Raw genomic sequence first — 72,089 nt, forward strand, 5'->3', positions numbered from 1 at the left:
ACTGGCTATAATTGATCAAAGTGATGAGACTGGATCTTATTTTATAAACAACACCCAGTGACATTGACACAAGTAGTTTCCTTTTTTCTTTTTTTTTTTCTTAACAGAAATATTATACCAGCAATGGGGAAGTTTTTATTGAAAAGTCCCAAAATAGGGTAGTTTGAGAATTTCCTCTAAGACAGGAAAGGAAATAGATTTTGAATTAAGACAAATTCTTATCTTTCAGAAATGGGTGAGTTTAAGTGGTGTTTAAAGGCAGAGGATTGACTGGATGACCTCTCAAAGTCCTTTTGTGTGATGTTGAGAAAACAAAGAAAGTATTGGTGTACTCTAGGGGAGCTGAAAGCCCTTTATAAGCACTATCCCATAATATATAGGCGGGCTACACTAGATTGCCATCCTCAGTAAAAAGATGACAAAAAAGGAAAGTTCTTTGACTAGGCCAAAATTCTTTATTAACATCTTGGTAACATGCGGGGGTGAAAAATAACAACTCCTTCCTTAAGCTCTTGAAAAGCATAAAATCAGGCAGTTTTTCCATGTGGGATGCTAATTGTGGTGATTAAAATGAGACCAGCTTGCCCTTTGATTTTCCTGGCTCTCATTGTAGTCATGTTGCTCATTCCTTGGTGTCTCACAGTTTAACCCCTGCATAAGCCTACTACTGTGCTTAAGCTTTTGAGATCAGCCTGATGTCCCCTGGCTTGTCGGTGGCATTCAGACAGCTTTATACTTCATAATTCTTACTGTTTTTTATGCAAAGCTAAAGAAGTCACCAAAGCAAGACAGAACAAACATCCTTCCTCCAGATTAAGGGAGCTAAGGCACCAAGAATTATCAACAGAGAAAGCAAGTAAAAGTGTCAAACCCCAAATTAAATGCTTTATCAAGAGGCAAGCTAATCCCAGGCACCTAGTAAAATCAAATGACATCTCCTCTCCTTGTACTGTCTTCTGGATTGTGAAGCAAGGAAGAAGGAAGACTGTGACTGTGACTGAAGATGAAGAAGAAAGTTTGCATTGGATAAATGACCAGACTAGAGTTGGAAATTTAGATTGGAATAAAAGGATCTCTCTAAAAAGTCAGGGTTCTGGATTAAAATTCTAAGTATACTGAATACCAGTTTATTTCATTTCTGAGTCAAATCTTTATTTGAATTGAATTGTACTCCACTTGCAACAAAATACCTAGATCAAGACTGTGGAATGAAGCAGCTCCCAGGCCAGGGGAAAGCAACACAGTTTCTCAGTTTCTGAATGTAGGGGATGAGGATAATAAATCAGTTGGGGAAATGGAATTAATTTGCTCTTATTGTAATCAACTGAATCTTGCCTTCAGACCTGGTTTGCACAACACATGGAATAGAGAGGAGAGCTCTGCAACATGGGTCTGGCTTCACATTCTGCATCAGACACTTATAAATTATGCAACCTTGGACAAGTCACTTAGCTCCCCTGGGTCCCAATTTCTTCACCTGTAAAATAAGGAAATGGCCTCTAAGGCCCCCGCCAGTTCCAAATTCTTGATATGGTCATATAACCCACCATATTGATTGGTTCAGTTTTGGATACTCACAACATTCCCATCTCCCTCAGCTTCCTCTTCCCTCTGATTGGAGGACTGAAGGTCTAGAGCACTAAACTCCTCCCAAAGTTTGCCTTTATAGAGGGTTAGATTTGGATATCCAGCTCGTTCTGCTTTCCATCTGCAGCTCTACTTGGCTTCCACTCCATGGAATAAGATGCCCCCACCCCACACAAATCAGTCCTTGTTTTCCCCTCCACACTTTCTAGCTTGCTTTTGTATGTTATCTTCCTACATTCGATTGTAAGCTTCCTGAGGGTAGGTACTGCCTTTCATATTTTTATCTCTAGCATTTAGGATGGTGCCTGACACATAGTAGGCACTTAATAAAAATTTATTAACTTACATTAAATCATAAGACATCATCAAGAGAAATTTAATTCTCTCATTATCTCTATGAGGAAAAGGGAAATCCTTTCCTATTTTTGTGCTATTTAGATCCCAGGAGTCATCAGCAAGCATGTGTTAAGCCCTTACTATGTGCCAGGCACCGTGTTGAGTCATGGGGAAAACAAAACCATTGCCCCTGCCCTCAAAGGAGATGGAATTTGAATGTGGGAGACAATATGCAAGCAACTGTGAAGTTAAACGATATATACAGGGTAGATTGGAAGAAATCTCAGTGAAAGCATTGGGGTGGGGGAGAAAGGAGGAATCATTACTGGAACATGAAGGAAGCCAGGGTATGCAGGAGATGGAGACATGGAGGAAGAACTTTCTAAGTGTGGGGTATAGCCAATGAAAATTTGTAGAGATGGGAGATAGAGTGTCATGTGTGAGAAATCTCAAGGATGCTAATATCTCTGGATCCTAGAGTATGAAGAAGGGAGTAAGGTATCAGAAGAATGAGGAGATAAGAGGGGCCAGATTGTGAAGAGATTTAAAGGGCAAAAAGGGAATTTTTATATTTGATCTTAATAGTATTAAGGAGCCACCAGATTGTACATTAGGAAGATCATTTTGGCAGCTGAGTGGAAAAGGAACTAGAATGAGGAAGAGATGGAGGCAAGGAGACCGACCAGATACAGGTCCCTTATCATCTCACTCCTGGACGATGGCTGTAGAAGGCTACAATCATCCAAGAATGAGGTGATGAGGGATTTATATCAGGGTTGTGACAATGCTAGAGGAAAGAAGGGCATATCTGTGAAAGATGTTATGAGGGTTAAAAACAAGAGGACTTGTCAACAGATTGGATATATATAAGTGGTGAGAGAGTGCGGGTGGAAATATAAATGGAGAAGCAGGAAAACTACAAATTATTTATAATTACCTTCTTATGTCATATATAACTTTGACAGCATGAGCTTCAGTACTTCCTGAGTGTTGGGGGAAAATGCTGCCTTCTATATTCCATGATCTCTGCCAAATCTGAGAGCTAATCCATGAGAGTGTTTCCCTTTTGGAAGAGATAAGTGAGTTTTGAATCATAGTGGCCCAATGCTATTAGCTGAAAGCTACTTTCTTGATGTACTCACATAACTTAATGCTTTCTAAAGACTTTTTTTTTATGGCTGGAGACAATTCTAGGGCAAATGGTTGGGCAATTCCATTTCTGCTTTTGTTACTTCCAATTAGCATTAATGGAATTTAGGAACTCCCCAAGAGGTGAAATTTCTTCCTCCTTAAATCTGCATGTCCTCCAAAGGTCCTCTGGACTCTTAGACGGTTTTTTTTTGGAAGGGGGAGGCAGGGCAATTGGGATTAAGTTACTTGTCCAAAGTCACAAAGCTAGTGTTAAATGTCTGAGGCTGGATTTGAAAGCAGATACTCCTGACTCCAGGGCTGGTGCTTTATTCACTTTATCACCTAACTGCCCCTGAACTTTATTTTTGTAGCACAAAAGTGAAATTTCACAAACAAATATCACACTGGGAGAATGAACTGATAAGACTGGAAGGATGACTACTCACTGACAGACTATTGGATACAAAATACCCCCAAGGAAAGGATGGGGTCCATATCTTCCCTAAAGATTTAAAGAGAAAAGTAGACTTCAGAAAGCTTTTCACCTGCTGGCTTTTTGAGTGTCTACTTTTCTTATCCTTCTTCCTTTCTACCATAGTTTGGTCATTATAGTCATGAGCTTGTTAATTAAAAGAGAAGGCTCTGTTTTTGGATCTAATATGCTAATTTCCTTTGAGAAGTTATAAACAAAAGGACAGTTTCCTTAGCTAAAATAGACATAGAAAAAATGTACATACATAACTCTCCCCCCATACTAAATAGTGAATGTTGAAATAACTAATGTTATAGCTTTATCCAGGAAATGAAACACAACCAGTTATTTTCTTTTTTTGAACTGATAACAAGGTAGATAACTCTAGAGTAATAGTACCGAGCCTCAAATCTCAAAGCTCTCTTTTCTTTGCTTAAAACCAATAAGAGAGAATGTTCTGTTCACTTTTCTTTGACTCCTCCTTTAGGCCAGGTTGTAATTTCCTATTCTTCGATTAAGCCCTTGGTGTCAGGTTTTCTCAGCAATGTGTTTCCCTTGGCCCCAGTGTGATACCGATATCCACTTCACTACATTATTTGTAAACTTAAGAATGAAGTTAACTTCCCCATAATCTCATTACACCCCAATTTCCAACTTTTCTTGTTTTTTGACTTGTATGTCTCCTTCTGTTGGCAGATGTGAAATAAAGGGTCCCAAGGGAGATAAGGGACATTTTACAAGAATGAGGAGTAAGCTAAATTAATTGGATAAAGTGTAAGTTAGAGTGAACATTTGCTGATATGGCTGAAACTAAGTGTTGAATAGTCAAGATTGATTAACTTAGTTCATCTGAACATGCTGCTACAAAGATCCACGTTATAAAATTGAATTTCCATATAGCTGTGACTTTTATATTCCATGGCTACAGATTGGCAGAGCCAGAATGAGCAATTATGTCCCCTGGGGTTAGTGGTAATAAATGGAGTTGGGACAAGAACAAAAATCATGCAAATTCAAATCAACTTTGTAATTCATGATGTAAAACAAATACAAGAAGTAATTAAGATAAATGTAGTTGAACAAAAGGGGTAATAAATTACTAAACTTACCTCTTTACTGTTGAAGTTTGCCGTTTTGGGGTTTGGGTTTTGTTTTTTGTTTTTTTGAACCCTCAGAATTTTGGTGCCCTGAAGCAAAATCTCAGGCCTCACACTTTAGTTACACTTCCAACAACTTGAATCCCTTGCTGTAGTTAGTGGGTTCATAAATATAGACTGCTGATCACAAATTTCAAAGTAGTAGATAACAGGTATAGATGGATCCATATAAACCAATCCCAGCACACTAGAAAACCAAATCAGTCACTGGTTCTATTAATGATAGATAAGAACCATTATCTCCTTTAGGAAACTTGTTGCTTTGATAATTAGATGGCTCCAGCAACAGCATCAACAAAAATGTCTTCCCTAACCTCTACTCCCATCAAAAAAAAAAAAAAAGATGAAAAGTAAACAAAATGGAAAACCAATCAGGGTTATCGTGGTTATAGGAACCTTAATCTTTTGTCTGTAAATCCTAAAATGAGATGATTGCTACTTTGATTGAATTCTCTATATTCTTAAGAGTCACTTGAAGGGGACCATGTCATTTACTTTTTTTGCAGGCATATTCTAGTCTAGAAGATGTTCAAGAAGCTGCTATTAAATTTAACACACATTGTTGAACTAAAATATGCTTCTGATTGGATTGATGCATTATGGTGGGGGTGGGTATTCTGTGTTTTAAGACTATAAAACAGATCTGGATTGGCTAGGAAATACCTTGAGATTTGATTTCATCACCTATATCTTTAAGACCATTTGACTCAGAATGGGAAGGTATATTGCAGCTTACCTAGTTTAATGCCCTCCCTTATTTTAGAGATGGGGAAACTGAGTCCCAAAGAGATTACAAGACTTTTACAAGATCATTTAAGTCCTAATCAACTGAGATAGAATTTAAACCTAGGTCTCCTGCCTGCATAACCAATGTTCATCTCATTACACTAAACTTTTTTTTTTTTGCCTTTTGGAGGACAATTGGGGTTAAGTAACTTTTCCAAGGTTGCATGGCTAGTTTTTTTGTGTGGGTGTTAAGTGTCTGAGGCTGGAACCAAACTCTGATCCTCCTGACTCCAGGGCTGGCGATTTACTCACTGCGCCACCTAGCCACCCCTGATTACACTAAACTTTTAAACATTAGATAAATTCAAAACTCCATCATAACAGAAGCTAATGGACCCAGGACACAGTTGGTTTGTATAATGGTTCTTATAGCTACCCTTGGTGCTTTATTATTGTGTTTTAAAATATGTAAATTGTTGTTTAAACAAAAGATCTTAGGTGCCTCAAATATTTCTAGTTTCAAAATCTTCATAATAAAATATGACCTTAATAAGTTTGGAGAAATTACTTTCAGAAAGTCTAAAACATAAATAGATATGTATTTTATGCTTCTTTGGAGCAAAAGTGGATTACCACTGTACTGGCAGCTAGGTGACTTAGTAGTTAGTCCACTGGAATTGGAGTAAGATAGACTTTGAATACTGTTTAGGACACTGAACATGTGACCTTAGAAAGTCACTTCATTTTTGTCAGTCTCAGTTTCCTCATTTGTAGAATTGTGATAGTAATAATACCTATCTCCCAAGATTGCTGTGAAGATCAATTGTGATAATACATTTACAATTTTCTAAACCTTTAAATGTGATAAAAGTGAATATTGAAAATTAAAAATAATTTTTTTCAAACAAAAGAAAAAAATGTAAAAAAAATTAAGTGTGATAAAGTAGGTGGTGCTAGCTGTTATTGTAAATAAAATTGTTACCCCTATGATTCTCCAGGGCTCCCCTCCCAGATTTGTGTACCGCCATAGCTTAACAGCCTACACTATTGGCATGATGACTTAATCACAATTGTCTTGGATTCTGTTGTGGGAGAAAATAGTTTAGACTCAAGGTCAGAAGAGCAGTCCTCAAGTCCTTACTATCTTTGTGACCCTGGACAAGTCCTTAGTATCCTAGAACCTCAGTTTCCACTAGATGACTTTTAGGGTTGCTTCCAGTTCTAAATCTGTGCACTGTCATAGATAAGTCATCTCATTTTGGAAGTTCTGCTTTGGAAAACTCTCTGGAAAGAGAAGAAGCATTTTGCTTAATTCTAATAAATTTCAGGCATAACAACTAAAAATTAAGTGCCACATCTTATCCTATAAAAGGAAAGAACCAATAAACAAAGTTTGAAATAAGAAGTCTTTCCTAGAACTATTAATTCAAAACCTTGCTTGTCCCACCAATCCTGTTCACTGGTCAAAAGTCACTACAGTCTATTATTAATTGCATTGCCATATACCCTCATTGCTGTTGGTTTCCATGTCCTGATTCATCCTCCTTAGTCAATCACTTGCTCTTGTGCTAGATGTACAAGCTCCCACAAGTCTACTTAAGGTCAATCTCCATTCTTACAGAATAGAGGCAAATGGTGAAACAACTCAGAGCAGGAAAAATATTAGGGTCAGATGGTTCTGGCAAACATTTGCCTATGGCCAAAGGAATGAGGGCAGGACATTATAAATGCCACACCGAGAAGCTTCTTTCTTGTTCTGGTCTCTGAATGCTGTCTGCCTTTGTGGCTCCCTGTCTGCCCTTTCTCCTCCCCTCCACCTCCATATCTATTCCTTTCCTTTTCACTGAAATATCACATGCTGCCAGTACATTGCCCTGTGATAGATTGCTGAAAGGAACAGGTAGGTGTTTGATGAACTATTCTGGGCTCTAGCTAGACCTTTTCCAACTGTCACTTGGCACCAAATTTATAGACTTCCTCACTGCTAGAGAAGAGAGAGAGAGAGAAATATCCCCTTCTCTGTATTCAGATAGAGTGATTTATATTAAACAACAGATTCCCTTCTTGCTAATCATTTCATAGAGTCATATTGAAAAAGCCCTAATCTAGGAAAAAGAGAGATATCCCTCTCCAGCTCTCTCTTTCCTGAGCCATGGAAATTAGATCGATTGTCTAAATATCCCATTCTTGTATTATTGGTTTGGATATCCTGTATGTCTTACTTGTATTTCAAATAAATGTACCAGGTATTTATGGGTTATAGAAAATTAGGAATAAACTCTGATAAGATTCTACATTCCATAATTTATCACTTCTGTATTCTAATATTTCAACTATTTTAACTTTTTTCCATTTTCATTATCCTTTAGGAAAAAAAAAACTTCATTATTGAAATATGTATTCATAGGAAGAAGCTGGGGAAAGGAAGGAAATGAAGGATATTGGACTTCCAGGAAGCCAGGTAAGGACTGGTGGATGTGGCAGAGACAGAAAGAACTGCCACTCCAATGTATTGAGGTTACAGTCAATTAGAGATAGACATCACAGTTAGAACAGAATATGGGGCTCAATTATGATACTGAGAGAGAGACAAGAGTCATTCCTCACATAGACAAATGTCCTGAGCCATCTCTATTTAGATACCCCTCACCTCCATTCCACAGAAACTGACTGGTCAAAGTGATCAGTGACCTTTTTGCTAAAGTTAAGGATTTTCCTTCATTCTGATTACCTTTTGCCAACACCATAGCTTTCAACATGGGAAGGTTGGGGGGAAGAGTGATTCATAACTTAACAAAAAGAAACTAACTCTTTCTTACGTTGGATCCAAAAATAACACTTACTTTAATCTACCTATAATCATTCCTGCAGTATCTTTTTCTTGTTCATTTCCTATTAGATGCAGAGAGCTCCCAACACTCTAGCCTTTGCATCCTGCTCTTTTCTAGGACTTGATGCAATCCCAGCCCATCTGAAAGCTCAGCCATCACATATAGGTAGGCCCCACATAGAGTTACCCAGATTGAATTGACTTTGCAATAATACTATCAATATAATAAAACACCATAAAGTCACAAAGACAAGCTATAAAATTGTTTGTCCATTCACTCACTTATAACATTATTCCTATAAAACCAACTGACATTATGAATGTTTTATCTACCATGGTTTCTCAGAACCAATTAGGGTCATCAGATAGATTTCACATGAATATACAGATGGTGTCTGGACTTGTGATTTCATTGACGCAAAGAACTCTGAGTGAGGCAAAACCCCCTACCAATGCAGGTCAGCAACTTTTCTATCCACTAAAAGGTTAAATCACTTGCATAACATTACACATCAGGAATATGTCTGGAGCAGGACTTGAACTTGGATATTCCTGGTCCTGAGGCTGGCTTTCTTTTCTCTAATTCCTCACTGCCTCTCAGCATCAAGTTAAAATTGTAGCAGATTATCTTCAAATAACATCCCTCCCAAGGAAAATGTCTTCCTAAACCTAACACTGACCACTCTGTTTCAAGGTGTAATCTATACAATGTGTCCGTATTGACTTCTTCCTCTCCTTACTCACTGTATTGACTCCTCTATATCCTCCTGTTTACCCTCCAGGACAGACTATAGAGCAAGTAACACTATGAGGGAGGAAGTTGCCAGAAGGCATCTTGGTACAAAGTAATAAAGGTTCTAAATATAGTATACTCTGAACTATATAAAAGTACTAAAAATGGGAGGTGTAGTAAAGGGAGCTTGGTGGAAAGGAAGAGTCAAAGAAGTCAAGTCTTTCACGAAGGTCAAATGAAAGCCAGATGGAAATGTGACCAGAATCTTTCTGGACTAATCCTAAGGGAAACAACGACTTCTCAAGATCAATTTCATTCCCCTCAGAGAAGACTGAACGATAGGCCCCAATCTCTCACACTCTCCATCTGGGTTTCATTAATTACCAGGAGCATTAATGGTGACTTAAAAGCCATTTTATAAAACAATAAAGTAGAAAATGCTATACAGAATATTTATTGCTGCAGACATACATTTTATTCCACCAATTCCGAACAGGTGGGGCTATTATACTTTTTCCTGTTTGTCTCATATGACTGACTCTCACTCTTAGAAATTTCAGGATTTCATGCTAAGTGGCTAAGAAGGTGCTTAATTAAATGTGTGCTTGGTAATTAGAGTATTTTCACAAACAAGTACAGCTGGATGCAATGTAATTGAGAGGAGGAACAAAGCAATCCAATGAGCTTTTTTACAGTTGTGGGAATGGTATATGCTGAGATAATAGGACATCTTAGCAAAACTCTGAAAGTTGAAGTCATTGGGATTGTTTTTTTTCTCCTAAAGATTTGATTGCTTTCAACTTCTCAGGGTCACGCCTCACTTGGTGTCGAAGGGATTATCTACCATCAAAACTGAGGGAGGAGTCACTTTGACCTTTTAAATAATCTTGGGTCCTAAATCATAAGGTCAGCACACGATCAAATAGTAAGTTTAGCAATCAAAAGAACAACCAAAAGAAACAAACAAAAAACCCAACAACCTCAATCTCAGTCAAACTGCAAGCCTTCGATTTTGAAGAGAATATTTGTTTTATGTTTCATTGGTGTTCTGTATGTGGAATCAATGTTAGGAGTTGGCCGAGAACAGATCTCCCATTAACTGGCCTTGTAAACCTAATGAACTCTACACTGCCATTATTCACAAAGCACTTTGTCTTACACCTCTCCAATGCATTTCTATATCTTATGCATTATAACAATATATGGTGTGTCATAACAACTCACTGTATAGACTAAGTTCCATGAGGTCAGGGACGAGCAAGTTACCTAAACTTTGAATCTCCTCCTACCTCAGTGGCTATTACAGTGCTTTACATTGGAGAAGAATGTCACTTTTTTTTTGACTGAAAGAATGAGTCAAGGAATGAATTCTGTCCAAATATCATGGAGCATATTGTTGTCCCATTGCCTGGTCTGAACTTCAGGATTTTACAAGGAGCAAGTAGATAAGCCAAGGCAGTAGAAGATTTAGAGATGAAGCCTTAAGCTTGGAAAGTAAAGGCAGGAACGAGATGAGTGGAAAATACCCAAAGGCAGAGATTTTGTGTTTTATTGTTGTGTCCTCAGAACCTTAATAAAGTGACAGGCATAGTTTTGTTGTCATTTTGTCATGCCTGACTCTTCACAACCCCATTTTCTTGACAAAGGTACTGGACTGGTTTGTCCTTTCCTTCTCCACAGACTCCATTTTACAGCTGAGGAAATTATGGCAAACAGAGGTTAAGTGACTTGTGCAGGATCACATAGCTAATAAATATCTGAGGCTGGATTGGAACTCAGGTCCTCCTGACTCCAGTCCCAGAACTCTATCCATTGAATCATCTAGCTGCCCTGCCAGGCAAATCAGTAAGTGCTTAATAAATATTTGCTGATTGAATGGATATTACCACAGCATAGGATAGTTGACGTTGATGTATCCCTTTAAAGTTCACCAAAGGGCTTTATATTCATTATCATATTTGATTGTGGCAACAACCCTGACAGGTAGATACTACAGGCATTATTATTCCCATTTTATGGATGAAAAATCTGAGGCTCAGAAAAGTTAGGTGATTTAGTCAGATTCACACGATGATTTATTATCAATGTTGAGATTCAAGCTAGGATCTCCCAACTCCAACCTGAGTTTTATTGAGTCATTTTTCAGTCATGTCTGACTCTTTGTGATCCTGTTTTGGGATTTTCTTTGCAAAGATACTGGAGTGGTTTGCCATTTCCTTCTCCATCTCATTTTACAGATGAGGAAAACTGAGACAAACAAGGTTAAGTGACTTGCCCAGGGTCATAACTAGAAAGTATCTGAAGCTAGCTTTGAACTCAAGTCTTTCTGACTCCAGGCCCAGGACTCTATCTATTGTGCCACCTAGCTGACCCTTCACACTCAGTACTCCCTCCACTATGGCATCATAGAATCATGGTTTAGATCTGTAGGGACATTTTTCAGATTCCTCATATGTGAATACGTAAGCTAAGACCCAGAGATGGAAAGTTACTTACCCAAAGTCACAGAGATAGCAAATGGTAGAGCTGCTATGGACCATTGTGGACTACACATGACCTACACCAGCTGTCATATCCCCAGTATGTCTCTGAAGCCAAGCACGAGCAGCTTTCCAGAGGACTGCTTCTATGAACAGCTTTCCAGGTTCTGATTACATAGCATAGCACACTCTCTTTATTCAGTAACAAATCAGAGCAAAACATTCATAGAAAATCAAGATACTGCATTCACAATGTTAAAACTTATCACAGAAAATCAAAATACAGTATTCACCATGTCACTACTCAACAACTTATCTCTAAAATGGCCACATAGTTTTCACCAAAGTGGTCACATAGTTTTCAACAAAGTACAATCATTTAGTAACTCAGTCATTCAATCACCCTTAAGGAGGCTAAAGGTCACAAAGTACAAAAGTCAAAGTTCTCTATCCATGGAGTACAATAAAGTTACAACTTTAACAGTCACTACTCAGTGCCCTCTTAAGGGGTAGCAGAAAATACAAAAGCCATCCACCCCTAGGTCACAAGTAAATTACAATTTCATCAGTCACTACTCAGTATCCAATTTCATTAGTCACTACTCAATTTCATCAATCACTACTCAGTCAATTTCATCAGTCACTACTCATTACCCACGTAGAGGTCTTTTTATTTTGACTCCAGGCAGACTTTCAGCTTCCATGGTTCCTCTTCCATGGTCCCAGCTCCCACCCGAATCTAACCAACTGCCACCTGAGTTGAAAGACAGGCAGCTCCCAGCTCCTTGTCTAGATCTCTGTGCAGTTCCTGCTTCCGTTGGAGCTCCCAGGGTCCAGTCCATCTCAAATCCTTCACAGTCTCTATTCCTGGGAAGACAAGGCTTAACAAAGCCACAAGAACATTCATCTACATTAACAAAGTCAAAATAACATTTGTACAAGTACCAGCACCACAGTCATGCTTCCTCAGTCTTCAGCAGCTCCAGCTGGCCCTTGAAAGTCTTGCCACCACAATTCCGAGTTCTGGGTCAGTTCTCATTTCTCAGTTTCTCAGTTCAGTAGTCAGTAGTAGCAGCCCAGCCTCCAGATGGTTGCTGAGAGAAATTCTTTCTCTCTCTCTCTCTCTTTCTCAGGCAGCAGCTGCCCTGCCTCCACAATGCTTACCCCAGGAAATTCTGTCTGTACAGCTTTCGATCTTTTATATATATATATATATATGTATGTATGTATGTATGTATTAGCTCCTCCCTGTTCTGCCCCTTCCTGTTGCATCAACAACTTCCTCCCAAAGTGTTAACTATGTCTGTATTAATTAAATAGCTTAAACAAGGTGTTAACTTGAAACAACGTGCTAAGTACCTGCTTCCTTGCCAATACAAAGGGACATGGAAGATCTTCAGATTCCATTCCAATGTCATGCAGAGATGCTAGCTAAACTTAGAGGTAGCAAAGTGGCACAGTGAACAGCGTGTTTCAAACCCAACCTCAGACATTTACTATCTTACGATGTGACCTTGGACAAGTCACTTAACTTCTGCCTACTTCAGTTTCCTCATCTGTAAAATAGGGATAATATTCTAGAGTTGTTGTTAGGATGGAAAGCAATAATATTTGTAAGGCATTTTGCAAATCTAGTGCCATATGAATGCTAGTTATCATTCTTGGTTTTTTTTTTTTTTTACCAAAAGATGCACAGTTTAACCCTTGATTCACAAGAGCAATGATCTACTTTAGCTTATTACTTTGAACAGAAGGTAGCATGTGGCAGATAATTCAATCTACCACCAACACCTTGACCACCATTTCCCCTCACACCCTGCTGGGGCACCCTAGGATCCTAAGCTCCAAAGCCTTAAGAATAGTAACATTAAAGATGAGGCATAAAATTTTTTTCTGACATTGCATCCTAAGGGTCATGGGATGTTTCCAGCTGTTTGTAACTTTCCAGAAAGCTTTTAACTCAAACTTTCCATATGTATTGTCAAAGTCATTAGAATGTTAATTTCTTAGAAACAGGGACTGTCTTAACTTTCTATGTGTATTCCTAATACACCACACAATGCTTTGTACACAGTAAGCATTTAATAAGTGCTTGATTCATTTATTCATTCATTCCCCTCCTACATTGCACTACTAGACAATGCTGATAATATTCATGGACTCACCCTATCTTCCTGAGTTAATTCTAGGTTTACAAATAGGCTGCCTTTCTCCTGACAGGGCTAACAATCAGCTTCATTTAAGGTTGAACAAATCATAGGTAAATATCCTAAACTGTGCCTGATCAAACACAAGCCTGATCTCCCTGGGTTGCATGATCTCATTTATGAGGAATAGAAATGGAAAACCAGCAACAATGGGGGATCAACATATTTACACTCCTTTAAGCATTCATAAGAACTGAGCATATGCCTGGAATGATGATGGCTTTTTTGGACTAAGAGACAGACAGACAATTCACCTGAAAATAGAGCATTTAGAGCATTAAAGAGGTACCTGGGTTCTAGAATTAACCTGGTTTGTCCCAAGTACCAGGACCCTTGGTCAAATCACCTAACTTCCTTTAATAAAAATCTCTGGTTCTCCATAGATAAAATGAGGGAGAATAAGATGAGCTATTTCCATATCTACTAGAAAAGATATAATAGGTGTGAAAGAACTCAGCTTCTTGGAAGAAAAGTGCTATAGAAATAAATCTTTATCATCTCTTTTGATCAAGTAATATAGTCAGTTCCTGGTTATCTGCATTAATGACAGAAAAGAGGTATGAATAATGTACAACAACAAATAATTTATCAAATTTTATGATTCAATTCAAAAAGCAGTCACATTGAGTTTTGGAATACAATCTGAGATGGGTAGTACCCAGAATCATTATTTTTTAGCGGCAACAAAAGCAAATAAAGATTGAGAGGTATACAGAACCTGAGAGGCCATCAAGTCCAGCAGCAGTCTCATTTTAAGAACGAGAAAACAGGTGTTCAGAGTAAGTGGCTAATTGGATTACCCAAAGTAAAATAAAAAAAAATTAAAAAGTAGTAAATGCAGAACTAATATTTAACTGAGATCCTCTGGTCCAAATGCCAGTCATCTTTTTGCTATCTGCCCTTTCTACCTCTGGGCTCTGGAAAAGAGATGGCTATAAGGAACATTAGCCAGTTTGGCTACTTGTCAATAATTTCAGTCATGTCTGACTCTTTGTGACCCCATTTGGGCAATATATTTCTGTAAATGCTGACTTGCCCTGATTTGTGAGTACCTCTTGTGCAACCTATATCCATATGGCCCATACATATTAAATGACCAATAAATTAATAGCACTGAGGTGGCAAAGTAGATAGAATTCCTGGCCTGAAATCAAGAAGACTCTTTTTCCTGAGTTCCAATGTGGACTCAGACACTCACTAGCTCTGTGAACTTAGGCAAATCACTTAACCCTGTTTGCCTCAGTTTCCTCATCTATAAAATGAGCTGGACAATAAAATGGTAAGTCACTCCAGTATCTTTGCCAAGAAAATCTCAAATGTGGTCCCAAAGAGACACAATTGAAAATGACTGAACAACAAATAAAACAATTAATTTCAAAGACTTCCTTCATTCCAATAAATTATAATATAGTTCATGTGGCTTGTAGAAAAACTAGAATTGCTATTTCCAGTTATGGTATTTTATATTTGGATTATTCATTAAGAAATTTTCATAGATAATACTTCATTGTATTTATGCAAACCTGTGAAATAGGTAGATATGGCAGGTATTATAATTCCCAGCTTGTAGATGAGGAAAATGAAGTCTAGAGAAAATAAATCACTTTTCTAAGGTCATAAAGATTGTTAGTGGCAGAACTGAACTCTAACTGAGGTCTAATGGTCCAATTCTTTTTTTCCACTATAACATAGAGACTCATTCTGTGTCCCTAACAAATAAGTAAAAGTTCAGGTGCTTAAATCTTGTCCCTAAGGAAAAACAAAGTGAAGATACTATTGTCTAAAAGAAAAATAACTTGTCCCTAGGTCACACGCACGCGCGCGCACACACGCACACACACACACACACACACACCATACCATCACCCACATACCTTGATGTCAGGCCTCAGAGAGATATATAGGAGGGTCTGGGACAAAGGAATATACTCTTTGGAGGAGAAGAACACAGAGCCAGGGACCTTTAAATGTTGAAAAGGCTGCCTGGGTGATTGAGAAGTCTACTCAGGAAAAACTCCAAACTGAGGTAATAGATGATTTTGAGAGTGGGGGGAGGAAATGTATCAAGGCCCTCTGAGAGTAATGCCAGGTATTATTTCAAATCTAGTCTTGGCTTCTTTTGATGATACTTTTCCTTTCCAATCTTAGCTTGCCCACTAGATCCACTAGTTTTTTATACACTGGCCAAAACTCCTTTATTTATTTGTTTATTTGATCAATAGGACCATTGCCATGTGAATGATCCAATTAGTCCAGACTTATGAATCATCTAGGTTATGCCTCTGGAGTCCCTGATCAGTTTGATGAATTCCCCAGTTAACCTGATGAGATTACAGGGCTTGGCCTTTGTTTGGAAGCCTATGGAGTGTGGATATTCCCATTGGTTCCTTGCTGAGAGGATTCAGGAAACTCCTAATGATTGAGTAACTCTGGAAGATTGACTTTTGGAAGACCTAGTCCTCCATGGTCTATAAAAGCAAACTAAGACATCAACTCTCGTTTTCATTCTATCACACTCTTTAAATCACCTTCAGGTTTTTATCTGTACCTTCTTGCAGAATAAAAGAGGAGGGGGAATTTCTTCTACTTCAACATCCATAAACAATTAATGGTGATTTGGGGCAGAAGCATATGGGGAACTAAATGTACTTAGTGAGGTGAATTCAGAAGGGAATTGTTGGACCTCAAATTCCTAGATTCCTTCTGCCTTTATTTAGTCCCCCCCCCTTTTTTGTGAACAAATCAGAAATGAGAGATCTAGTGACAAGTTTATTCAGTCCAATCTATGTCAGCATCTGGGTAATCACAGGCTCCATACAGGAACACAGGGCAGAAGCAAACATGTACATGTATGCTCAGTCTAAAAGACACATTCATAGACAATGTGATCCCTAAAATCTAGGGTAGAGGAGGGGATATTGCTGCTTCCCCAGGCAGGGCAATCCTTGCTTCTAGTCTTCTAGTCAGAGAAAGGAGAATTCTTGACTAGTGGGAATTTGGGGCATTGATTTCCTTGGTAGCTCCAAATTGAGAATTCACAGGTTTGAAAGTGTGTGTACCATCCCTCTGTCCTTTGATAGGAAGAAGATGTCCTCAATAGCACATTTCTCAAAGAAGGAAGATTTGAAACATAGCTCCTAAAGCTGAGGGGCAAAAGTAGTGTTCTTGAGTGAGACGAGAGATCTGGATTGTGTCACCACAACTAGTACTTTTAGTTACTCACATAGTACAGTCCTAGCAGGAAATAAGAATGAGAAGGAAAGGGAACAAGTATTTATTAAATGCCTACTGTGTGCCAGGCACTTCTCAAAATGTTTTACAAATATTATATTTCATTTGATCTTCACAAAAATCCTGAGAGGAGGTATTTTCCTTATTTCATATATATAACACTTCAATGACTGTTAGAGATATCATGGAAAACAAATATAAATTTCTCTGATCATTTGTTATTAATGTCAATCAAGTTTAAAAAACAAAACAGAACAGGGAGACCTATCTTCATCAAAGTTGTTCACTTTCATGCAGGATTTCCAATACTGAGTCCAAGTTACAAAAGATTCCCTATAGATGGATGAGGCATTTTGGTTTGAAGTTGACAGGATATGCTAATTGCATCTGGAGCTGGAACTTGATATCTGTAATCAATCAAAAATTATAGTTAAGGGAACTTAGGTAGAGAGAGATTAAGTGATTTGCCCAGAAAAACACAACTAGTAAGAGCCTGAAATCAAAAGTGAACTCAGGTTTTCCTGGCTCCAGTTCCAAAACTCCATCCGTTGTGCTATCTAGCTCAGACAGTCAATAAACATGCCTACTATGTGCCAGGCACAGTGCTTTGTAAAGCACTGGAGATATAAAAAGAGGAAAAAGAATATCCTTGACTGTAAGGAGTTCACAATGTAATGGAGAAGCAACAAGAAAACAAAAAAAAAATACAAACTAGACTTATAAGTAGAAAATTAATAGAAAACTAAAATAATTTTAAATTGATAAAATAAATAGGAAATAATTAGAAGAAAAAGGCACTAGAATTAAGGGTTTGGAAAAGGCTTCCTATTGAAGATGGAATTTTAGTTGGAACTTAAAGGAAGTCAGGACAGGCTGGAGGCAGAGATGAGGAAGGAGAACATTGCTGGCCTGGGAGATAGAGAAAATGCACTGAGTTGAGAGATGGAGTGATTTATTTGTGGAACAGCAAGGAGGTCAGCTCAAAGGAGATTGCTTTTTCAGCAGCTCCAAATTATGTTTTCTTTCTAGGGGGAGCTAAAACCACATTGTGGTACATAAAATTTGGGGAGGACACTGTGTATGACATCACGCTAGAGGGATATTTAGCAGAATTTCAAATGATTGTCTCAATGGTAGCCCCAAAATGAAAGGGACCTGATGGATTATGAGCATTTTATGTATTTCTGTATCTATTTGTGGGATAATGTGAATGCTTTTCCTCTTGCATTTCCATGATAGACTCAAAAGTGGAAATACTGAGTCAAATAGAACAGGCAATTTAGTACCTTTCTTTATGTAATTCTGAAATATTTTCCAAAATGATTTATTCAATTCTCAATTCTTCCAATATTATATTAAAGGATCCAAGTTCCCATAGTCCAGCCAGCAGAGATAACATGTCTTTGTGAATTTTATGGTGTTTAGGGAGGAACTTCAGAATTAATTTAATGTGCAGCTCTCCATGATTAAGAGCAATTTTTCTAAGTTATATATATATATATATATATATATATATATATATATATATATCTTATTTCTTTTGAAAACAATTTACTCAGATTATTTACCTACTTATCTATGGGGCAATAGCACTTGGCCTTATATACTTATATACTCCTTACATATCCAGAAAAGTATCATGTTTGATGAACGAATTTTTCCCATTCTGCACCATTTCTTTTTATTCTACCTACATGATTTTACTTCATATAGTAGCTTTATCATGTTATGTATTTGAAATAGTTTATTTTATTTTTCATGATCGCTTTCTTACTTTGTTAAGAATCACCCCTGTCTTAGTTGTGAAAGGTGCTTCCATCCCCTGCTAATTAAAAAAAAAGATATATTTTTCTATTTAAACCATAAATCCATTTGGACCTTACTATGGTATAAGCTGCTACTCTAAAATTAGCTTTTGATAAATTATTCACAGTTTTCCAAGAATTTCCTGTTGACTAGAGATTATTCCCTCCCATTAATTTGTATTTTTTTTCCTTTTTCATATACTAAGATATAGTACTTGTTTATTTCTAGGTGTTGTTTGTTCTATTCTATGGATTTATTTTTCTGTTTAACCTGATACCAAAAAATTTTGATGGCTATGCCTTTGTTGTATAATTTGATGACTGGTAATGTTTAGCAACTTTCATTCTTTCACTTTTTTCCATTACTTCCCTTCATATTTTGACCTTTTTTTCTTGAGGATTAATTTTGTTATAAATTCAATTAGTTTTATAAAATAATACTTTTTAAATTTATGAGGACAGCATTAAATTTATAAATTAATTTAGAATTTACTGTTCTTATCATCACGTCATGTCTCAGCCATGAAGAATAAATAGCTCTATAATTATTTAGTTATTTTTCTTTATTTCTGTAAATACTGTTTTGAAGTTATTTATTTATTTATTTATTTTTCTAATTTCCATCATTCATTTGTGCCAGATATTGAGTTACAAATTTTCTCCCCATTTTTCCCCTACCCACAACCCCAAAATAGCAGTCCCACAGGATATCCCCTCCTCCAATCTGCTCTCTCCCATATTTTCTCCCATACTGCTTTCAACTTTTCCAGTAGGGCATGGTGGATCTCTATGCCCCAATGCCTGTATATCTTATTTCCCAATTACATGTAAAATAGTATTAATAATAGTATATAGATATATACATACATATATATGTACATACACACATATATCTATATATATGTATATGTATGTATTTAAGCATTTGATTTTAAAACTTTGAATTCCAGATTCATCCCCTTGTCACCCACCCTTACTGAGAAGATAAGCAGTTCAGTATAGGTTGTACATGTGTGGCTAATGCAAAACAATAACATAGTAGATATAATGTAGAAGACTGACTATATTTCCCTTCCTCCTATCCCACCTCCCACTTGTTCTATTCTCTACTTTGATCCTGTCCCTTTTCAAAAGTGGGTGCTTCCAACTTCCCTTCTCCTGAGCCTGCCCTCCCTTCCATCATCTTCCCCTCTCATCCCCTTCCCCCCTATTTTCCTATAGGGTGAAATACCCTATTTAGTGTGTATTTTATTCCCTCCCCAAGCCAAATTCAATTGGAATAGGGTTTACCCTTTCCCTTTTGCTTCCCTATTCTTCCCCTCCATTGTAGTAATTTTCCCTTGCCTCTTCTATATGAGATAGTTTACCCCATTCTGTCTCTCCCCATCTCCTCTTATTATATTCCTCTCTCACCTCTTAATTTCACGCATCCCTTACTGTTAAATTGGTCCTGTGCCCTCTATCTATGTGTACATGTAAACATATATACACATATTCACATATGTATTCATATGACCATATACTCTCATATATATATATACATACATATATATATATATATATATTTCTATTCCCTTCAACCATTTTAATACTGAGAAATGTTTCATAAGTTACAATTATTGTTTTTCCATGTGGGAATGTAAATAGTTCCACTTTGATAAGTTCTTTATGATTTCTTTTTCCTGTTTACCTTCTCATGCTTCTTGTATCTGAATGTCAAGTTTTCTATTGAACTCTGGTTTTTTCATCAAGAATGCTAGAAAGAGGGGCGGCCAGGTAGCACAGCAAGTAAGAATGCTGGCTCCAGTGTCAGGATGACCTGGGGATCAAATCTGGGCTCAGATACTCAGCACCACACCCAGAAATAACTGGCCATGTAACCTTGAGCAAGTTACTTAACTCTGATTGCTTTAAAAAAAAAAGAATGCTAGAAAGTCCTCTATTCCACTGAATGACCATATTTTCCCCTGAAACATGATACTCAGTTTTGCTGGGTAGGTGATTCTTGGTTTTAATCCCAGCTCCCTTCCCTTCTGGAATATCATATTCCAAGCCCTTTGATCCCTCAGTGTAGAAGCTGTCAGATCCTGGGTTATCCTGATAGTGTTTCCACTATATTCAAATTGTTTCTTCCTGGGTGCTTGTAATATTCTCTCCTTAATCTGGGAATTTCAGAACCTGGCTATAATATTCCTAGGAGTTTTCTTTTTGGTATCTTTTTCAGGAGGTGATCAGTGGATTGTTTCAACCTTTATTTTGCCCTCTGGTTCTAAAACATCAGGGCAGTTTTCTCTGAGAACTTCCTAGAGGATGATTTCTAGGTTTTTACTTTGATCATGGCTTTCAGGTAGTCCAATAATTTTTAAATTATCTCTCCTGGATCTATTTTCCAGGTCAGTGGTTTTTCCCATGAGATATTTCACATTTCCTTCTATTCTTTCATTTGTTTGGATCTGTTTGACAGCATCTTTATTTCTCATAAAGTCATTAGCTTCCATTTGCTCCAATCTAATTCTGAAGCAATGATTCTCCTCAGTGAGCTTTTTCCATCTGGCAAATTTGGCTTTTTAAGGCAATCTTCTCCTCATTGCCTTTTTGAGTCCCCTTTGCCATTTGAGTTAGTCTGTTTTTTAAGGTCTTATTTTCCTCAGTCAGACTGTTGACTCTCATTTTGTAATTTTCTTGCATCGTTCTCATTTCTCTTCCCAATTTTTTCTTCCACTTCTCTTATTTGCTTCATAAAGTCTTCTATGGCCTGTAACCAGCTCGTATTTTCCTTTGAAGATTTTGGTACAGGTTTTCTGACTTCAGTGTCTTCCTCCTGTTCCATGCTTTGTTCCTTTTTGTCTCCCAAATTGAAGTCTAATGTTGGAATCTTCTGTCTGCTTTGTTTCCTTTGCCTCGTCGTGTTGCTCCTCAGTCACTTGACCCCTGGGCTTTTTGCCACAGTAGGACTCTGCCACCTGACAGGTGAGCTTTCATCCCAAACGCTGGGGTTTTCTCAGCTGCAGGACGTGTTAGATGGGTGCCCTCTCTGAGGTCTCCACATGCTCTGGCAAGCTGGTCACTCACCCCAGGACCTCCACCCTAGACCGCAATCCAGATCCAAAAAGGTTAAAGCAAGAGTGATTACCCCTCAGACTGGTTGCTTGGTCCCCCTACACTCTGCAAGCCAGGTGCTGAAGCTGCCCCATGGCACTGGCTGGCTTTGCCACGTGTCTCAGAGGCTTCTAGCCCCAGGGGCAAAAACCACACACTACCACTTACTAGGTCCCAAAGTCCAGACTGCACTGACCTCTCACTTTGTCCTTTGCATCTATGTGTTGATAATTATGGAAAAGGCCACAGCTGCTGCTGATATGGAGTCCCTCTGGTCAGACCCACCCTGGGTCTAAAACCTCCTCCTCACTCGGGCTTGGGCTCTGATCCCAGAGTGCTGTGCTGGCTGATTCCTGCTGGCCTGCTGGGCTGTCCTCAGTGGGAGGTTAGCTTATCTGTGTCATTTTGTGGGTTCTGCAGCTCCAAAGTTTGTTCAGAGTCCCCTTTTTACATTGATTGGGGAAGGTGGAAGCCAGAGCGCTTGGAGGTCCTGTTTCTACTCCGCCATCTTGACTCCACCCACAGTAGTTGTTATCTAAATACCAAAACAATTTTTGTTTGTTTTTAGTTTTGCAGGGGGGGAAGGCAGGGCAATTGGGGTTAAGTGACTTGCCCAAGGTCACATGGCTAGTAAGTGTGTCAAGTGTCTGAGGACAGATTTGAACTCAGGTGCTCCTGACTCCAGGGCTGGTGCTGTATTCACTGCACCATGTAGCCTCCCTATATGGTTTTCTTTTTAACAATAGTTCTTTCATTATTTTGAAGGGCGCAATTAATATAATACCGTCATTTACAAAGATGTCATATTTCCAGTTAGTTAACTAGCATCAATGAGTACCTACTTTAGGCTAGGTATTTTTATGTGCCAGGGATGAAAAGTAAAAATAAACATGCAAAAAACTGAGTCCCTACTCAAGAAGACCATACAGCCTGATAAGAGAGACTACATGAAAATAACTATGTGCAAATAGAGTATATGCATGTTAAATCTGGGGTAGTCTCAGAGGGAAGGCATTAAGAATAAGGAAGGGGGTGGGGTGCTAGGTGGCACAGTGAGTAGAGCACTGGCCCTGAAGTCAGGAGGACCTGAGTTTAAATCTGGCCTCAGACACTTAACACAAAAACCAGCTGTGTGACCTTGGGCAAGTCACTTAACCCCAATTGCCCTCCAAAAAAAAAAAGCAAAACAAAACCAAAAAAAAAGAATAAGAAAGACTCAGAAAATCTTCTTGAAGAAAGTGGGACATTAGCTGAGACTTGCAGGAAGTCAGGGAAGCCAGGAAAGAGAGATAAAAAGGGAAAACATTCTAGGTATTGAGACATAGACAGTGAAAATGACCAAAGTTGGGAGATAGAGTACTATAAATCAGGAACAACAAGTCACTGGAGTTTATTGAAAAAAGTATGACATGGTCAGGTCTTCACTTTAGGAAGATAAATTTAACTGCTAGGTGAAAGGAGGATTAGTTTGTGGGGAGATTTGGGATAGGGAGACCAAACAGCAGGCTATAGCAATAGTCCAGGTGTGAGGTGACAAAGGCTTGCACAAAGAATATGCCAAAGTGAGAGGAAGAAAGTGGGGATATGCAAGAGATGTTACTAAGTTAGAAATGGTAGAATTCACAATTAATTTAATATGTAGGGGTAAAGGAAAGTGAGGAGTCAAGAATAACAACTCAGTTCAAAACTGACTGGGAGGATGGTAGTAAAATGTTACTCAATAGTACTGGGAAAGTTAGCAAGAAGAGGGGAAAGATTCAGGGAAAAGATTCAGGGGAAAGACAATAAGTTCAGTTTAGGACATATTGAATTAAAAATGTACATGGTATATTCAATTTAGATATTGAATAGACAATTGGAGATACAAAACTGGAGGTCAGGAAAAAGGTTAGTGCCGGACAAAGAAATTTGTATAGATGTGATAATTGGAACAAAGAGAACTGATTGTGAAAAACTCAATGGAAAATCTAGAGACACAATGTGGGCATCAGCAAACTATAATGTATTATCAATGAAGAATTGTACTTTAATTTTAAATTATATCTTCAAAGAGATGTGTGACTAATAACAAACATGGTCTGTTTATGTAGTAATCATGAGGGATAACTGATGCTGCTGTGTAAAATATATCCAATGTGTAATCAACATAAAGCAGAGATTCATCATCTTTTTTGTGTGTCATGGACCCTTTTAGAATTGGTGAAACATATAGACTGTCTCAAAATTAGGTTTTTAAATGCATAAAATAAAAACCTAGGATTAAAAAGAAAACGAATTTTGTTGAAATAATTATATACATATATACATGTATGTATGTACATTTGTATATGTATATTCACATATATCTTTGTATATATGTGTGTTTATAGACACACACGCAAACTTAATGAACCTTAATTTAGAGAAAAGCTTCCAGAATATCCAGTGGACCAAGAAGTTATCTTGTAGTTTGTTTATGCGGGTTCACACAAGCTGATTGTTAAAGTTGTGAATATTTACATTCCAGAAATCAGCAAATGCTCCAAATCAAGGCCTGATTTATTGTTTTGTTGATTGTCTAGAGTTAAGAAAGTGATTAATAAAATGTTAATGATCCAGATTAACATTAAAAGTGCTTCCTGTAAACATTCTATTTTTGGAGAGAGCCAGCTGTTAAACATGTCCCCTAGTTAGGACAAAATAGCCAAGAGAGACCAAGTGAATTGGTTGTACTAGGCACACTGTAGGGAGTAGCTATATCTTTGATATCACATTTAATTATATATTAATTTCAATATGCCATTAATATTTTCCATTATGTCTTCCATTGGCCTCATCACTCTCATATTCTATGCAAACACTTTGCTACACAGCTCTTTTCATTAGAATGATGCATATGTAAGTCATCAATTCTATGAACATTTAAAAAATGTTATTATTTTGTCAAAATAGCTTACATTTTTCATTTGCTGTTTCTTTCATTTAATTTTTGCCCTTGAAGGATTTGGAATCTCTTCTTTAAGTCTTTTCCTTCTTCTATATTACTTTTTAAATTTTTTTTTTATTTTTAGCTGGACTCAGGAAAAAGAAAAATCATTTTTTCAATATCCTAACATCTTGAAGTCTCTTGGTGTATTTTGTCTAATCTTTCCCCGTGTGGTGTCTGTGTGGTTTGTTCTAGCAGCAGGACCATGAGTAACGATGTCAAAGAGCAATGAACTCCCACTGATCCTCATGTCTCCTGCCTGAAACACCCACCTCTGTGACAACTAACTAGCTTAAAGGCTTGTTCTTTATTACTGCCCTCTGTGATCCTTGAGCTGAATCCTAGTTCCCTTAGAGATTATGTATCCAATCAAAGAAGTACAGTACCTCAAAGTGTGAAGGGACCTTGAAGGTCACTTAGTTCAACCTATCATTGAAATGTGTAATATGAAACTACTGTTCTTTTATTGAGCCTATACGACATTATACTACAGTGCATGTTCTATGGGCACAGCTCATAGGATAGTTATCGTGAACTTGAGATTCAAACTACTTATTCCCAGGAATGAAACAGGAGAGAGGAGAAGGCAGCTTTGCTTGCCAGACTTTAAAACAGCTAAGCTTCATTTTATAATGTTAATGGTATATAAGATCTTCCCTGTCCATTAATAGGCCTCACCTGGAACCCATTAAGGGAAGCTTGCTTAGGAGAGGCTTGCTTGTAGAAAGGCTTTCACACCTTTTGCTAATTTCTAATTAGGCACTGAGTCAGAGGTTTGTGATACCTTCTTGCTCTGAGAAGTGTGTGTATACACACACACACACACACACACACATACATATATATGTATACTCTGAGTTGGTATTTTCTTTTGGGGTTCACTTATGAGAAGATTCTTGAGATTCTCTGGTCAAGATTCTGAGTGGCTGTATATTTAGAGTTTCCTGACTGCTCAGATCCTGACTTTCTCAATCCAGAGATGTATGTAAAGTGTATAGTTGATTCAGGCAGTCAGAACCCTGTCTGTTGGTCTTTATTTCTCTGTATTTTCTCTATAATTTCTTTGAAGTTCAGGGTACTGCCTTTTCCCCTGAACTAGTGAATGTAATTTAAAAAAAGATTGTTGACCCCTTAAACTACTATCTTTCCTAGGAAAGCAGATCTGTGCTAGCTGCCATTCTGGATATGCCAGTGTAGTTGCTGCTACACATGTACAAATGTCTATGTTTGTACACACGCTGCTATATACAAATTAGAAGCCCCTGTAAAAATTCCCAAAGTCAATCTAGCCCATTGTCCTCATGTTCTGTCTGAGCTCAGCTAATTTTCTGATCACAATGTCTGTCCAATATCTATACTAAAGAACCAGGGTAAACCTTCGTTGATCAGTACACACGGTGTTCAAATAGTCAATCAGTTAGTCACTTTTTTTTCTGTCTACCTCACCCCAACAAAACAAATCTGACACACTCATTAAACTCTTTGATTTATGATTAAGTTTGCTAAGAATATTATTTAACCTTACTGTTCTTGCAAGGTTAAGAGTTTAGGAGCTTTAATATCTTTGGTGATAGTTTTCACAGACTGACAGATCGTTGCATTTCAAATGTTCAGAAAGCAGAATATAATACTCTTCCCTACCTATCTTGCTATATTCTCTGTGCCTGTACCATTTCCCACTTGGAATAACTTCACTGGTTCAGAGAGCATCTCCCTTTCTGGGTAAGTGAATTCACTCAGCTTGGCACTCTGCCTTACTGTTGAGATTGATGCATCACATAGTGAACAAGAGCAAACACACCAAAAGATTTCCATCCTGCTGGCCCCAGATCATGATTCACATCCATCTATCCCAGCATTTTGCCATCTGCCCTATCACCCCAGCAATAGGAGTATGCCCTCTCCACCTTTTGCTCTAACTACACTAATCCAATCAATATTACCATTGCTTTTGGAAAGGGCATGGCACTCTACTGTCCTATGGTTCCACTCACAATTCCTGTAATTCCCTGGATAAATGCTCCCTTCCTTGGACACCACTCCCCTTATGTTTGTTGTCTCTCCCTATAGAACTTAAGATCTTTTTATTTTTGTTTGTGTATCTCTGGGCCTAGCATAATGCCTTGTCTATAGGATATAATGGATGTTTGATCCATATCCATTCATTCGGTAGCTTTTGAGGAGAAGGTGAAAATTAATGAAATAGTTGGATTTAGAAGGTTATTAATAAGGACTTTCTTGTTTCAAATCTGATGGATTAAAAAATATATCCCTTAAAAAGGGAGTAGTGCTCCCCCAACAACTTCTGCTTTAATACCATAAGTCCTTTGAAGAGTGTGGAAAATAGAAGACCTCATTTTACTTCTAATCTTAAAGTAGTTCTAATCATACTGTCATAGATATGAAGCTTACAGGGACCTCAAAGGCCATGTAGCCCAAATCCATCATTTTACAGATGAGGAAGCTGAGACCCAAGGAAATTAGGACTTGCCCAGAAAGAAATATAAAATACCAATTCTAGGAACATAATATACAACAATATCAACCAGTCTCTTAAAGATTCCACGAGTTACTGGTCAAAAGGGGAGTCAGTTGTACCTCCAAATCCCTTCAAGAATCAGTGTCACTCTCACATGTACAAAAAAATTCATAGTAGCTCTTTTTGTGGTGGTCAAGAATTGGAAATTGAAGGGATGCTCATCAATTGGGGAATGGCTGAACAAGCCGTAGTATATTAATATAATGGAATACTATTGTTACATAAGAAATGATGAGCAGGCAGACATAAAAAAAACCTGAAAAGACTTACATGAACTGATGTTAAGTGAAGTGAACCCAACAATGAGAACAGTGTACACAGTAACAGAAACATTGTGTGATGACTAACTTTGATAGATTTAGTTCTTCTCAGAAATGCAAAGATCTAAGACAACTCCAAAAGTCTCATGATGGAAAATGCTATCTACATCCAGAGAAAGAACTATGGAGTCTGAATGTAGATTAAAGTATAGTATTTTCTCTCTCTCTGCCTATGTCAGATTGCATGCCATCTTGGGGAAGCAGGAGGAGAGAGCAAGGGGGAGAAATTTCAAATTCTAAATCTTAATTGTTTGACTAATTAAAAAAAATAACAACAGGAGCAGTGTCACTAACAGAACAGGATTATACTGTAATTTGTTTTGGAATTTTCACTTCCTAATAGCTACCATTTATATAGATCTTTAAATTGGGTAAAGGATTTTACATATGTTATCTAATACTTGGTTTCTTTGCCAGGAAGAGTTCATGAAACATAACGGCTTCTTTTTGAGAAAATTCAAACTGTGTTTCAACAACCATTGCTCACCTTTGTTAATTCTTTGCCATTTGTGTTTGTGTGGAGGTGGGGGTGGGGAAGGGTTTTTGGTTTGTGTTTTTTTGTTTTTGTTTTTCCTCTTCAAACACTGGTGACTGTAATTTGGGTTTGGTGAGCCTAGAAGGCCTATTGTTTTGGATTAGTTTTTTATTCTTTCTGTCATAAATTCTGGTAAACTTGTTTTCCTTCAGGAAGACAGTTGGACTTAGTTTTCCTTAATGCTGCTCTTAAATGTGCAAGCCAATATTTTTCCTCCTACTTCAATTGGTTTTGATTTCTCATGCTGATTTAGTCTTAAAAGATTTTGGCAAAACATTACTGACCTTGTTTCCATCCAGGGTTATGGTATTTAGCATCAGTTGTACTATTTGTTTCAATATGGTAACAATTTTCCTGAATTTTTTGAATTATACCATTTTGTGTTCTTCCATTCTGTCTTTCTCCATGAAAACATAGGTTAGCTTTGTAATGTGAAAAAAGGCACAAAATAGGAGGAATAATATAGGACATAAGGAAAGCATGTATTAGAATTTGCCTGTATGTCCTGCCTTCTCCACCAAAACTCATTGAATATGTTGAAAAGGATACTGGACTTCATGGATACCTAATATGGAAAAATATAATTTAAAAAAAAATTGAATGTTTTTGGTGGTAGTGTGGTCAAAATAACAGATAGGTTTCATTTATAATTCCCTCCTGAGTTTTTTTTAGCACTGTTTCTTTCTATTTAATTTTCTCCCTGGGAGGATTCAGAATCCATTCTCTGATTCTGAGTGTTTTCCTCTTACTATGTTAATATTTTAATTATTAGTTGGATTGGGGGGGAAGGTAAGACAGCCATCTTATCAGTATCCTAACATCTTGAAGTCTCTCAGTATTCATTGTCTAATCTTTCTCCATGTGGTGTCTGTGTGGTTTGTTCTAGCAGCAGGACCATGAGTAACGATGTCAAAGAGCAATGAACTCCCACTGATCCTCATGTCTCCTGCCTGAAACACCCACCTCTGTGACAACTAACTAGCTTAAAGGCTTGTTCTTTATTACTGCCCTCTGTGATCCTTGAGCTGAATCCTAGTTCCCTTAGAGATTATATATCCAATCAAAGAAACATAGTACCTCAAAGTGTGAAGGGACCTTGAAGGTCACTTAGTTCAATGCCTCACTGAAATGTGAAATATGAAACTGTCCTTTACTGAGATGCTTGTTGAGTACAGGGACACTGGATTTGATGCCAGGCAACATGAGTTCAAATTCCAGATCTATCACTTGCTACCTATGTAAGCTTGTCCAATTTATTTAACTTTTCTGCACCTATTCTCCCCATGTGCAAAAGGAGAGAATTGAATTAAACAGTTTCTAAAATTCTTTCCAATTCTAAATCTGATTCTATGAACTCCAGAAGGGAGAAAAAAAATCCCTCATTACATTCATTTTCATCTATAATCTGTACTTTCTCTTATCTCCAGTAGAGAGATTACAGTTTGCTGACCAAGAGCCCAGGGAATAATAGACTACTGACACCACTACCATAGCCATCATCAAGGGGAGAGATGCCTGTGAAGAAGGGGACCTTCTTCCTCACCAAAACCAAAAGTACTACAGCTCCTGATTCCTCAGCAGCCAAAGCCACCAAAGAAGCAGACAACAAAGTTGTCTCTACCGAAGTCCATGGTATCATCAAATGGTTCAATATTAGAAATGGATGGTTTTGTCAGCAGAAATGACATTTTAAAATAATGTATTACTATCTACTTCACTACTACATCCTAAGTACTGCTAGCCTTTTTCCATTTGAGTTGCAACAGCTAAAATCTCCTATATCTGTTTTCTCCCTCATTAGATTGAGAGCTTCTGGAAAACAGGGACTGTCTCTTCTTTTTTCTTTGCTTTCACAGAGGTTAACATGGTGCTTTGCACAGAATACATAATTTATAAATATTTAACTCATTTATTCTTTCATGATAAAACAGAAATAACAAAAGCATCTCATCTATTAAAATTAGTTAATTAATTGATCAAAACTTATTTATAACCTTAGGAGCTAATAATCCAATTCTGATATATGAGGGGACATACCTAATATATGCCAACCAGACTTTAAGTAGAACAATTTCACTGGTGTCTTCTACACATAAAAATGGTTTAGTGTGAAATGTTTAATTGATTGACACATCACATACTTATTTAGTACTGATTACTTTCAGGGATACAAAACAATATGAGATTGATTCCTATCTTCAAAGGGTCAACAACTTAGTCAGGCATATACAAAAAAAAATACCAGAAGATTTTTATTATAGCCCTGTGTCATCTATAACTCTCTCCTAGAGTTTAACTGCTGAAGTAAGCTGTGTTGTGTGTGTGTGTGTGTGTGTGTGATACGATATGATTCAATAGGCCTTGGCAAAAAACTGGTTATTGAGGATGAGAAAGATTGTGGAATTAAGGATGACACCTAGGTTTCTAGCTTTGGTGACTGGGAGCATGGTGATGCCCTGAACAGTAATACAAAATTTAGAAAGAGAAGAAAGTTTTGGGGGAAAATGTAATGAGTTCACTTTGGGACATGCTGAGTTTAAGATGTCTATGGGATATCCAGTCTGAGATGTCCAATAGACAGGTGAAGATAAAAGAGTAGAAATCAGCATAGAGGTTAGGAATGGATAAGTAACTTTGAGGATTGTCACCAATTAAATGATCATTGCATCCATGGGAACTGACATGAGCTGTACATTGCCCCCACACTGACTAGCATGAAGACAGTGATGTGGATGGAGACAATGATATGGAATCTAGCAATGCCTACTCCTGACCAGGAGTACCCATGTTCTTGGGAGGGGGAAAGCCTCACCAAATTTGAGTCTAGGTCATGACATGGAGGACAAATGAAGATGCCTTTGTGAGCTAGAATTCTGCACATTTCTCATATAGGTATGCTATATGTTGCCATAGAGGAAAGTCCCTTACATAGCATCTATTCATGATTCCTTATTTTGTAGATGGGGAAATTGAGTCCCAGAAAGGAAGAATGACTTGCACAAAGAGCAAAACTAGGACTAGAACCCAGGTTTCCTGAGAGTTCCTGACCCTTTTATTTGCTATGTCATATAACATCATAATACCTACACATTGCTCCCAGCTCCCCCAAAGTGAGAAAATTAATACTTTCACCCACAGTAGGAGACAGAATAAAATGGATCTCCTCTCTCCCTGAATGGTACCTCAGGAAGGCTTCAAGGACTGCAGAAGATACAAATATGTGGATACTTTGCATGTGCATAGTGGGCATGTTGGAATTTTCCTTTCATACTTCTCCTCTTCCCAGATCCCCTCACTTCCTTTATCCACTCCTGCTCTTCGGACCTTGATATTTTACACTGTGGTTCAGAAGTTTCAGACATACAACCTGCTACCATCTGTGGCCGACAACACTCCCAAGTACAGGAAGGAACTAGATTAAAATGTATCTGAGAAATATTTAACAGAATAAACAAAAATTCAATAAAGCATAGGTAATATCACATTTTAAAACCAAGTCAATATGTGATACACAGAGTCTCATGGATGGATTAGTCACCCCATTTCTATATGAGTTTGCTCTCATTGCATTAGAGTACTTCTCCATTATATATAATGTGATTTAAGCAGCACCTGCTTCTATTGAATGAAGATTATCATATTACAACACAGTATCAGCAATTCGACCAAAGGTCCCAAGGGACATCCCTCATAAAGGGATGTCAGTTGTACCCTTAAATCCTATCTGGGATTATGGATAACAAGAGAAGTTTAAAATGTTCTCTGAATTTATTGTCTGTGTACCTTTCTGGTCAGTAAAGTATGTTTTTTATGTTTGAGGCATTAAGGCTGTCTGCTTACTTTAGGTTATAAGTTTATAGAAGGTGACGTTTATCATATTTCTCTTATCTAGCTCAGTATCACTAGAAAAATGGAGGTCTTCCTGAACTGTATTGTTTCATGATGGCTACCTCATCAACTTTCCCAAAGCAAGTGCAGGTAGTCCTACTTAAAAATCTATTGGCTTTAGGTGGCACAGTGAATAGATCACTGGCCCTGGAGTCAGGAGGACCTGAGTTCAAATCCGACCTCAGATACTTAACAAACACACACAAAACTAGCTGTGTGACCTTGGACAAGTCACTTAACCCCAATTACCCTCCAAAAAAATCTATTGGCTTTTCTTCTCTGACCAGAAACTTCATGTTTTGGTGCTGAGATTCTCTGACCTGTCAGGTGGAGGTAATTTCCCTATTTATCCCAAAGGGTCGGTTTGGGAATATAGTTAGAGCCTTAGTGAGAGCATACTGTGTCCACTAGGGAGATGTCAACATGGTTACTGGCAGTGAAAAGGAAGAAATGGGGCACACATAGCCACAGGTCTTGCAGCAATAGTCCCTGTGTGCATGTAGCTCAGGAGGTACAGGAATGTCAACTCTAGTCTTTTGCAAATTAGAATGGAAAGAAGTCCTATACAATCAACAACCGAAGAATCAAGAGCCCATCCATTAAAAAAAATCCTCTCCTCACGCAACCCCTACTCTCAACCCACATTCTCAGTGGCATCAAACAACTGGAAAAGGAGAGGGACAAGAGAAGAAAGTTGAAAAGCTGGGCCAAGTTGGCAAAAAGGTTTAAGACAAAAGAATAAAAGGTGTGTGTGGAATGCGCAAGAACATATCCCACTTGGTATATTTTGTCTTCTAAAATGACTTCAGGAGGATAGATAGCCTGGCATTTTATAGCCTTTTCTAGTATACAAAGTGAGTCTAGCTAACATAGTAAATAGACCTGAAAAGTTATAAAGACCTGAGTTCAAATCCTACCATAGATACTTACTAGCTGTGTGACCCTGAGCAAGTCATTTAATCTTTGTCAGTATTGGTTTCTTCATCTATAAAATAGGGATAATAAAAGCACCTGCCCCACAGGTTGTTCTGGTAACATATGAAAAGCCCTTTGGAAATGAGATATGTAGATAATACATTGGTGCTTTATGAACTTTAGAGTGCTATATAAACGCCAGTTATTATGCACAATATTCATTTAATTCTCACAACAAAACTCTGAGGTAGTTATTATATCCTTATCCTCAGTTTACAGATGAGAAACTTGCCTAGAGCAGTTAAATGAATTGCCAGGTATTTCAATAAAGTGCTGGACTTGATAATTAAACTTAATCTTAGGTCTAAACTCTGTCCTCTTCCTACTACCTCTAAAAGAAGGTGACAGAATGTAAACAATTTCTCTGAAGGGAGGAGAAAAGTACATGTCAAATAGCAGGATGTTTTGTTCTGTTTTTGTTTTAGCCATGGTATTTGGTGCTCCATTTGTATATTCTCCCCAAACTCCCCTCTAGTGGTAATCTCATTAATATTTATGGGTTCCATTTGTCATCAATGTGTACTGACACCCAAATTTACAACTCTGTATTTGAGCTCAGTCCTAGGTTCTAGAATCCCATCCAACTGCTTCCTGGATTCTCTACCCTTAAACTCCTCTCCCTTGTTGCTCACATTGAATCAGTCCCGGTATTGTGTTAATTCTATAGCGTGATGTCTCTCAAATTCACATCTCCCTTTCTGTTCCTCATTTTATCCCTTTGTATCAAACTTTTATTATTTCATTAGCTTATTAACTGATCTTTTCACCTCCAGTTTCTCCCCTTTTCACTGCTACAAGCTTCTGTCTGCTACAGTCATGTATCTCTCTTGCTCAAAAAGTTTTAATAGCTCCTCATTGCCTACTGAATTAAGTTCAGTGTTCTCCTGGCCTTCAGTGTTATTTGAGATCTGATACCACTTTCCTTACAGACTTCATCTCCCATAACTCCCCTTTGCATACCCAGAATTCCAGCAGAATTTGACGACTCACCATTTCATTCTTTCCTACCTTCCTATTGCTGCTCACACTGTTCCCTCTGCCGGGAAATTCCTTCTCCACATTTCCATCTATCAAAATCCTATGTATCCTTTTAATAAAGGTATTTTAAAAATGTATCCTTTTAAAATAAAATGTAGCTTATTTCACAAAGCCTTTCCTGGATCCTTTCTTCCAAAAGAAATGTCTACTTCTTCTATTATCCCATACTACTTTGTGTTTGCTTTAAATAATTTTCATATGCAAATTAGTACCAACCACAAATAAAATATTGTGTCATATGCTAGAAGAAATGCAAAGTTTAGATAAGGTGGTCCCTAACCTCAGAGAACTTATGATCTAGTAAAAGGATAAGACAGATATGCAGATAACTGTGTTGATAAATATTTGAATAGTACATTAGAACAATGGTCTCTAAAGTGGAATCTAGGCTCCAATGAGAGGCCCATGGTCTGACCCATCAACTAAATGGCTGGAATTTTGTAAGCCCCTGTAGCAGCAAGCACCCCAAGCACGTCCTCAGGGTTTGCTGCCCATACAGGTTCTTGGATCTGCTTTGTTAAAGGAAAGCAACTCAAAATGGGTTAACAAGCTTACTTTAATCAGTCAGACATATATCGTTTACCTTGTTCAGGGGAGAAAGGTCAGCACCCCAAACTTCAAAATATACAGACAGAATTATCAAGACATTAACAGATCAAGTACACAGCTTTCCAAACTGTCCAACCATTACATCCATACCCAGTCAACATCTGAGTTTCCACATCTGGGTTTTTCAAAGCCGGGGGACTCTCAACAACGGCTTCCCAGAATTCAGATCAAATCATAGAACACCTCTCAAAGTGAGTCCCAAAACAAAGCTACACATCAGGGCTTATATAGCCTTCTCCTGGCTCAGAGAATGTAACAACCTTATTGACTCACTGGCCAATCAAGAAGTATCTACTGAAAAACAAGCTTCCCACCCCAGGCTCCAGGTGCACATTAGCCTAGGGGCAGGGAAGATCTTGAAAATTTACATTCTTTTTACAGTCCCTGACCCACTTTCTGCTAGATTCAGTGTAAGCCCCTCATGAAAGTTATGACCTGAGCACTACCAGTATGCACAACATCAGAGGCTATTAAGGAGACATTGATAAATATTCTCACTTACTCCTCCTCCTGCCCCTCACATAACTTGGTATATACAGTAGGGACTCCTAAGGGCAGGACAGGTTTTTTTTTTCCAGGGCAATGAACAAGAAGTAAGACTCTCACCTTCCCACTTTGTATATCAGTTGAGATAGGGTGATGTTCACAGGATTTGCAAACATCAGTAGGTTATCATATGATTTCCAGTCTTGTTATGTTATCCCTCCACTCTCCACATTCATCCTTTTTATTAATGTACCTATTTCTGTTGTGATCACTTTCATCTTTCCAGTCAACCAGGTTCGCATTCTAGGTGTCACCCTGGATTCCTTACTTTTACTAACCCCACATAGCCCATCAGTTACCAATCTTGTTTCTACCTCCTGCCTTGTTCTCTCAATTCACAAAGCCACCACTCTAGTTCAGGGCCCATCACTTTCTGCTTAGAGTATTACATTATCTTCTTGATTAGTCTCCAAGTCTACAGTCTCACCCTGCCCTGATACATCCAACCTCCACATATCTCCTAGTGATTTTCTTTAAGGGCACATCTGACCATGACAATACACTATTCAATATATTCTAGTGGCTTCCTGTTGACTCTAGGATCTTTATCTCATTCTTTTATTTTTTAGTTGCCTAAATTTCATAATGTTCGTAATTATTAGTGCAGTAGTATATATGTATAATTTATAAGTAAATACACTACTTTGTATTTGCTCCCAATAATTTTCATATGCAAATTAAGTGTCAACCACAAGTAGAACATTGTGACATATACTAGAAGAAATACAAAGCTTAGATAAGATGGTTCCTGACCTCAGAGGGTGATTCATGGTTTTTTTTTTGTTTTTATTAATGAGGTACATGATTTTAAAAATGGAGTTTATTGCCTTGAATAATAGAGCAACCAATTTCAGATGACTAAAAATCCTAGGTGACTCAAAAAATAAAGTGTATGCCAGCTGTAAAATATTGCCAATACTGACTTATGGTCAAAGCATGACATAAGATATGTAATCAAGAAAATGCATGATAACTCTGAAAGATAGATATTATAATTTTTATTTATAGATGAGGAAATTGAGGTAGACAGAGGTTATGAAACTCTCAGTCATGTAGTTAATAAGTGTCTGAGAATCTGAACTCAGATCTTCCTAACTCAAGTTCTGTATCTACTTTTCCATTTAGTTGGGGTTAGGGGTATGTAACTAAGAATATTTATTTTTAGATATTGGCTGATAAATAACAAGGAACAAAAAATAAATGAAGGAATGGTGAAGATGAACAAGAGACATGACAGGAAACCAGAAGGGAGGAAAAGAGGCAAGAGGGCACCTAATCCAGAGGAGATAAATCTGTAAATTCCCAAAGGAATGTGGCAGACACTCTGGAGAAATTAATGGGAGGTGAGGGAGAGAAGAAAGAAAGAACAAGAGGTCCACTGGAGATGGAAGAAAGGAGGAATGTAGAAGAGACATAAAATATAGAGCCTTAGAGCACACAAAAGACAAGAGTAAGAGGTGTTAAAAGGAAAGGAGAAGATTGAGTTCAACAGAAGCTTTAAAAGACTAAGTCAAATCAAGGGAATGTGGTAAAATCCCATTTAACAATATGAACTCCAGCTAAAGAAGCAGCTTAGGGAGCTCTAAGGGAAGACAAACTGTCTATGATTTTTAGCCTGAGAAACCACTGCGAATATAAAGGGACCAGAAGGGGGCTCTTCACACTCATCAAGGCAGGGAAAAGAGCCATGCAAAGGAGAAGAGGGGTTGTTTGACATGCATAATATGGATGTTTGAAAGAAATATGACATCTGGCCTGGAAGATGTGATCAAGTGTATGAACTGAGGAGAGGAAAGATTAGATTTGCCAATGTGTATGTTCCCCAAAAGAAACGTGAAAGGGAAAAGTTATTTGAAGGATATGTCACATTTCCAGCACATGACAAGAAGGATAGTGTTGTGAGGGGATTTCAAGTGCATCTGGGAATAGAAAATATGGCTGGTAATAACAAAACTATGACCTAGGAAGCCAAATATTTAGAATTTGTCTGTCAGGACATAGGATTGATGGATGCTTATTTGGATACACATGCTATCACAATCTGGACTAGACTTTAAGGAGAGAAATGGCCCAGTAGGATTGATGGGCAGTATTTGCAATAAAGAGTAGAGTTTGAGATATGTCAAATGAAAGATACCTCCTTTTCTTAAAGTACTTTGGCAACTAATTTCTCAAAAGGCAGGACATTTGAGTAAAGTAGATGAAGAAACAGCAGATGCTTCTTAGAACACAAGGCAGTCTGTCTTAGTGGGAAAGAGATGAATTTGGAGATAGAGAATCTGGATTAAAATTTTTGCTCTTATACTTTCTCCCTGTGTGACTTTGGAAAAGTCTCTTAACTTCTCTGGACCTTAGTTTCTTCAACTGTAAAAAATAAAATAAAATTAAAACTTTTTTTTAAAAAAGGATTGTAATTGATGACCATTAAAGAAACTTCCAGCTTTAAATCGTTGATTCCATGACTACCATAAAAACATGGTAAAGAAGATTATTATGATGGGTCTAAAAACTCTTCAGAGAAAGTACTGTGTTCTTTTCCTTTTTTTATCCCCAGTGCTTGCTATAGTTTTCTACCTACAGATATCTGTAAATTTAATTTAATAAATGTCTGTAAATTTAACCCAATAGACCTTATAATTGCTCCATCAATGCCTAGACCACATCTTTTTGATCTGACAACAGGTACAGAATTCCCATATCCAATTTCAATTATCTACTATCCAAACTGAATGAAACTTTACTTGGTAGAGGGAAGAATTGTTCCATCAGCAATTGAGGGCATACTGTCCTTTGGGAAGAGTTAATGTATGGAAAGGAATTTATGGTACAATATTTCCACAGCCAAACTTGGGGATATTCAAAGTAGGATGCAAGGATATTGATGAGTTCACCACCACCTCCTTGATGGGGTCAGAATACTGATTCTTGCCGTGCATATACCTACGTGGAGGATTCTTCCAGGCAAACCATCTGAGTGCTCAGAACTCTATCTGACTCCACTGTGATCTTTGTGGCAATAAAAGTGTATGTAATCATAGAGTTGCTGTCTTCCCAAGGACATGATGTGGTACTGGTAGTGATGGATAGACTCTCTCATAAAAATGGCTCACCCCATCCTCATCACTGGTCTTTTCATGGTACATGAGATAGCTTGCTTATTGCTCTGGAAAGTAGAATGCCATCATGTCCTCCCATCTGAAATCAGGTCAGATCAGGTCTCCCAATTTGAATTACAGGTTTGGTCCCTTCTTTTCACACTCCTCCAGCTTCATCTCTCCATTGATCAATTTAATGGTGGTTAGACAAAGAAAACAAACAAAATACTATGCCTCATATCACCATTGTGAAGTTCTGTTATAACAACACAAACCACTACTACACATTGAACATTCCCATGCATTCCAACTATGACTTTCATCTTCACTTCTTTGTTCTCAATACATGCATCAATGTGCCAAGGATTTAAAAGCTAGCAAAGGGATGGGAAACAAACACAATCATAGCACACAATATTATATCCCAAGTGAAGTAGAGTTATAGAAGAAAGTACTCTGTGTGTTTGGGGTGAAGGGGAGGTAATTATTACAGGAAGCTGGAGTAAAGGGGAATCAGGAAAAATTTTTTTGAAGAACATGGCATTGGAGCTGGTCTTAAAAGAATTGGCTAAAATAATGTGAGATGTTCTTTTTTTTAGTCTTTATTAATTTGTTTGTTTACTTTTAGTTTACAAGATTCAATTCCACAATTCCTTGAGTTTCAAATTTCCTCTCCTTCCTCCCTTCCGCCCCACCCCATGATGGCATACATACAATCAAGTATAGGATCTGCAAATGCTTTCACATTAGACATTAGTGAGGTTATAAAGATGGATTGTATCAGATGGAATGAAAAATGGTAAAGAGGAAACAAAATGAGATAGTCTTTTAAAGCTTGAACAAAGGTATACACAAGAGGGGGGCTGTCCCAATAGCATTTGATGGTATACTTTCTTCTGGAAAGGGTTGATAAGTGAAAAGGAAGTTATATCATAATTGTTCCATATCTATTGAGAGTCTAGCTTGGCTGAATTGTAGAGTGATTGGAAGAAAGCACTATAAGATGAGGCTGGAAAGGTAGAGTGGCATCAGTAGAGGGACTTTAAAATCAGACAAAGGAATTTGAACTTTATTTTCTTAACAATAAAGAGTCACTGAAAGGCAATATGGTGATTTGGATGAGTAGCCAGCCACAGAATCAAGATGTGGGTTCAAATCTTGCTTCTGGGGTCTCTTTTAACCTGGACAGGCCCCTTAACCTTTTAGTGTCACCAGCCAAATCTCTAACACAATAGACTGCAGAGTAATCAATTGCTCATTAGATTGGTACAGGAAGTATCCTGACTAGGAATTCCCTATTCACAAGACCAGTCCAAAAGGAGAAAAACAGAAATCACTAAAGTTTTTTATGTTGTTTTTTTTTAAGGAGGGACATATTCAGATCTATATGTAATGAAGATTATTCTGGCAACACTATATAGTATGAATTAGAAAGGGAAAAGAGATCAGGAAAGATAACTGTTAGGATGTTATTAAAATGGTATATGGACTGTGCCAGGGTGGTGGTTATGAAACAGGGAAGAGTAGGATGGATTTGAAAGGTTTTGTGAAGGTAAAATCAACAGAACTAACCACAACAACATATATTCCAAGTGCAAATCTGTAATAACCTCCTCAGTGGATGATCCACTCATGCCTGAACTCTCTCATATCTCTAATTTATACTTCATGCTGCTGTCAGATTGAACTTTCTTACATAGAGACATGCACATTGCTTCCTAAGGCAATAAGTAAGCTATCTCATGTACTACGACAAGGTTGGTGCCAAGGATGAATTAAGCCATTTTTGTAAGGAAGTCTATCACCACCACTGATATCAAATAATGGCCTGGGGAAGAGGGCAACTCTATGATTGATACTGATAGATACTATTGGTCATAAATCATTATGGAGTCAGATGTGGTTATAAGAGTCTAGATGGTTTCTCTGTGAAGTAGGCAGTGGAAGTATTCATAATATATATGGAGTTTACCTCCATTTTACAGATGAGGAAATGGAGAATCATGGAAAATTCAATTCAGTTCATTTCAACAAATGCTTATTAGGGATATACTGTGACTAGGTGGTAAAGATACAAAAAAAAAAAATTAAAACTATTTCCTGCCCTCAAAGAGGGCATGCCAATGGGCTAAAGTGAGAAAGATTCTTATTATACCTAATTTTTTTAAAAAAGCTTTCTATTATGCAGACCATGATATTTTCTTCAAGAAGATGAGAAGATATGGTAAGCCAAGGTTAAAAAGGAGAATTTAGCTTATTGTGTTTCCTCCAATTCTCCAAAGCCTCCAATGGAGCTGAAATGGACAACTGAGTAAAACAGGACAGCAATGCCAATTACAATTTGATAGGAGTGTTTATTAGCCGGCCAGACGGCAACTGCCTCCCAAGTAGGGAAGACAGCCTCAAGCCTTCTGCAGAGCAAATTTTTACAGAATAAGATGTTGCTAACAACAAAGTGCCCTTTCTAGTGAAGCCTTGATTACCTAGCAAAGCCCTGGATACCAACAAAAACAGACCTGTATCTGGGGTATGTTTCTAGCAACATAGGTGGAAAGTTCCATAACTATTGTGGCCTATAAGATGGTTTCCAAGGACCCTGATAGGGGCCCCTTCTTGCAGGTACTGGGAGGGGGTTTAGGTATAATTTCTAGTGGAGACTTCACTCCCCCCCTTTTCTTGTTCATAGTTGAAACTCAGACTCAACTGAGTCCAGGGGAACATAGGTAGTGTGGAGAGCGAACAGCTTTGATGGCCTGGATTCTTTTTCCAGTGTAAGTGGACAGGCAATTTATGAGATACGGAGCCAGTAACAACCCCAGTAGTAGGTAGAGGGTGGGCTGGTCATAAGTCTCATTCTTTGCCAGAGTCCCATCAATTGTCCTCCTAAGAGTCCAAGAGCAACCAACCGCAGGCAGGACTGCCAGGAGCAGGAGCATCAGGACAGTCTCTTAACCAGAGTAAATTTTTATCCTTGATGTGTGAGCGGTGGATCCAGGTCCTACTTCCAGCCACCTTAAGATCCTGGGGTGGTGACTGAGTCCTGGATGTCCTGAAGAGCCTGGAGGGACCTAAGAAGGAAATCATTAGCAATCATACATAACAGCATCTGCCATCCGAAGTACAATAGGAGGTGGGGTACTGAACAGAATCTCAAAAATGGGAATGAATTTTACACATAAACATTCAGTTACAAATGTTAACACTTGCTTAGATAATGGAATAGCTACAAATTCAGATCAAAACAGCAAGTTCTCTTCTGATTTACAACTTGCTACATCAATTCAGCAATAAACATGTCTTGCAAATGGGGGTTTTAGTGGGTCTCTATAAATCACACTACAGATGAAAAAAAAATTCTTCTTAAAGTATTTTCCTTCTTCAAAACAGTTTCAAGATTTATAAATAATCACCAAACTTTTATGAAGAAAGTTAGTTGAAAACTTTTAAATGATCTTAAGCAGTTTGCATAACTTTCTGTACATGTTATAATTCCAGATGAAAAATAATATTAGATTTTCCAGTAAGCTAACATGAAAGAACTCGTATCTTTTACTGATTACTTGCTCTGAGCATAGAAACCTGTTATAGAAGGAAAAAAGCAGGGATATGTGACATTTCAAATATGCCAGGAGAAAACATCCTTGGCTCTGTTTAAATTCAGGTAAAGTCACAGATATCCAACCTTGCAGTATCTGTTCTACTTCATAGCTAGACTCAAGAATAGGTGGGAAACATTCCTTTTCCAAGGAACCCATGGTTATACTGAGCCAGGAGGGATCCCATCCCAGACAGAGGCTAAGATTGTCCCTTCCGCCTTTACCAAAGTAGATTTCCACCACAGTACAGGATCACATTTCCTCTGAGTAGCTAGTGGCATTTTCTCTCAGATACTGATCTAATGCAGATAATTCTACCCAAACTCAAAATAAAATTTAGTCATGGTCCCAAGTGCCTTTTACCTTAAACAACAAGCTTCACCAATCAAAGCTTAGAGCCAGTTATAATTATTTCTATTCTCATGGAGTTGCAATGACCAATAAAATTTTATCAGGTCTCATAAATGTAAGGAATTCCATTTACCATCCTTTCTTCTGAAATGTAAAAGCTCCCTGGGCTGAGACTTAGGACCGAGTAGTTTTACAGAGACAACTAGTAAGAGACACATGGAAAAACACAAACTGGACAAAAATTTAAGGTTACAGAGACAATTAAGGTTACAGAAACATCTAGTGACAGAAGCACAGAAAACACAAATGGCCAAAAAAAAAGTGAAGGTTACTAAGGTTACAGGACAGAAACACAGAGAACAGGGCACTCTGTCGGCATCCCGACCTTGGAGGCCAGTAGGGGTATTAATGCTGCATCCAGCTTAGCCTCCTACTCTACCTGGGGCTGAGGAACATCACTCGTTGGCCATCCCCTAGGCTCTCTTACACTGCAAGAGTACTCACCAGAAAGAACACTCGTGGACCAAATTGAAAGAATTTGGGAAGGACTCAAGTTCCTGGTCCACACAGGAAAATAATACGAGCCTGGGGCTGAGGGATGTCACTCCGTGGCTACCCCCTAGGGCACATTAATTTTCCTGGCCCTCCAGGGAGCCTGGTCCAGCTGTCAATACAGAGCCAAAGGCTATCTTGGTTGAACCTCCAAGTGAAATGGACAACTGAGTAAAACAGGACAACAATGCCAATTACAATTTGATGGGAGTGTTTATTAGTTGGCCAGCTGGCAACTGCCTCCCAAGTAGGGAAGACAGCCTCAAGCCTTCTGCAGAGCAAATTTTTATCGATGTTGCTAACAACAAAGTGCCATTCCTAGTTAAGCCTTGATTACCTAGCAAAGCCCAGAATACAAACAAAAACAGATCTGTATCTGGGGTATGACTCTAGGAACACAGGTGGAAAGTTACCTAACTATTGTGGCCTATCAGGTGGTTTCCAAGGACCCTGGTAGGGGCCCCTTCTTGCAGGTACTGGGAGGGGCTTAGGTGTATAATTTCTGGCGGACACTTCAGAGCTTTACATGCACCATTACTAACAAGATAGTTTCAATGAGTCCCCTGGGCATATATGTAAGCAATGGTATCATTACTGACTTCTATTTCTCATTTAATATTTTCCAACCCCATGTATTCCTAAGATAATGCAATTTCCCTGATTGCATTTGCTAGTTATTTTATTACTTTGCAGCTTTTCTCAATGTATTTGTGTAGGTAATTGAAGATGGCTTATTTTATAAGAAAACTGCCAGGACTTGCTGTTTTGAAAAACAACCTACAATCAAATGGTGAAGAATATTCTAGCTACCCTGAATTTTCAATGGGGAAACTGTGTGCTCACAGAATTCAGATGTGGCCAGGTGTTAGAAGGATGAATTCAAACCTGATCTAAGAACAGCAGCCCAATGTTTCCAGGAAGTGATATTGATGTTTCTATAATAACCACTACTGGAATGGAAGGGGGAGGGGGGCGGGACAAGATGGGTTATTTCTCATATTCAATTCAGTGTAAGGGAATCATGGACTCAAAAGCTTCATTTTCCACTGAAAGAGACATGGATTAGCTAATTATTTTAGAAAAGATAAAGTTCACTTTAGTAACATTCATTGTTACTAAATCAAAGACACAAAAATAGTCTAGATTCAAGTCTACAGAGAAAAGGAGAGGGAGGGAGAAGGAGGAGGAAGGGGGAGAGAGAGGGACGGAGGGAGAGGGAGAGGGAGAGATAGAGGGAGAGAGAGAGAGAGAGAGAGAGAGAGAGAGATAGTTGGAGCAGTTGATTGCAATAACTTTCTGAATTTTAGTTCCCTAAAGCAAAATCTCAGGCATCACACTATTTACACTTCTAAGAACTTGAATCCCTTACTGTAGTTAGTGGATTTAAAAAAGTGCCTGGGCCGGGGTGCTCACACCCCAATTTCAAAAACATCTTTTTCCCTAACCTCAGAGTACTATCTCTGCCTGTCCTTCTCTTCTATGCCTAGCAACCATTCATGATCAAGCCCCAGCCAAATGCTTATCTCCCCTTGTTACAATAAACCGAACCTGTGAGAACTTCACTAGATTATCTATAATTAACTCCCTAGCTCATTATATACATCCTGAATCCCTCATTATGAATGCCTTAGATTTGGGATATATGTATACTCCCAACATCCATCTTGTCAAACACAACATTGATGGGTGGTAGCTCAGTCAGCCCTGACCTCTGGCTAATTTGGTGATGTTTTAAGCCTAAAACCACACTTCCATGCAGGGTGCCCTCAGGCTATTTCCCAGTGAATTCTGGGCAATACGCCTGTGTAGTAGATATTAAAAGTAATGTTCCTTTAAGAACCAATCACTCCTTAACCACTCTCTAATCCTGCCATGACTCACCTAGTTAGCATATCTGGTACTTGTTATACCATAGTTCACCCTATATAAACTTTAACTGTATCCCCTTTAAGGTTGCAAGTTCCCTAAGAACTCTTGACTGCTGTAACAACAAATCTTTGCCACCTTGACTTAAAGAATGTTTAAGTCCACGAATTCATTATAGATTGCTTTCCAGGGACTCTGGTTATTGAGATTCCTGGACTCCCTGAACCTTGTCAGATTCAGAAATATAAACTGCTGATCACAGAGTTCAAAGCAGTAGATAACAGGTATAGATGGATCCATATAAACCTATTCCAAGCACACTAGAAAAACAAATCAATCAATGGTTCTATTAATGATAGATAAGAACCATTATCTCCTTCAGGAAAAATGTTGCTTTGATGATTAGATGGCTCCAGCAACAGCATCAACAAAATGTCTTCCCCAACCTCTACGCCCACAAAAATAAAGATGAAAAGTAAATGAAATGGAAAAGCAATTAATGACTCAAAGTTATTAAGGTGAAATATGGGGAACCTTGATCTTTTGTCTGTAAATCCTCCCTAAATTGAGATGATTGCTACTTTGAATTCTTTATGTTCTTAAGACCCATTTGAAGGGTCATTTAGTTTATTTGCAGGGTGCTATCAAATTTAACACATCTTGTTGAACTAAAATATGTTTCTGATTGGATTGATGCATTATGGTGGGGTGGGGGGATATTCTCTGTTTCAAGACTATAAAGCAGGTCTGGATTGGCTAGCAAAAATCTTGTGATTTGATTTCATCACCTATCTTTTTAAGACCATTTGACTCAGAATGGGAAGGGATATTGGAACTTATCTAGTCTAGTGCCCTCCCTCATTTTAGAGATTGGGAAACTGAGTCCCAAAGAGACTTTTCCAATATCACTTAAGTACTAATCAACTGAGATGGAATTTTTTTTGGAGGGGGGCAGGTAGGGCAATTGGGGTTAAGTGACTTGTCCAAGGTCACATGGCTAGTAAGTGTTAAGTGGCTGAGGCTGGATTTGAACTCAGGTCCTCCTGATTCCAGAGCTGGTGCTCTATTCACTATGTGAATAGGGTAGCCACATCTCTTTCATAATTTCTTAAAATATGTCATGCAGGCTTTTATAATCAAGACACACCAATCTCAGAAAATCACAAGAAAGCAAGATCAGACTACATCCCCAGCTCAATAGCTTTGAGCAAAGGGTCTTAATGGGCAGGCAATCTGTGCTGAAACTATGGCATTAGAGGCCCAGGCTGAGAGTAGGGGTGGAAAGGGGAGGGAAGTCCAGACATGGGCCAGGAGGAGCAGGAAGGAGACAAAGCCCAGAGATGTGGCCTGGCCTCGGACCTGAGGCCTCTGAGAGTGACACACAGTGGTTCTCTGACTTACTCCACTCACTGAAGACATGTTTGTTCTCCTCAGTCTTGTGATTTGTCCTTTATCTGGGATAGTAGATGTAGGAAGGCCTGTGATCAGTCAGCCTCTGATCAGGCCTCCTCCTAGAAAGCAGATTAGCACATCTGGGGCCCAGGCCTGCCTCCCAGACAGAGATACAGAGCATCTTTGGGGAGAAATGCTCTATTTGTGGGAAGGTGGGCAAAACACTCAAAATGTAGTAAAAGCAGTGTCCAGCACCCTCAAGAATGTCACCCTCTGTTTCTCTGGACCCTCCATGGGGATTCTGTGTGCAGAATTTCTGCAGAAGATAGTCCATTTTGTTAAGCCTTTGAACATTCAAATTGAAACTATCTCTCAATCATTGACTGTCAGATCATGGGTTTCTAGAGGTTTTAAATACTTGGCATGGGGGGAGGGGGAGGGGATGAGGACTCAAACCTATATCCAAAGGTATAAAACATTAATTCGGTTTGTCTCTAGCTCCAGGGGGGTCAGTGCAGCCAGAGGGTTTGTAAAACTTTTAAAATGCTGCATCTTTTCTTTCTCTCCCAGCACAGAAGCCTGCCTCGAAGCTGAGTTTCCTGCAGCGGCAGCATCCAACCACAGTCCCAGCTGTTTCCACGGAATGTCGTGTAATCTGGGGCTGCTGCTCCGGGAGGTACTGGAGTGCTGGGACCGCTCCACATTTCGCTGGTTTTGCTTGGGCAGGACAGAAAGGGAGAAAATAGTCAGTGCATGTCAGAGAAGGCTGGGGAGTAAGGTCATGCCTTGTGTCGGGGCTGCTCTCCGGGGGGCCTCCACTTTCGGGACCAAGCTGAAGGGAGTGGGAGGGGGAGCTGCCGCAACAACACTGTGGTTCAGGACCTCTACGCCCCCATCACACTCCCGTCCCCGAGATTCTCACGATTTGTTTCCTGGGGACTTTCCCCCCTCCTGACCTCTAGAACCTGTGGCCGGGGGGAGCGAAGCCCGAGCAGAGACAAGCCTGCAAGAGGAAAGGAAGGGGGGAGAAAGGACAAGAAGGAGAGAGGAGGAAGAGTGGAAGAGCCCCGAATGGATGAGCGGAACTGAGTCACGCGCCGGGACTCCCCTAGGGAGCGCCCCGCCCCAGCCTTCACCACAAAGTGCTGGCTGATTTGTGTGCCACCAGCCCTAGCGGAAGTGGGCAGAGCAGAGCAGGGAAGGAGGTAAGGCAAGAGTGGGTAGCAATCAGCAACCCCAGAGCCTCATCCATTCCTCTAGGCAGCTGGCCCCTTTTGCCTTTGGGAAAGCACCCCCAGCCCCTTGAGGTGGGCTGAGCTGGGCTGAACCTGGTCAGCTCGGCCTAGCCTTGCCAGACGGCTGGGTGGAGCCAAGGAGCTCTCCAGGACCACAGTGCTGAGCCGTTCGGGACTGAGCTGTCCAGGACCAGGGTGCTGAGCTGTTTGGAACCGAGCTGTCCAGGGCCGAGCTGTGCTGAGCCGTGTGCAGTGTTTTGAAAGAGTCAGGCATAGGGCCAGAGAGTGGGCAACAATGATTCCTGTAGTCAGTGGCCGGACCTTTGCTGGGGAAGTGCCCCCAGCCCTTTGAGCTGAGTTGAACCCAGCAGGGTGGAACCATGTTAGTCCGTGCAGAACCGTCCTGAGCCGAGCTGGGCCGTGCCGGCCCGTGCCATGCTGGGCTGGGCAGAGCCGAGCAGTTGTCCAGGACCACGGTGCTGAGCTGTTTGGGACCGAGGTGTCCAGGGCCAAGGAGTGCTGAGCAGTTCGCAATGCAGGGAGCGGAAACCAGCAGGGAGGAGCCGTGCCAAACTGAGATGTGCTGAGCCGTGCTGGCCTATTCCGTGCTGGGCCGGACTTGGCGAAGCCGAGCCGCTATACAGGACCCAGGACCGGTGCTGAGCCAGTTAGATCCGAGCTGTCCAAGACCAAGGTGTTGATCTGTTTAAGAGGCAGGTGCAGGACCAGAGAGTAGATAGCAGTCAGCAATCCCAGAGCCTCATGAATTCCTCTAGGCGCTGGCCCCCTTTCCCCCTTCTTGGGAAAGCGTTACCCCCCACCCCGTCCGTTGCGGGCCAAACTTGGGGGTTCCCACAGTGACCACGTGAGGCAATGCCGGCCCTGGAACCCTAATCAGGTGGCCAAAGCAGCGTAGAGGGCCCATGCAGCCGAATCCTTCCTAGTGCAGAACCCCGGGGTCCAAGAGTTCCCAAGGGAAAGCATCCCCGCAGCTCTGCTACCCCTTGCTCCACGTTGCCTCTCTTCACAGCCAGCGTCCACACACCGAGTTTGCAACTGCGGCTCGGGCTCCAGCTCCCGACTCTTTCCGCTTCACAGAGGGCACAAACTTGGTTCCAGCTCCTGCCTTCCTCGGCGCACGGCTCCCAGACTCTGTCCCCCATGCTCTCTGCGCCTAGTCTGGGAGATGGACATCTAGGTGCCCAAGGTCCGCCTTCCTCTTGGGTCACGACAGAGTCTAGGGTACACGGAGCTTGCCTCTAGGCTCCTGGGCACCATGGAAGGTGTGGCGGCAAAGACAAGCCTGCAAGAGGAAGGGAGAGAGAGCAAGAAGAGAAGGGGGAGAAAGGACAAGAAGGAGCGAGGAAGAAGAGTCAAGCAGCCGGGAAGGCATAAGGGCTGCATAAGGGAGAGTGAAAGGGAAAAAAAAAAAAGCTTCAAGAAAAGAGGGAAGAGTCATCAGAGGAGGGAGGGAGTTCCCAAAGCCACCTTTGAGGATTGTGTGTGTCTGTGTGCATGTCCAGTTCCCTAGCTGGCCTGAGGGCAGGGCTGATCTAACCCCACCTGAGTGCTGCTCTACCCTAGGGCTGGCTCACCACAAACAGCCTAGGACAAAATGGACAGGGAAGTTGGAGATAACCTGGAAAATGCCCCAAACCCCCCACCACCTCCTGCCCTTAGAAGGAGTGGACTACAAGGTATGACACAAAATAGGAGTGTCACTCTAGGGTGATGTCAGAGAGGTCAGCCTCATCTGCACAGGTGCTCTGTCCCTATCCTCTAGGGTAGTCAATCTTCCCCAGGAGAAAGAGAACAAGAGAGTAAGACCTAGGGCTTCAGCTCTGAAAGGTGTTTATAGGGTCCACAATGACAGCCAAACACTCCTTGTACAGAAAAAGTGACTGTTTAGAAGAGAAACTTGTGTGTTTGTGTGTGTGTGTGGGGGGGCGGTTAGGAAGAGAAGGTATGGCTAAAGAGGCCCATCAGCTTTTCTTTGGTTTAATTCTACTGTGGCCTATCTAAACACATTGACTCTAGTTGCAAAAACTAGCCTCCTTTCAGCCTGTCTAGCCTAAGAGAACCATTTAAGCTTTATCCCTTTACCTGTGGCATTGAGGAAAATTCCCTGTATAGACTCTCCCTTCCTCTCTACCCACATCTCCAAATCTGACCCTTAATCTTGGAGATGCTTTCCTGGGCTCTGATTTCTCTCAGAAAAACTGAAAGTGTATAAAGGGTGACCAGTGTAATAGTAATGGCATTTAAAGATTCCCCTGTATTGGCTTGGTTTGGGGTTTGATTGTGTTAAAACCCAGAGCTTGTTAATCCCACTTGTGGGATGGACTTGTTGACATGAAAAGAGAGGGCTGAACTGGGAGGAGCTGGTGATGTGAATTTAAAGAGAGACAAGATAGAGGCAGAAGAACTTTTTGGAAACAGCACCTTTGGAGGCAGAGAGAGACTGAGAGGATTGCTGAGGGCCACTTTGAATTGCCCTGGACTTTTCAGACCTGCCCCTGGAGCGGCCAAGGACTGAGGAGACATGGCTGTTTTGCTGGTACTTTGTCTGTCTGTTTTGATGTTGTTTTGCCAGATTTGTCCACTGGTGAAAGACAGTCCTGTTGTTGCAGAAGTTCTGGAACCTGGCTGTTGGTTAAGAGCTCCTGAGAATGTTCTGCAGACAGAGAGTGAATACTGTCCACTGGTGAAGGACAGTGCTGTTGTTGCAGGGGTCTGGGAACCTTTCTGTTGGTTCTGAAGCCCTGAAGAAGGATTTTCTTGTTGTATGTTTACAGAAATCCTGGAAGAGGGTTTTGCTAATGTTTTCAGGAATCCTAGGACTGTTCTGAAGACAGAGGATGAATTAATGAAGAGACTGGCAATGTATCTTGTGGCCTTGCTAAGCTTTGTCTCCCCAGGAACAAAGATTGCTGAGAACTTGCCTCCTGTCAAGATGAAGAAAAGACCTCCATTTGGGTATTAAGTGCTGTGCTTAAACTTGTAACTTTGGGGTAGATTCAATTGTGATCCAGGTGTGGGGAACTTTTGACCTTTTTGTGTTCTATGATTGAACAAATGAATGTACTTTACTTATGATTGGAAACTAATCTCCATTTGAGAAGAGGGGCTTTGTGATGGACTAAATGAAGGTACAGCCTAGGGGTGGAGTAGTATTTAGAACAGGGACTTGGTAATTGATTGAATGAATGTAAGGTCCTGGGGTGGGGTAGTACTTGGAGATTATTTAATCACACTTAGTAAATGCTGTATTTTGAATGATGTCATATTTTGATCTTCTCTGTTCTTAATTTGTCACTAAATAAAATGGAAAGCACCTATGCTGGTATTTTGAACCTTGGGAAGTTGCTTTTGCTTGGCATTACATTACAACTAGTGAAGATCACAATGATGGAGCTGTTGCAGCAGAGGAGGGCACACCAAGCAGCATGGGGGAACCTTAAGCACAAATCCTTCACTTTGAAACAGCCTCCAGGCCAACATTTGTACTGTGTCACTTAGTCCCATCTAGGTTCCAGCTGATGAGGTATGGGCTCTGGGATCCATCCCCCTTGACCTCTCCTTGAGTCCCAGGCTCTGGGAACACCCCTTGGACTCTGATCAGCCCAATGGAGAGATTCTTAACCCAATCTTCTCAGGTTTCTATGTATATCTTAGTAAGGACCTGCTTAAGGGTATGATGAATTTTCTCTACTTTACCAGAGAATTTTGGATTCCAGGCTGAGTGGAGGTGGTAATTGATTTTAAATATCATTGCCACTGCCTATGTTATCTGTGAAATGAAAGCTGGGCCATTGTCACTCTGTAAGGAGCCAGACAAGCCAAAAATGAGGTATGATTTCCTTTAACAGGAACTTTTATACCTCCTGAGCCTTTTCAGTTCTGCAAGGGGAGGCTTCTACCCAATTAGTAAAGGTGTCAAAAAAAAAAAAAAAAGGATATGTGTAAAATCAATCTGCCAGTCTTCAGCTGGGTAGGTACCCCTCCTCTGAACAGGTTTTAAAAGGGAAGGAGGTTTGACTATCCCTTCTGTATTCACCTGAGCACAGGTTGGGCAGGCCTGACAGATTTGTCTGATAGCTTCTTCTAGCTTACTGCCACTAAAAATAGGCTTTATCAGAGACTGGAGGGCATTATTTCCTAAGTGTGTGGCCTGTTGTAAGCCAAAAAAGAGCTTCAATTGACTTTCCTCTGGGATAAGATGTCCTGAGGGTATTTGAAACCACCCAGAGGAGGAAAGAGAGTATCCCCTTTCCTTAGCAAGGGTCTTTTCCCAAGGGCTGTAAGAAGGTGTAAAGGAATCAGGGAGCTGTGGGAGAAAAGCAGCCAGTATAGTAAACTGTGGGGCAGCATTCTTTGCTGTGGTGTCTGCCAGGTGATTTCCCACAGCCTGATCAGTTTCCCCTTTCTGGTGGCCTTGGCAAAAAAATAAGTTAACTCAGAGGGATTTTTTTTTTTTCAAATGCTTTATTAACTTCTGTTTTCCATCATTCATTTCTGCCAGATTTTGAGTTACAAATTTTCTCCCCATTTTCCCCCTACCCACAGCCCCAAAATAGCAGTCCACAGGATATCACCTCTTCCAATCTGCTCTCTCCTGTATCTTCTCCCATACCCCCAGTAGGGCATGGTGTATCTCTATGCCCCAGTGCTTGTATATCTTATTTTCCAATTACATGTAAGATGGTATTAATAATAATTATATGTATATATATAGTTTAAACATTTGATTTTAAAACTTTGAATTCCAGATTCATTCCCTTCCTCCTTTGTAACCTACCCTTACTGGGAAGATAAGCAATTCAATATAGGTTGTACATGTGTAGCTATGCAAAACATTACCATAGTAGATATATTGTAAAAGACTGATTATATTTCCCTCCCTTCTGTCCCACTTGTTCTATTCTCTACTTTGATCCTGTACCTTTTCAAAAGTGAATGCTTCCAACTTCCCTCCCCCCTATCCTGCCCTCCCTTCCATCATCCCCTATCTCATCCACTTCCCCCCTACTCTCCTGTAGGGTGAGATACCCTATTTAGGTCCCGGACCCCGCCGCGCACCTGGCAGGTGGGCGGGCTCTGTGCGGCCCCTCTGCCCGACCCGGGAGCCCGCACCCTCCCCGGGAGCCCGCACCCTCCCCCAGCTTCCCCCAGGAGTCCTAATAACATCGATTGTGCCAATAACAGCCCACGTTTGTGTAATGCTACAATGTTTCCAGCTCCTCTGAGCCGGGTGCTCGGATGGTTAGCCCCACTCTGCAGACAGGTGAAGTCCCGCCCCTAAAACAAGCGTCCCAGGCAGGATTCGAACTCGGGCGCTGTGACTTCTAAGCCTTGTGTTCTGTCCGCTTCCCCACCAGCTGCCCACCGCGGAATCCGAGAAGGTTAGCGTGAGACGGGGGAGCAGCCCGTCCACGCTCCTCCTCGTGCCTGCCCCCTGACCTGGGCACCACGGAAAACACCACACCACCTGCCGAGTTCCTGTCATTGGGGCGGGGACCTCCAGGAATGGAGAGGGAAGAGGCAGAGTCCTGGGAAATTCTAGAATAAGCCGTTACAGAAATAGTCCGAGGAAGAACACAGAGAAGGGACTCGGGAAACCAAAGGACCAGCTTGGTTTAATTTCTCTTATCTCCTTCTCTGAGGGGGGCCACTAAACCCGCAGACCGGGACACTGCAGCCATAGTCAAGTCTTTAGATACAAACACCCACCTCTCCCTTGACCACTGTCCTTGATGTCAAGAGTCTGCAGATGGTTGAACAAGTCACTTTTATGGCCACTTCAGTCACTGGAACCTTGCATGACTAATGTATGCAGGAAAGAGACCTCGTCTGAAGAGAAGCTTCCTATGGCCGCACAAGTGTAATAAACATGAATACTGAATAGCTCTGTGCCTCATTTTCCCCCAGTTGGAGAGGGGTTTGACCTGGATTTGTGGTTCCCAGACTGTGGGCCAAGGCCCTTGAATTACGGCAAAGGAACTTTGAATCCATATGCATACCAAACATTGTCATTTTGATTTTTATTTAGCTCCAACAAAATATGCAACATGACTCAATAAATAAGCAAATATACCTTCTAGAGGCTGTTTCTCTCACACACACATATGTAGATGCTACTGTGATTAATAAAACATAAATTCAGAAAAAAAGATACCCTATTTAGTGTGTTTATCATTACCTCCCTAAGCAGAATTCAATGAGAATAAGGTTGACCCATTCTCTTTTGCCTTCCTGTTCTTCCCCTCCATTGTAACCATTTTCTCTTGCCTCTTCTGTATGACATAGTTTACCCCATTCTGTCTCTCCCCATCTCCTCTCATTATATTCCTCTCTCACCTCTAAATTTCATCTTTTAAGTGTCATCCCTTCCTATTAAATTGGTCCTGTGCCCTCTATCTATGTATATCTGTAAACATATATACACACTTTCACATCTGTATTCATGTACCCATATACCCTCCTATATAGACATATATATATACATATATATATATACATATATATATATACATATATATATATATATTCCCTTCATACTGAAAAAAGTTTCATCAGTTACAATTATTGTTTTTCCATGTCGGAATGTAAATAGTTCAACTTTGATAAGTTCCTTCTGATTTCTTTTCCCTGCTTACCTTCTCGTGATTCTCTTGCTTCTTGTATCTGAATATCACATTTTCTATTCAACTATGGTTTTTTCATCAAGAATACTTGAAAGTCCTGTACTCCACTGAATAACCATATTTTCCCCTGAAACATGATACTCAGTTTTGCTGGGTAGGTGATTCTTTGTTTTAATCCCAGATCCTTTGACCTCCAGAATATCATATTCTAAGCCCTTTGATCCCTCAGTGTAGAAGCTGCCAAATCCTGTGTCATCCTGATTATGTTTCCACAATATTCAAAGTTATTTCTTCCTGGCTGCTTGTAATATTCTCTCCTTGATCTGGGAATTCCAGAAGCTGGCTACAATATTCCTAGGAGTTTCTTTTTGGGATCTTTTTCAGGAAGTGATTGGTAGATTCTTTCAACCTCTATTTTGTCCTCTGGTTCTAAAACATCAGGGCAGTTTTCCTTGATTATTTCTTGGAGGATGATTTCTAGGTTCTTTCTTTGATCATGGCTTTCAGGTAGTCCAATAATTTTTAAATTATCTCTCCTGGATCTATTTTCCAGGTCAGTGGTTTTTCCAATGAGATATTTCACATTGCTTTCTATTTTTTCATTTGTTTGGATCTGTTTAACAGCATCTTGATTTCTCATAAAGTCATTAGTTTCCATTTGCTCCAATCTAATTCTGAAAGAATGATTCTCCTTGGTGAGCTTTTGGAATTATTTTTTTTTATCTGGCAAATTTGGCTTTTTAAGGCAGTCTTCTCATTGCCTTCTTGAGCCACTTTTGCCATTTGAGTTAGTTTATTTTTTAAGGTATTATTTTCCTCAGTCAGGCTTTTGACTCTCATTTCATAATTTTCTTGCATCATTCTCATTTCTCTTCCCAATTTTTCCTCTGCTTCTCTTATCTGCTTCTTAAGGTCCTCCATGGCCTGGAACCAGCTCGTATTTTCCTTTGAAGCTTTTGGTGCAGGAGTTCTGACTTCACTGTCTTTCTCCTGTTCCATGCTTTGATCCTTTTTGTCACAAAAATAGGAGTGTAAAGTTGGTTTGCTCTATTTATTTTGCTTCCTTTGCTTACTCATGTTGCCACTCATTTAGTTGACTTTTGAGTTTTTTGCCATGGTAGGACTTTGCCCCCAGACAGACCTTCGTCCCAAATGCCGGGGTTTTCTCAGCTGCCGAAGGTATTAGTTGGGTGCCCTCTCTGCAGCCTCCACAATCTCTGGCAAGCTGGTTGCACACCCCAAGACCTCCACCCTAGACCATAATCCATATCCAAGCAGGTTAAAGCAAGCATGGTTATCCCTCAGACTGTTTGCTTGATCCCCCTACACTCTGAAGGCCAGGATTTGAAGCTGCCATGTGGTGGGGACTGCATGCCATGGAGCTTCAGCAGCTTTTCCCTTCAGGGAATAAAGGCCAACCACACTCTGAATCTACCAGATCCCAAAGTCCACAGTGCATTGACCTCTCACTTTGTCCTTAGCATCTATGTGTTGATAATTCTGGAAACTGCCAAGCTTCTGGTGATCTGAAGTCCCTCCAGCTGGTTATTGTCCAGGCCCACCCTGGGGCTAAAACCTCTGGCTTGCATAGGGCTGGGGTCAGCTCCCAAAGTGCTGGGCTGGCTGATTCCTGCCATCCTGCCTGGCTGTCCTCAGCAGGAGGTTAGCTTCTCCGCATCATTTTGTGGTTTCTGTAGCTCCAAAGTTTGTTTAGAGTCCCTTTTTACATGAATTGGGAAAGGTGGAAGCCAGAGTCCTGTGGATGTCCTGTTTCTACTCTTCCATCTTGACTTTGCCCCCTCCCCCCAGAGAGCTTTGAACAGCTTGGAGGAGATGTGAAATCTCCTGTGTATAATTAATAGGGGAATTTTTTGCTGTCATATATCCCCTTTCTTTCCAAATTGCTGCATGGGCATGTAGAACATGGAAAGCATATTTGGAGTCAGTGAAAATGTTTACTCATTTATTTTCCCCTAGTTCTAGGGCTCTGATGAGTGCCATCAATTCTGCCTTCTGAGCAGAGGTCCCAGGGAGCAGGGGTTCGGCCTCTATAGTTTGGTAGGGGCTGTCCACTGAATATCCATTTTTCCTGACCCCTTGTTCAATGAAGCTTGAACCATTTGTGTACCAGTCTGCTTCGGGGTTCGAGAGAAGAGAATCTTTCAAATCAGCTCGACTGGCATAAACACAGTCCAAGGTCTCCTCACAATTATGAACCAGGACATCTGAGTGGGCACTGTCTGGGAGGAGGGTTGCCAGATTAAGTGTGTAACATACCGGAAGGGTTAGGTCAGGGGTATCTAAGAGTAAGGCTTGATATTTGGTGAGCCTGACACTAGCCAGCCAATGGTGGCCCTTTGCTTCCAGGATGCTCTGTACTTTATGAGGAGTTAGAACTTCAAGGGGCTGACCAAGTGTTAGTTTAGAGGCTTCCTCAATTAGAATGGCTATAGCAGTTACTGCCCAGAGGCATGTAAGCCATCCTACAGCTACAGAGTCTAATTGTTTTGAAAAAGAGGCAACTGGCCTGGGCTCAGATCCTAAAGACTGAGTTAGGACTCCTGGTCAGGGAACCATAAAAATAAAGAGGTTACCCATAAAGAGGGTTAGGGTTGCTTTGGAGACCCCAAAATACCAACACACCAGGTCATGCTGAATGAATTTGACTCGTCTTCTCTCAGCCAAAGAAAAGTAAAGTTTATTAAAAGTTTGCTTGCATTAGACACAGAGCTTAAGTCTGTGCTAGGTCATTCTATGGCATTCTCACCATTCTATGGTGCTCTCACAAACATGAAGACAAGATGGAGCCTTATATACAGAACATTGTGGGGGGAATCTAGGGGTGGTCTAGAGGAGGAGTTTGGGGAGGGTCTTCAGGAGGAGTTAATGAGGTCACTAAGTGATTAAGGGTGGGAAGTTGCTGGAGGCTACCTGGAGACTACAGACAATGGTGGGCTAGGCCAGTTCAAGGGTAGATTGATATTTTGATAGTCTCAAGGGTCAGAAGTCTAGTAACAGAGGCTTGGGCTCAGCCACAATGTAAGGCTTATTGCCTCATGTAAATGCCTCATGAAATGGGATGATTTAATCAGAGTCCAAGGGGGTTCTCAGAGCCTGTACATCAAGGACTCAAGGAAAGGTCAAGGGGCCTCCCAGAGCCCATACCTCATCACAGTGACAGAGCATCCTCAAGTCCTGGACCCCTGTTGCCTTTCCTTCTACAAGGATAAATAGGTACAATTCCTAGCTGCTCCTCCTGTTGGGTCTCCCCCACACCCTGATGTCTGCCATATTCACCAAGTGGAGTCAAGAGAAAGCAGCAGAAGATGTTATGCCTCAGCTTTCCAAGGATTGAGCCACTATTGCTGAACTTTAGGGTTAGTTCTGTTTCTTTTTAGTTAGCTAAGCACCCAAAAACTTAGTCTCCTTGAGTGAAGATGTTTGTAAGACAGGCTATGCTCATTCTCTGTCACAGACTCTGGACAATTAATGTTGCCAAGGAAAGTCTCTCCCAGAAGCTTAGTAATTTAGATTTATAGCTATAAGGAAGTATAGAAACCATCTAGTTTCAAGGGATTATAATTCTGGAGCTGGATGGGACCTTAATGGTCTAATAGTCCAAAACCCTCAAATTTTCACAGATGAGGAAATAAAGTTCCATTGGTCACAGAGAGTTTAAGGATCAGGTCTGAGATCCCAGTCTAAGTTCTTTGATTCCAAATCCAAAACAATTCAGACCTGATCTAAGAATAGCAGCCCAATGGTTCCTGGAAGTGATATTGATGTTTCTATAATAATCATGACTGGAATGGAGGGGGGGGGGAGGACACACAAGATGGCTTATTTCTTATATTCAATTCAGGGTATGGGAATCATGGACTCAAAAGCTTCATTTTCCACTGAAAGAGACATGGAATAGCTAATTATTTTAGAAAAGATAAATTTCACTTTAGTAACTTTCATTGTTACTAAATCAAAGACATAAAAGTAATCTACATTCAATCTATATGTAAAAGGAGAGAGAGAGAGAGAGAGAGAGAGAGAGAGAGAGAGAGAGAGAGAGACTGAGTTTGGGACTAGTTGGAGCAGTTGGTTACAATAAAATCTAATGAAGATTTTGAACTTTATGTAAGACTTTGTTCAGTTCCATGACCATAGGCTATAACTTAAATATTTTATGGCCATATTACAACTGTGTGCTCTTAATTATGAGTAGGACTGGTCAATCCAACTAAACAAACATTTATTAACTTCCTATAGTATACAAGATGTTTTTATAGGTGTTGGCATTACAAAGAAAAAAATAACATAAAAGAAAGTAAAGAACTTGGTGGAATGAAGGAGGTCAAATGCCTTCTGGTATTTTCTACTCAGCTAGAACCTAACAGATACAATAACAACTCAGTCAAAAAGTCTCAGCAAAGTTAAAGACCAAAAAATGGTAGCAGAAAGCAACACAGCAGAAACATAGAGCAAAGAAGTACTGCATATATGTATACATATACACATGCACATATATGCAAACATATATATGCACTTGCACACACATATGCACATACCTACATATATATACATTTTCATATACAGATACATACATATACACCTATGAGTAGTGGAGAGCAGCAGAGAGTAGTGGAATTATGTCTTCATCAAAGGACACTAGTAGACTGCCTTGAATCTGACACAGCTTCCAATGGTCCACATATAAGGAAATCCCTGAGCAATATAGACATATATGACCTCAGGAATTTACATTCTCTAAGAAAATGTGATTTGCACATTTGTTCAAAGAACAACTTAAAACATATGTCTTAGCGTTTATGGGTCAAATGTTTTATCCTGACTTAGATAATTTTCAGTGGATGTCTCCCAGTCTTGAACTCTCTCCCTTCTCATCTCCATCTCTTAACTTCTCTGGCTTCCTTCAAATCTCAGCTAAAACTATGCTTTCCATAAGCAACCTCATCTGATCCTCCTAAATGCCAGTGCCTTCCTTCTCTCAATTATTCCTAGTTTTTCATATATATATGTTGTTTGGTCATACTTATTTGAATGTTGTCTCCCCCATTACACTGCAAGTTTCTTGAGAGCAAGGACTGTTTCTTTTTTTTCTTTATTTTTCTGTATATTCTCAGAGTTTAGCGCAGTGTCTGGCACACAGTAGGTGTCCCAGATAAATGCATGTTGATTTGATTTATGGAAGGATAGTGCAAATACAATAGCACATATATTGGTGTGCATGTATATTTTGTGTAAATGTATACTTATCTGCATAGATTATGTTATATTTTTGATAAAATATTTTATAATTATCATATGCATGTATTGAGTGCATATTAACCATATTTATTTGTTAAGTTTTTTTGTGCATGTCTTCTTCTCTTGGTATTTAAATTGGCAAAAACTTGGAAAGAACTGAAGCCTGTAAATTTGGGCAGGGAGCCATTTGGGATCAGATGGAAGTTTCTCTACCCTTGCTTCTCAGTGCAGTCAAGCTCCTCTATTCCTGCAAAAGTTTAAAGGAAAAACTGATGAACTGGACCAAGGAGAAAGGCTCCTTGGAAACAGCTTCCACTGCCCTGCTGTGATGGAAGCATTGTGACTGCTGCAGGCTACTGGCTTCTTAGCAGGCAGGGGCAGAGCTGCCAAGAAACCTGTGGTCTGCACCTGCTGCTTCAAGGTTTCGACTGCTCCACTTTCCTTCTGGCTTCTGCCCTCCCACATAGCAAGGAGTCTCAGCAGGCTTCAAGTCATTGTCTGGGAGGAGAATGGAAAGAGAGCACAATGAAGGGTGGAGGAGAGAGGTCTGAAGTCCCTAGAATCTTTTCTGAGAAGATGTGGGGAATAGTAAGTATATGAGAAGAGAAGGCTGTCCTGTCCCTGTTGGCCTAGCACTTGTCTCATTCATTACTGGCTAACATAGGAATTATTATTTTTTTAGCTGCCTATATTTGCTCTGATTTGAGGAAAGCTGAAAGCCCTCTATTGCACTGAAGTCTTTCTTTACCATCCTGCTACCAAAAACCAAAATAACCTAGCACTTCTTTTTCATTAAGACATTGTCTCTGGAAAGTTCCTCATTAGAGTTATTTCCTTTCATTAAGTCTCTAAGATAAAACCATTTTAACTAGAACTGGTAATCCCCTATTCCCTTAATCCCTAATCATGGTTTAGTTTAATTAGATTATCTCCCATCACCTAGCAAACTCTGGGTCCCTGAAGGAATGGGCATCAATTTTGTGTTTCTTGGAAGGAAGTAGCAGGTAATAATGTGAATATATGATATTTATATGGTATTTTACATACAGTATCTTATTTGAGCCTCACAAGAACACTATGAAGTAAGTAATATGGCTATTATCATCTTCATTTTATATATGAAAAGACTGAAGCTCAGAGAGGCTAAGGAAAAGTCACAGGGGAAATTGGATTCTGATTTAGGCATTATTGAATCCATGACTCTGGAATAATGAACCCTATATTTTAACTGAACTAAATTGGCCAGAATGGAGGATATCAGGTAAATTCTAAAGTATGGGATGAAGAGATCTTTTCTTCACCTCAGGCCATTTTTTTATTAGTAGTAAAATCAGGGCCATAACTACAGACAAGAGTCAAGTTGGGGACCAGTCTCAGTTTGTAACTGATACCTCAAGAAACCAAGCCAATTCAAATACATTCCCAACTTTCTTCCTGTCAGCTAAACAAACACTAATGGGATACCCTAGTAGATAGCCACACTCTTCCCAAGGAAACAAGAATAAGAAGCATTTATAATGGTAAGTGTCTCAGCTTATCATCCAGTAGAAGACATGAAAACTCACTCAATATGAGAATCAAAGAAGAAATCCCAGATACTGAAGTCATGTTCCTTCTAAGGTGGCAAGATCCTATATGTACATCAAAGACAGAGAATCCTATAGATCCAGGGTTGTGTGAATTCCCATTGTTGGTGGATATAGCCCCAAGATGATTGCTGTAATGATTATAGTTTTCTGGTTGCCCTGCCCAGACTCCTTAATTCACTGGTCACTGATTGGTGGGTGAGTCCCTGATGGGGCTATTTGCAGTACTATTCACATATAACCTTTCTGATTTCTCAGGGCATTATCACATTGGCAATAAAAAGAAGCAATGTTATTGAATAAAAGAAGGCAAAGGAAGGGTCAGCATTTCCTTAGAAAAAACAGGGTCATTAGCAGCAGGTAATGAATCAGTTGAAGGTTCTAAAGACAATTTTTGCCTGTTTGTGGTAGCATTTTGTAATAGTAGAGCTTTTTACTTGGAAGCAGAAGACCTATGTGTCAATTATGGGTCTGCCATTTTCTAGCTCTATGATCTTAGACAAGTCAATCATCCCTTTGAGCCTTACTTTTTCTCATTTGTAAAATGGGATTAATAGTACTCAACTACCAATACCTTAGAGTTGTTATGAGAAAAATGCTTTTCTGAACATTAAATTAAGATATGAATATGAGTAATTATTATTTCTCAAGTTTGCCTAAGGCTGCCCGGAGAGGGACAATGACTGTCTCAAAACACATGTCAAATTCCAAAACCACTGTGATCAACTCTTGTTTACTTAGGAAAAGTAGGAAAAGGAAAAGCATACCAATAGTCTAAAATTACAAACAATTCACTTAGTGGGTAAGGTACATAAGAAAATAGACACTGATTTCACAAAATAACTATGACAGTATGGATCTGAATCTGTCCATTTTAGAAGAGTTTAAAGCAGGGTGGATCCTGGAAATGTTTCCTCCTGAACCTTTGTAGTTCACCTTATAGTACTGGTAAACTGGTAACTAGCTTTCCATATAAATAAATTAATCTAGGGTATGTGTGTGTGTGTACACAGACATATGCAAATGATACACTTTTAAGTTTAATCTATATTATTGACATTTTCTTATTTATTTTCATAAGTCTAGATAAAAACAGCAAACTCTGATTTGTGGTGCTTGACAATTTCTAATGTATATATGCTTACATTGAAAACTTAACAACTGGGGGGGCAGAGCCAAGATGGTGGAGTAAAAACAAGACTTCCACATGGTTCCCACTTCCACCTCCTCCAATACATGTAAAAAATGACTCTAAACAAACGTTAGAGCTACAGAACTCACAAAGTGACAGAGAGAAACTAACCTCCTACTGAAGACAGCCCAGCAGGCCAGCAGGAAGGGGCCAGCTCAGCACTCTGAGACCAGGGCCCAGCCCCACCTGAGCTGCAGGTTTTAGCCTCAGAGCAGCCTGACCAGCCCCAGGTGGATGGATGTCAGGAGAATGGATCACCAGCAGCTATGGTGGTTGCCAGAAATATCAACCCATAAATTCCAAAGACAAAGTGAGAAGTCAGTGGGCTTTGGAAACAGGGGGTCAGGGAGTGCTGTATGGCCTTTGCCCTCTGGAGGGAGAAGCAGCTGAGGTGCCACAGCCATGCAGCCACCACCACATGGCTGCTTCAGAGCTCCTAGCCTGCAGATTGTAGGGGGACAAAGCAACCAGTCTTAGGGGTAATCACTCTTGCTTTAACCTGATTGGATCTGGATTGCTTTCTAGAGTGGAGGTCCCGGGGCGTGTGACCAGTGTGACAGAGCATGTGGAGGCTTCAGAGAGGGAAGCCAACTAATGGCTCCAGCAGCTGAGAAAACCCCAGCTATTTGGGACAAAGCTCTCCTCTCTGGAAGCAGAGTTCTACTGTGGCAAAAAAAACTCAAAAGTCAAGTAAATGAGTGGCAACATGAGCAAGCAAAGGAAGCAAAGCAATCAGAGCAACTGGACTTTAGATTCTTATTTTGGGGACAAAAAAGATCAAAGCATGGAACAAAAGGAAGACAAAAAAGTCAGAACTCCTGCACCAAAAGCTTCCAAGAAAAATATGAACTGGTTACAAGCCATAGAGGAGCTTAAGAAGGATTTTGAAAACCAAATAAGAGAAGTGGAGAAAAAATGGGAAGAGAAATTAGAATGATGCAAGAAAATCATGAAAAGAGAGTCAACAACCTGACTGAAGAAAATAACACCTTAAAAAATAGACTAACTCCAATGGCAAAAGAGGCTCAAAAAGGCAATGAGGAGAAGACTGCCTTAAAAAGCCAAATTTGCCAGATGGAAAAAAGAATCTCAAAAGCTCACTAAAGAGAATAATTCCTTCAGAATTAGATTGGAGCAAATGGAAGCTAGTGACTTTATGAGAAATCAAGATACTATTAAACAGATCCAAACAAATGAAAAAAAATATAAGGCAATATGAAATATCTCATTGGGAAAACCACTGACCTGGAAAATAGATCAAGGAGAGATAATTTTAAAATTATTGGACTACCTGAAAGTCATGATCAAAATAAGAACCTAGAAATCATCCTTCAAGAAATTCTCAAGGAAAATTGCCCTGATGTTTTAGAACCAGAAGGCAAAATGGAGGTTAAAAGAATCTACCAATCACCTCCTGAAAAAGATCCCAAAAAGAAAACTTCTAGGAATTTTAAAGCCAGGTTCCCAAGCTCCCAGAACAAGGAGAAAATATTATAAGCAGCCAGGAAGAAACAATTTGAATATTGTGGAAACACAATCAGGATAACATGGGATCTGGCAGCTTCTACACTGAGGGACTGAAGGGCTTGGAATACGATATTCTAGAGAGCAAAGGACCTGGGATTAAAACCAAGAATCACCTACCCAGCAAAACTGAATATCATGTTTCAGGGGAAAATGTGGTTATTCAAGGGAATAGAGGGCTTTCAAGCATTCTTGATGAAAAAACCAGAGCTGAATAGAAAATTTGACATTCAGATACAAGAAGCAAGAGAAGCATGAGAAGATAAACAGGGAAAAGAAATCATAAGGAACTTATCAAAGTCGAACTATTTATATTCCTACATGGAAAAACAATAATTATAACTTATGAAACTTTTCTCAGTATTAGAATAAAGGGAATATATATATATATATATATATATATATATATATATGTGTGTGTGTGTGTGTGTATACATATGTATGCATACATACATGCATATGTCTATATAGGAGGGTATATGGGCACATGAATACATGTGTGAGTGTGTGTATATATGTGTACAGGTAGATATACACAGACAGAGGGCACAGGACCAATTGAATAGGAAGGGATGATAATTAGAAGGTGAAATTTAGAGGTGAGAGAGGAACATAATGAGAGGAGATGGGGTGAAGCAGAATGGGGTAAATTATCTCATATAGAAGAGGCAATGGATAACTGTTACAATGGAGGGGAAGAACAGGAAAAGCAAAAAAGGAATGAGTCAACTTTACTCTCATTGAATCTGGCTTAGGGAGGGAATGACATACACACTAAATAGGGTATCACCCTACAGGAGAGTAGGGGGGAAGGGGATGAGAGAGAGGGATTATGGAGGGTATGGCAGGGTGGGGGGAGGAGGGAAGTTGGAAGCACACACTTTTGAAATAGACAGGGTCAAAGTAGAGAATAGAACAAGTGGTGGTGGGATAGGATGGAGGGAAATACAGTCAGTCTTTCACAATATATCCACTGTGGAAATATTTTGCATAGCTACACATGTACAACTTCGGTTGAATTGCTTATTGTAAGGGTTATGGGATTTAAAGATCTCCCATGCCCCATGGACGTGCTGACATAGCAGAGCAAGAGAAAGTGAAAAGCTGAGCTAACGGTCCTGCGGTTGGCAGTTGGCGGCAGTTGCCTTTTTTTTTTTTTTTGAGTTGGGACTCCTGCTGAGGACTGCCAGGGGCCGGAGCTGCTGGGAGTGTGCTTCCAGGACGCTGGGTGGTTGCTGTGAGTGGGGAGAGGAGGACCTTTGCCTGAGGTAGCCTGTTCTGTTTTAAAGGCTTGAAAATGTGGGTGCTTTCTACTTTATCTACCTGTGCCAATGTCATAACTACTCTGATGGCTTTCACTTTCTGGTTTTGGGACTCAGTCTTTCGGTATCTTAATAAATTTTCTAGTTTATTTCCCCAAATGGCAAACCTGATGTATTTTGTGATGGATAATTATATCAGCATATTTGTAATCTCTATAGGCATTGTGAATATGGCATTGCTGACACACTTATTTTCCTAGTAAGGGTCCATGTGACAATGGAGGAAGGGAAAGAATCTGGAATTCAAAGTTTTAGAATCAAATGTTTAAAATATATTGTTGTTATTATTATTATTAATATTATTATTTACTTGCAACTGGGAAATAAGATATACAGGCACTGGGGCATACAGATCCATCTTGCCCTACTAGAAAGTCAGAGGGGTGATGGGGGAGGATATAGGAGAGAGCAGATTAGGGGAGGGGGTACACATTGGGATCACTGTTTTCGGGTGGTGGGTGGGGGAGAGACAGGGAGAAAATTTGTAACTCTAAATCTTGTGGAAATGAATGATGTCAGTTAAAAATTAACATAAAAATTTAATTTAAAAAAAATAAAATTTAACAACTGGATCTTGTGAGGTAGTATGAGCTAGCTCCAACACACTTCTGCTTTGGAATCAAGATTTTTTTTCTATACTTCCACCCAGAATAATAGATCTAGATTCAGAGAACTTGGGTTTGAATCCCATTTCTGACATTTACTGCCTTGGTCATGCTATTTAACCTCTTTAGCCCCAGTTTTCTCATCTGTAAAATGGAGGGTTGGACTAGATGACCTCCAAAGTCCCTCAGGTCTTTACTGTGACATAAAGTGATCTATGATCCATAGAAAATTAAGCAATTGCCTATGCATTGTTATTCTAAAGAAATTTTGTAATGTTTTTTGCTGCTAAATATCAGGATCTATTCAATATATAGGCATAAACAATTGTTTGACAAGATTAAGCTCCATATTCTAGTTAAAACTAGGACTGAGAGTGACTTTTTTCAATGTCAGTCTCCAAGGACTTCAGTGTCCTAATTAAACCAGAAGTCAAGAACATTTGAAAGGAATGGGCAAAGATATATCTGACTTTTCTAAATAACTTAATTGTAAATAATTTGGTTCTTTCTCTTACCACATATTAATTTGGTACTGATGACTTTCAAATGTATGTCAATGCCCCTCTCTTCTGAACTTATTTCCAATTTCATACCTCAAATGACTTATAATACCTTTTTATTCCACTTGGTCAAAAGTGAGCTCATCATCTTTCCACATACACTAAGTACCTTTACCTACTTCCCTCTTTCTGTCACTAACAGCACCATTTTATCTGTAATATAGATTTAATATCTGAGTCACCTTTGATTCTCCAATCTTCTCCCCATATCCAGTCGCTAAGGCTTACCAATTCATTCCTTGAAATGCTTGTCCTATCTATTCATTCTTTCTATTTCTTTCTCATCATGATAATTTCAGCATCTTCCTCCTTGGCTCCTCAGTTTCTAAATCCTCCAATCTATCCTCTTTATCACAACCAGACTGATCATACACAAACACAAAACAATAATCTCAAAGCATTGTATAACTATAAACTGATTATTATTATAATTATTATCTTTCACTATGGGCCATGTCTTTCATATTATTTTCAAATATTTTTCTATATATTAATTCACTTATTTATTACAAGAATTTATCCATTCTCCCCAAATCAGTTTAAAACTTTGTTTAGCCATTCCCCCATATATGTACCTTCTGAGTTTTTAGTTTTGGGGTGCTATGAAGAGTTGTCATAAATATTTTTGCACATATGTGTCCTTTTCCTGTTTCTTTGTTCTCTTTGGGACAATAGCCCTTGGGTTAAGAGGTAACTCGGTAACTGTGCATAGTTCTGAATTGTTTTGCAGAATAGCTAGACCAATTCAGTTCTTCCAACAATGCACCATTGTGTTTGTTTTCCAATAACTCCTCCAACATTGATTAGTTTCCTCTTTTGTTATCTTTGCCAACATATTGAGAATAAAGTAGAATTTCAGAATTGTTCTAATTTGCATTTCTCTGATTATTAGTGATTTGGAACATTTTTCAAGTGATTTCTGATAGATTGGATTTCTTCATTTCAAAACTGTATGTTCATGTCCTTTGGCGATTTATCAAATAGGTCTTAGTCTTTTAAATTTAAATCAACTCCTTATATATTTTTGATACTCAACCTTTATTAGAGAGACCTATTATAGAGACTTACAATTAGACTTACTATATTTTCCTAATGGCTTGTTTTCCTTCTACGTACATTAGATCTATTTGCATAAAATTATTTTATTCGAAACACAAATTAAATGAATAGTGAGATTCTACCTCATACCCATTTGAATAGCAAAGGTAACAAAAAAAATTATAAATGAGCAAGGAACTGTGGAAAAATAGGCATGTGAGTGCACTACTGGAGGATCTACAAATGAGTATTTAATAATTTTGGAAAGCAATTTGGAATAATCCACAAAAAAGTATTCAACACTATGTGCCCTTTGAGCCAGCTATATGTCTGCTTGACCTATATCAAAAGAGAGCAAAGAAAGAGGAAAATACCCTTTGTGTGCAAAAAGTATTTTCAATAGCTCTTAGAGTAGAGTAAGCAGAACAAGAACAAATTATATAATCAAGATTATAAAAATGAACAATTTTTGAGCACTTAAAAAACTGATAAAGAATGAAATGTAATGAAAGGAGCGGAACCAGGGGAACATATATTCCAATAACAAAAATGTAAAAAAAGATGGATATAATCAAAAGTGTCTATTGTGTAAATCTTCTCTATCACTTATTTAGTCATGGACTCCCAGTCCATGTAGATCAGAAAGGCAATTTCTCCTTTGCTTCTCTACTTAGTTTGTGATGTCAACATTTATAGCTAAATAATGTATTCTTCTGGAATTTTTCTTGGTAAACAGTGTGAGATGTTGGACTATGCCAAGTTTCTGCCAAAATTCTTTCTAATTTTCCAAGCAGTTTTTGTCAAATAATGAGATGAAAGTAACTGCTGTCTTTGGATTTATCAAACATTATTCTACTGTGATTGCTTGCTTCTGTAAATTGTGTACCTAATCTTTTCTGCTGAATGGTCTCTCTCTATATTTTTTAAATACCAAATAATTTAAAAATATTTACTACTTCATAATGTATAGTTTCAGATCTGACACTAATAGACTTGTTCTTTGTCACTCCTTTTTATTACCCTTGGGATTCTTAATATAATTTTGTTATTCCATATTATTATTACTTTTCTAGCTCTATAGAATAATAACTTGGCAGTCAAATTGATAAAGTACTGAATGAGAAAACTAAATATAAGTAATATTGTCATTCTTTTCATATTGGCTTGACCTTCCCATGAACAATTAATACTTCTCTAATTATTCAAGTCTATATTTCTGCAAACAGTGTTCTATACTTAGATTCATATGGGTCTAGAGGTATGTTGGCCAATACAAATATTTTATGTCTTCTATAGTTTCTTTAAATGAAATTTATATTTCTAGTTCCTTCTGCCAGGTTTTTTGGTAATGTGTTGGAAGGTTTATGGAAATGTTTATGTACATTTATTATATATTCTTCAACTTTGTTTAAAATTGTTTTTTCAGTTAATTTTAATTATCACTCCAGTGTTCTCTAAGAACATCATTGTATCATCTGCAGAAAGATAATTTTACTTCTCTTAACTTATGATTATTCTCTTAATTTTTTACTTTATCACTAGAAAGAATCACTAGATTCACAGCATTTTTCAGACTAAGTCAAATAGTATTCATGATCATAGAGACCTTTGATTTCCTCTTGATATTAATGGAAAGGCTTCTAACTTTTCCCCATTACACAAAATGGTGGCCCTTTGTTTTAGTCAGGTATTAGCTAAAACAAAAGGAGGGGAAATTGGGGCTTATATTCCATTTCCTAATGTACTCTTGAATGGAATGGGATAGACCCTGACTGGTTCTGAGTATTTTGCCTCAGGCTACGATTTTTTTCAAGAGACTGTGGAGCTTCTCTGCTGCTGACTTCTAACTAAGGCCTCTATCTTGCAACAAGGCTCTGGGTACTTCTTTTATTAGGTATTATCTGGGACCCTTCCACATGTCTGGGCTCTAGGGTTGATGTAGCTTATACCTTGTGGCTGTTATTCTCCCTGGGCTGGTCTTTGTTTCAAGCCTTTCTTCTGACAATGGACCTGGAGACATTCCTTCTACTGCTGAGTGTAGTGTTCTGAGTCCATGCTGGCTCTCCTTAGTTGGCTTAGGCCTATTTTATAAACTTTTGACCTACACATGCTTGTCTGCTTCACAGTTCCTATGGGAATGGCAGTGGATGTGTGTACCTCTGGTCTGGGTGTAGGAGTCTGTTGGAGATTCTCCTTATTTTTTTTCCAGTATATTTTCAACTTTTAGAGACTGTGGGAGATCTGGACTCCTCTAAGGCTTAGCATACCATCTTTCACAATTCTGAAATATTTTCTGTTACTTTAATTTAGTTTGTCCCACTGTTTTCTAAGCTGCTCATGCTTAGTCATTGGTTCTTATGCTATTTTCATCATGAAGACCATCAGGGGAAGATGGCAATTTGTTATTCACTATCTCTTTTTTCTTGTCATCCTTATTCTTTTGAGGTAGTACACTTTTTCCCTTTTTACTCCACAGAATTCAACAGCATTTTTTCAGAAAATCTTTTTTTTTCTACATACCCTTCATTTAAGTGGGGATATAAATTCTCCCATCCTCATAATAGATAAAATCTCACATTGTTATAGTGTTTTATGGTTGTAAGCAGGGATGTTTCAAAATTGACTATTAAATTTTCAGTGTATTTACAACTTGGGAAATTGGAAAACACAACAAATCAGAGCTTGATTGTTTTGTTGATTATTTAGACTTAAGAAAGTGATGGAAAAATGTCAATAATGCAAATTAAGCTTTTAAAAAAAGTATCATAAATACATTATAACCCCCCCTCCCCAAAACTGATTGTTAAACTTTTCACAGCATACTGTTGGTTGCAGGGGACTTCACTTATTTTATCTCATCTGATCACCACAGATCTGTGAGACAGATAAGTCAAGTATTATCCCCATTGAACAGATGAGGAAACTGAAGCTCAAAGAGCTTAAATGACCCATGGTCACACAACTAATATGTGTTAGAATTGAAAATTGAACCCTGATCTCCTAGTGTCAAGTCCAGTAAGCCTTCAAGTATCATATTGCCTCTTACTATAGCACAGGGAGGTCTAGATAGTACTTCCTAATTAATAGTGAACAAAGTATTGGTACTAGAATCTAAGGGTATGGGTTCAAATCCCATTTCCGCCAATCACTACCTATATGACTAAAAAATTTCATTTAAATTCTGAGATTCACTTCCTTTACTTTTAAAATGAGAATGGTAATACTGGCTCTCTCCCTCATAAGGATACTGTAGAAGTGGAGAACTGTAAGCCGATGTAGAAATTGTTTACTTGTGACGATAAGGGTGATGGGGTTTATGAGTTTCATGACTTTTAATCAGAATGGAAACTCTTAGTTTTTGGAAAGTAGGGAGATATGTCAGGGCTATGATAGAAAGGAATTTCTTCTCTAACTTAAGAAATTCATAGATATGAGATGCAACCTGAATACCATGGAACTAAAAAATTAATAATTTTTAGAATCTCTTTCATCATCAACACTTTCCCTTCCCCCTTTAATTTCTATGATATGATTCCATAGACTTTGAGAACAGTATGCTGTTTGTTAGTCTTTTTCAAAATCACTAATGTATTAAATGTGGCTGAATGTTTTTTCCATTAAAAATGTTTTAAAAAATTCTTTAAGAAAGAAATTCAACTACTTCAATAATGTCAGATTTTGAAAGGGTTGCAATTTTCCTCATCTTAACTTGTTGTTTATCCTTCATTTTCAAAGAGGACCATAATATCATGGTGTGATGTCTTTACTTGCCCATGAATCAGATTTAATTGAGGCAGAGTTTCACTAAGTCATCAATGTCCCTCTTTCTTCCAGAGTTATTGACATCTAGTCTCAAGACAAAAGTCAAGATGTCTGGCTATAACTCAGGATGCATTGGATTACCTTGGTGTCTTTGATGTCTTACCAAGGTTTAAGCACTCCATGGAGCCTGCTTCAATCACCTTCATGATCTTTGGAACAAACTGTTCTAAGTCACCCATTCTGCCAGTGGAAGTCTTCACATTCTTGGGCTAGACATTCCTTTTACTCACCAATGAATCTGAAGCCTGTCGGTTACCCTCAACCTGGTTTAACACTTCTGCTTACACAGTTTTACTGAGGTATGACTGCTATACATCCTACAGCTTCTTGGAGCCATGGATGAGAGTCGAGTGAAAGATGGACACTAAAGGTAGATGAGCTGCCCTGAAAGGGGCTTGGAAAGACCTCACACCAGAGATGTTACCCTTGTGTATGCCCCATGTGTTCTTACCATCTTGCCTCATCTTACAAGAATGTTAAAATGTAGAGCTTAGTTTTCAGTGAATGAATCTTTGAATGGGGTTCTTATAGTTAGAAGTCAGGACAACCTGAGTTTGAATCCTGTCTTAAATATCTAATTATTGGCTTACTAGTAAGGAATGAGTAGTAAGACAGTAAGCTCTGTGATTCTAGGCAAGTCTACTGCTGGTATTTTCATCTCCCCATCTTACAGATGGGGAAACTGAGACACGGAGAAGTGTTACATGGTTACATAGGTAGTAAGTACAAGAGAGAAGATTCAAGGTCTCTCTGACTCCAAGTCCACCTCTCTATCCATGAGGCCATATTACCCTTCATAACAAGGCCTTGAGCTCTCTTTTTCACCCCACCACACCTTATGTCCTCCCCCTTTACCTATTAATTGTTCACACTGAGATCTGAGAATGCTTCATGCAAGAAGAACCACCTGGTCTAGGTCTTGATGGAAGGGAAATATATCTATAGGTAGAAAAACAGAAGGAATACATTGGGAGCTCTGGGATTACATAACTTAATGGCTTATCATGTTGACACTCCCAAGGGACTTACATTATAAAAGAGGGCCTCAAATAACTGTTTTTTTTTTTTACTTTATACCCTTTACTCCCTTTTCTCAGCTCTGACACCCAATGCTTAAGGTGTAGAAGGAAATGTCATCATGGCATATCTAGCATTAATTAGGAGATATATTTGGGGGCATAATATAGATCTTTCCAGAACCCCTCAAGTCCCACCATCTAGGTTAGCTTCTTCTCTGTCAT

Source organism: Petaurus breviceps, unplaced genomic scaffold (assembly GCF_028583685.1).
Source record: "Petaurus breviceps papuanus isolate PSGF00001 unplaced genomic scaffold, PetGlider_PUasm1.0 90752, whole genome shotgun sequence".
Classification (NCBI taxonomy): domain Eukaryota; kingdom Metazoa; phylum Chordata; class Mammalia; order Diprotodontia; family Petauridae; genus Petaurus; species Petaurus breviceps.